General features: G+C 34.1%; 4 protein-coding genes, 1 long non-coding RNA gene and 1 pseudogene across 6 annotated transcripts; 3 read left to right on the forward strand and 3 right to left on the reverse strand.

The window, feature by feature from the left end:
• The first annotated feature begins 2,138 nt into the window (after positions 1-2,138).
• Positions 2,139-8,660, forward strand: LOC111209610. The gene is made up of 2 exons (XR_002661035.2): positions 2,139-7,518; positions 8,393-8,660. It is a non-coding gene; the product is annotated as an uncharacterized LOC111209610 (long non-coding RNA).
• Positions 8,661-20,735: 12,075 nt separating this feature from the next.
• LOC106357124 lies at positions 20,736-22,490 on the forward strand. Of its 2 annotated transcripts, none has more exons than XM_022709645.2 (2): positions 20,736-22,266; positions 22,421-22,490. In XM_022709645.2, the coding sequence occupies exon 1, from the start codon at positions 20,995-20,997 to the stop codon at positions 22,246-22,248; it is 1,254 nt and encodes a 417-aa protein (XP_022565366.1). In that variant the 5' UTR covers positions 20,736-20,994; the 3' UTR covers positions 22,249-22,266; positions 22,421-22,490. The 2 variants fall into 2 exon arrangements, with proteins under 2 accessions (XP_022565366.1, XP_022565367.1); XM_022709646.2 differs by having other exon boundaries at positions 20,933-21,105; positions 21,174-22,490.
• A 2,277-nt stretch (positions 22,491-24,767) lies between these two features.
• On the forward strand, positions 24,768-25,850 carry LOC111209408 (putative F-box protein At3g19560). Its single transcript, XM_022709293.1, has one exon. It carries the CDS (start codon positions 24,768-24,770, stop codon positions 25,848-25,850), a length of 1,083 nt encoding a protein of 360 aa, XP_022565014.1.
• Positions 25,851-33,955: 8,105 nt separating this feature from the next.
• Positions 33,956-35,785, reverse strand: LOC106418515 (transcription termination factor MTERF2, chloroplastic-like). Its single transcript, XM_013859270.3, has one exon. It carries the CDS (start codon positions 35,464-35,466, stop codon positions 34,144-34,146), a length of 1,323 nt encoding a protein of 440 aa, XP_013714724.2. The 5' UTR covers positions 35,467-35,785; the 3' UTR covers positions 33,956-34,143.
• A 286-nt stretch (positions 35,786-36,071) lies between these two features.
• Positions 36,072-37,713, reverse strand: LOC125593442 (annotated as a pseudogene).
• Positions 37,714-41,127: 3,414 nt separating this feature from the next.
• LOC106418958 lies at positions 41,128-42,854 on the reverse strand. The gene has a single exon (XM_013859727.3). The coding sequence runs from the start codon at positions 42,767-42,769 to the stop codon at positions 41,405-41,407; it is 1,365 nt and encodes a 454-aa protein (XP_013715181.2). The 5' UTR covers positions 42,770-42,854; the 3' UTR covers positions 41,128-41,404.
• Positions 42,855-72,089: the final 29,235 nt, after the last annotated feature.

Here is a 72,089-nt window from a genome sequence, read left to right on the forward strand (position 1 = left end):
GAGTGATTTTACTCTCTCAAATAAGAGGTTCAATTGTAGTACTTAGGGTCGAATCCACAAGGAGCTAGGGAATCTAATAAATCTAATTGGATTTGTTAAGTAAGGTGGTTTAATGATTTAAATGTAAAGTTGCAGTTGTTTGAGCAAGTAATTGCTCGATTGATTAGTTGAGGTTTTTGTGTTTAAAAGGAAATAGCTAGATTTAGAGTTTTTATTCAGGAAATTTGGAATTATAATCATATAGATGCCTAACAAGTTGCATGCATGATATTGTAGAGCTCAACACTTATAAATGAACCACTAGGCTCTCGCTTTATAAGTTTGTCTATTGACTAGTGTCGATCGATGATTCTATATGAATATCGATCGATGCACTATTCGAAACGTCGACCGATTATTCTATTTGAATATCGATCGACGCTATTGGTCAAGCGTTAATGTGCGGGTTGAATGTGCTCACTAAGCTCACTAGATCAGCTCTCGCCTTACTCTAGCAAGAATCTTAGCTCAATTAGAATGGTTTCAGGATGAAATTAAAACTATCGCTTATATCTAACAATCCTAGGGCAAGTTCTAGGTAGCTAATCTAGAATCAGACATTAATGACAATCCTAATGATTAATATCACCACTTAACAATCTATAGTTGGGGCTAATCCTTCATAACCTATTTAAACCCTAAAATCTAACAAGAGAACTACCGAGACATGACCAATCAATTCATAACAACAATAAGGTATGAAAACTGCATTAGAATAGTAAATAGATATCAATGGAGTTCCAATCACAAATATAACTTTGGATCTTCTCTCCAATCTATCAAAATCTTAGAAAACCTTTGCTGTGAAAATAGTAAAACAAGAAAGCACTATTTTCCTCTAACATGTTGGCAAAACTTATATAATTAGGTTAAAACTCGTTAGGGGTAATCTTGTAAATTGGTGAAAACTTGGGCTTCAAGTCGGCTGTGACCAAACAGGCTTTCTGCGTGCATCGCTGTCGATCGATGTCAAGACGTTAACATCGATCGATTATTCCTCTTCAATATCGACCGATGGTCGAGCTCGATGGTCATCTCGGGTGCTTACTCCAAATATCTCCAAAATGCTCCAAAATCATCACTTATCTCCAAATCACTCATGACCATATAAATATACTAAATAAACTCTATAATACAATAGTTAATAGTTAAAACACTTATAAACCATGGGTAAAAGTGGGTAAAATCCATGGTCTATCAAAGACTTCTTAAGAAGTCTTTTATTTAGGTCATTTTTGCAATTGAGAATTTACGAAGGAAAACTTCTTAAGAAGTCTACTCTACAGAAGACTTCTTAAGAAGTTTACTCTACATAAGACTTCTTAAGAAGTCTTTCTTTGTAAATATGAGCTTACTTTTGAATTTGAAAAATTCTCGAAAATGCTATAGAGGACTTCTCGAGAAGTCTTCTCGGATAAACATGTTAGTTTTGAAATTGACCGAAGTTTGTCAGAAATTTGACTTTTTGTAGAAGACTTCTATATAAGTCTTCCCAAAGTATTCTCAATGTCGCAAGAAGTACATGGGATACTTTTGCAATTAACTATATTTGAATTTTCCAGAGAAGTCTTCTCTCGTAACCAAAGATTTGACCAAAAATCCGGAATAAAATTTGAGAAGACTTATATATTAATATTAGATATTTTACTATTATTTTTCAATTGCAAAAGTAATCCACACAGACATCTTGCGACAGTGAGAAGACTTCAGGAAAACTTTCAGAAGACTTCTACATAAGTTTTCCCCGAGAAGACTTCCCGAGAAGACTTCCTGAGAAGTTTTCTATAAAAAATCAAATTTCTAACAGTCTTCGGTCAATTGCAAAACTAACTTGTTTATCTGATAAGATTTTTTCAGAAGTCTTCTCTGGTTTTTTTTATTTTTTTTTCCTTAATAGAGAAAAGTTAGAAGACTTCTAGGGAAGTCTTGTTGATGGAGAACACATTTTGCGAAGTCTTTTGAAAGTCTTCGGGAACAGATCTGAGAAAAAAATGATTTCATACCTTAGATTTGTGAGATGACTTGCTTAGTTTCTCCAACCACCCAAAACTTCACTACAAAAGCTACCTAGTCGTTAATGACCACATATCATGAGCTTCAAAGTCTCTTTAAACCTTACAAAGCTTGGAATCAAAATCTTAGTTTTTTGGATGAATTTAAAGAGAAAGTGAAAGAAATGTGATTTGTGTGCATAAGTAATGAGACATGAAGAGTAAAATTTGAAACGTTGGTGTATTAAAAGCTTCAAATTGGTTGTTCATGATGGTAGTGTATTGATGACAATTGCAATATTATAAATACTTGATGAAGATGAAGATGAAGATGATAAGGTAAAAGATTCATTTTCGAAATCGAAAAAGTAATAACATTTTTGTGAATAACTCGAACTTCTAGAGTGAATATGGAAAAATAAAGTTTCAAAAAGGCATGAATATCTTTGTGTTTAATTTGAAATTTTAGATCATACTTCCAAAAAAAACCTTTTACCCCCAAAACAAACTAGCAAAAGTCGAGCTCAAGAATTAGAAACTTTGGGAACTACCGTAATTTGAAAATTTCTTAATCATTTTTGTAACTATCTGTAGTATTTATTTAGTTACTTCTCCAACATGAGAGTACTTTTTAACTTTCTTTTCAAGCTCTTTAAACAGATTCTAATAACAGGACTTTTTGTTTTTAAATATATATCTTGTTTAAAGCTGGGGCAATTCAAAATATATCATAAGCCCATAAGATAACAATATAAAAAAATAGCTAGTTATATACAGTTTTTATATTCATAAATTATGAATTATTATATATTTCTTATATAAAATTTATAACCATACTTATTAGATTCGATTGTTTATTTTTCAAAATAAAATTTATCTCTAGTTTGTCCTTTTCTGTTTCAACATTTTATTGCTATTTAACTTATAAAATCTATCTTATGACAACATAAACATTATATAGAAATTAGACTTTGGTTGAAATATGATTTACAATTTATACCATTAATCTTTATATTTTTATATTTTTCTTAAAGTAAATCATATCGAGTTTAATTAATTAATTCATAAAACTAGTTAAATTCTAATAAATGCTTAGTTATAATATATATATAAGTATATATGTATATTGTCGTTAAATATGATTTTTTTGGATGATGTAATTATGTGGTCAGCCTTTATTTGTGAAGAGCGTTATTTGGTGTTTTATTGTGTTATGTAGTAATACGTTAATATATTATGTGTTTATTTTTTCAATAATGTGTTGTTGTGTGTATAATAGTACTTGTTAGTGATGAATTGAGCTTCTGATGTAAAACATATTGAATTTCAATAACTTTGCGTTTAGACATTTGTTGATTCTAAGATTGATGGTTTCAGCGTAAAAATTGTATTTTAATATCTCACATTTTTGAACATTACTCTTTTAAGATGTTTTTTTTCCTCTCCCAATATTTTGACATTGAGTCATCACTATCTATTTATTTCGTTTACCTTTCCGATATGCGGTGCTTCTCACCTACACTGCGAAAAGACTCACCTCCGTGCTCTTGTTTTTCTTCACCTTCTTCTCTTGTGAGATTGTCTTGTATTTGTTATAGATCAAGTTTATGAGTTCTATGTTGTGTGGTTGTTTCTCACGGCGTTGTAGGCTGTTTCGGTCAATATTGGCCCTCTTCTTCCTTATATTTTGGCTGATGTTAGGAACTACATCTCGTTGGGTTGAGTCAGAGTTTAGTTGTCTTTCATCTTGTTTTCCTCGTCGTTGGTTTGTCGTCGATAGTCTCTGCTCGTCTTGGTTTTCAAGTTCTGGATTTTGGTGATTTGACTTCTATGCTCTTTTTCATAGCTCAAGGATGGTTCTATGGCTTGCTGATTTCGTTTCGTCTTCTTTTCTCTCTTTGTTCTCTCATCTCGTTGCACCTTACATCGTTGCTTACGTCTCTGGTGGCTCTCCCTTTCGCCATATTTTCTACTCCAGATTTGGATAGTGTTTTCCTCTGTGTATGCTTTCTGGGGTTTGGAATGTTGTTTTTGGTCTCAAGTTTAAGCTCTGGTTTTTCTGTGGCTGACTTCCATTCTCCTTCCCTCAGGTTTTCTCTCTTCTTCTCTTGTGTCATTTGGTGTAGGTGTGCAGAGTTAGTCGTTTGGAGCTTTGGTCCCTTATATTCAGAGCTTTGTGGTTCTTCCCTGGCATGGGTGCCTTGTATGTGCCTGTTTAGTTAGTGTGGTGCTTCTTACCTCTTAGTTAGTGGTTGTGCTTTTGGTTCTTTAGGCATGTGTCTTCTTGTTTCGTGGTGACGTTGTTCTTCCGATGATTATTCTATCTCTGATCCGTTTTTTGGCTTTTTGCGTTGGTACTTGATCGCGCTCCTTTGTGTTCGGGGGATTGTTTTGTCTCAGATTTATCTTTGTACATTTTCTGACATATGCTTGTTCTACCCAAGATATTCTATGGTAAGATGAGGTAAATTAGTCTTCTTAGTTGATCTCATTTCAGCTCAAAACCTTTATTGAGTTAGTATTATTATGGTATTTTGCTTTTTCTCCGTGATTGTGATTTTTAATAGTAAAATAAATATATAATTTGTAAATTAAATAATAAAAAATGGTAAATTTTTTTAAAAAAATAACACAATTTATTTTATTTTAGTTGTAAATAAATTAAATATTTAAAATATAATTATTTATTCTTCTTGAATTTTAATTAGTGACCAATAAAATAGTTTATCAAACTTCACACAATAATGGTTAGTGCGAAAATGATTAGAAAGTGTGGTCAAATTACAATAATCTAAAAGAAGAAGAATCTAAAATATAAAAAGAAAAAATATATGAGAGACACGTATCATCAAACCCCCTTGTCAGTTGTTATAAGATGAAAAAAAAAACAACTTTTATATATGTATAGATATATACCAAAAGTTAAATTGTAAACACATTTTAAATTATTATCCATATCCCAACATATCTAATTGTAGGATATGTATATATTAAATAACATTAAGTTGGAATATATGTATAACAACTAATTAATGAATAGGAGAAAATTTGAAAAATGTTAATTTTTTCCATTTAGAAAAATACTACAAAGAAAGAAATAATGTCAACTAGAAACCAAAAAAATTTGAATGTGCAAATCCGACAATCAGAAGTAGATTCATGAAGAATTAATTCTCATGGATATGCATAATAATTCCAATAGCAATAAGAAACATATTTCAAGTAATTGAATCAAAATCTCATATTGAGATTCTGCATTAACATCAGCTCTTTTTTTTACTCAAAGCAATTTTTTTACTCAAAACAATGTTTAATTTAATTTTAAAAAAAAGCATTATGTAGCTTTAAAATTTGAGTGACATCATTGTGACAGTATTATGATAACTACTACGTAGATCATATGTTAAGAAAATGATTACTAACTGTAAGAATAATACAACATCATATGATCACACAACTGAAAAAACAAATAATGTATTAAAAACAACATGAAATATATAAATCACATGAAAATATCCATGAACTATTTTGTGTTATGATCATAACACCATCAACATTATTTTGATAGCTACAAAAGTGCTAACTTGTAATTCGACAATTTTTTATTTTGGTTAACATTTTTTTAACATATTTTAATAGTTATCCCATGTTCTTTGATGTAGCCTTGCATTTTGAATACTTGATCTATTTGTGTTCATTTGTATGATCCAGTTATAAAATAATTTTTTATTCAGTGATACCAAATTTCAAATCTGATATATTTTCCGATATTAAAATTATACTTATGGTGTTAATAACATAACACATATTAGTTTATGGATGTTGTCATGTTATTCATATAATTCATTTAGTTTTTAATACATTAGTTTTGTCCAAATGTATGATCATGTGGTGATGTATTTTTTGTGTTGCTGACAATAGTTTTCGTATAGAAACTGTATATAAGTCATATAATCATCCCTGTATTATGCTAATCGAGTAATATATTATACATTATTTGGTTCTCGCTATAATTAGGTAAATGATGTTGGTGAAAAATGGTAAATTTATTTGTGTGGGTTGACCAAAATAGTTTTCGTACTTTTTCCAATGTGTGCTATTTTATTAAATAATATGACATTTGTATAACAAAAAATATGTGATACCGAATAAATCATCAGTTGTTAAGAAATAACTAAATGTATTCGTAAATGTATCTTCAAATACAATAGAAAAATGACATTGACAAAATAACTTAGAATTATTTAAATAAAACTTGCATAAACTGAAACTAATTAATGAAAGATATGTAAAATAGCATGTTGTCAAAACTCTTGTATAATTTACATGATATCTTAAAGAATATGATCATATGAATATAATCTAACAATTATCGCTTGAGGCTATTTAATTAACTAAGAATAATAAATATTATTTACTTAACAAAAAAGGTTTTCAATAAAGAAAATCCTCTAATAATTATAGTTTGGCTTGACCAAAGTAGTTTTCGTACTTTTGCCAACGCGTGCTATTTTAGTAAATAATCTGACATCTGTTTAACAAAAAATATGTGATACCGATTAAATCATCAGTTGTTAAGAAATGACTAAATATATCGGTAAACGTATTTTCAAATATAAAAAAAACATGATATTGACAAAATAACTTAGCATTATTTAAATAAAATTCGCTTAAACTGTAACTAATTATCATGAAAAATATACATGTAAAATAGCATGTTGTCAAAACTCTTTGTAATTTAAATGATAACTTAAAGGATATGATCATATGAATATAATCTAACAATTATTACTTGAGACTATTTAATTAACTAAAAATAATAAATATCATTTACTTAACTAAAGAGGTTTTCTATAAAGAAAATCCTCTAATAGTTATAGTTTGTAGTTGGATATTTGCAAAAAAAAAAAAAAAATCTCAAAATAAATAGTAAAGGTAATAATTGGATATGCCATATATTTTATTATATAACAAATTGAAAATAATATATATTATTTAATTAACTAAAGAGATTTTCAATAAAGAAAAGCGTCTAATCATTATAGTTTGTAGTTGGATATTTGCAAAAAAAAATCTCAAAATAAATTGTAAAGGTAATAATTGGATATACCATATATTTGATTATATAATAAATTGAAAATAATAAATATTATTTACTTAACTAAAGAGATTTTCTATAAAAAATCCTCTAACAGTTATAATTTGTAGTTGGATATTTGCATAATAAATCTCAAAATAAATAGTAAAGTTCATAAGTGGATATACCATATATTCAATTATATAATAGATTGAAAAATATAATATAAATAAAAGTTAATCTAACTTTCTTCAGAACTTATATATAGGATAGGAACATAGAAGGGTTGTGAGTACTACTCAGCTTGGGGGGAAAGGAAGAGGGCAAAACAAAACAAAAACAAGAAGATGGTTTCATTTGGCAAATTTTTCTTCCTTATGCTTTTATGCCTTAATCTTCTTATGTCCCCAAGTAAGCCAAAAATCATTTAATATTTTATCTTATATGTTTCGTTATAGTATAATCTCATATATTATACTATTACCTTGTTTCAAGATATTTGGGATATATGTTGTACAATTACCAACAAGGATATACAGATCCACATCTTGACCCTAGGAACACGTACTCATAGTATAGATAAAATGTTGTGTCCATGCTTTCACACCTAATAATACAATTGACTTTGTATATCCCTTTCAAAAGAGATTTTTATCCAATTTTCCAAGTAAAAATTTTCAATTATATTTTATAGTAAACTTAATAAAAAAGTTAAACTGGATATTTTGTCTAATTTCATTAAGTATAAATTGAGTTTAATGAAACTAGCATTAGATTGGCAGTTTTCTATGATATCATCATTCTTATTTTTTTTTATTCCGCAATAAAAATAATGATCATAAATTTTCAATAGATCTTTGCTCGAAAAGTATTTATTTTTAGATATTTTTGATTTATACATATAGAATTTTCTCACAATAGTATATATATAGCGATTAATGAAATGGTGTGTAATACTGGACCTCATAAAATAATGAACAAAATAAAACATAATGCAAAAATAATTATGTTTTCAAAGTTAATAATATATTTTTAAATATTTCAAATCAAGAAATGAATTTTTTATCTTAAATTTCAAAATATAATGGCTTCATCAAGCAAAATATTTTTTGCTATGCTATGTTACTCCTTATGCTCTTAACCTAAGCATGAGATAAGAAAATGGTAAATACCTATTTAATATAATATTATGACTCCATTTAAACGTTTAGTTATAGTTGAACATATAATACTTTGTTTGTTACAAGACAGTCATAATTCACTGACCACTAAAATAAAAATTCAGAACCTGGGGAAGCAAAGATTGGTATAGAACCTATAGGTCTTTGCTCGAAGATTCCCAACTGCAATCAGAAGTGTAAGGAATTAAAAAAGACAACTATTGGTGGACTATGTTATAGGAGATCTCCAAGGGACACCGAGGACACATGTGGTTGCTTTATAATAATCTCATATATCGCTTCTTAAAGATATTGATAGTGATGTAATAAAAGACAACGAGTATCAAAATATTTTAACTGAAAGTGACAAAATTAAGTATTATATGATGCAAATGATTTATCCAAAACTTTTTTTCTTTTTGTTAAAAGTAAGCAACCCGCCTTTGCCATCAGAACCTTTCACTTAAGAAAAACTAGGACCTAATACGCTTAATACGATTTTATTTTATTTTGATTTAAAACTTCAAACTTGTACGAAAATATGTTGTGAGTGCTTAAATTTTTATCAAATAAGAATTTTAGCTTTAGATAAATTTATGGTAGGTATTTCATTTAATTATTTATTCATATTGGTTTATGTTCTAAAGATTAAAATTGTCTATGCTAGTTATAATTTAAAGTAATTATGATAAAGACACTTTTTATGTGTTTTTGTTTATATTTTTCCATATTTTACATTGTGTAATAAAAAAATTAAAAAAATTGTAAGATAATATATAAGTTATTTGATATTATACATTACATTTTGTAACTATATATAGAGATAGACTATAGTTGATATCATTTTTTTTATCAATTATCTTAATATTTCTCTGAGAGTTCAATATTTTTATATTTATATGAAGTAATACATAAGTAGTTAGAATCATATTCGTTGCTTATACGATAACACTTACAGTTGTTTATACGATAACACTTACAGAGAAAAAAATTAAATTTATCTTGTAAGTAAAGAATAATGATTTGAAACATTTAAATATATATATACCAATACTTTATACTATACAAGACACTTTATACTATACAAGACTTATATAATTAATTATGGTTCTCAAAATTAATTATGTTCAAATTTAGTAATGTTGTGAATCTTCAATACTATATACCAATACTTTATACTATACAAGACTTATATAATTTCATAATTTCTAAAATTTATTAATATGAAATATATACTAATGTTTTTGCAAAATATAAAAATATTTAATTATTTTTAAAAGTCTCAAGATTTCAGTATATAATATACTGCTACATATCTAATATTTAAGGTTTTGAAAAACTTATTAGATATTTCAAATTATTTTTAGCATATACCTGTGTGGTGTAGAAAATCGAAATAGTTTTCACAGAAATACTTTTACGGTAAAAATTATATTACATGATGCAAATGATTTTTCTGAGACTTTTTGTTTTTTGATAAAACTATAGCAAACCCCCGTTTGCAATCACAAACTTTCAGTTAAGAGGAATTAGCACCAACAACTACAAAAATATATAATTCATTAAATAACCATTAAAAATTTATGGTTGTGTTATTATTTATATAAAGTTTTAAATGGAAAAATATGTTGTTTTCTATTTTTATTTTTTTCTATATTTCTCTCTTTCTTCTTGAAAAAACTATTGCATGACCAGCACTTATGTTTATTTCATTTTATGGGATCCAATTTAAAATCGTCTATCTTTTTAAACATTTTATATAGGGTTGGTTTTGACAAAATATATTTGTGTTGTTAATATAATGCAGAATTGTTATGTGTAACTGATAGACAATGTTGTCAGATTTAACTTTTATTTTGAGTCATTTATCGAATCATAGTATATGTTTTCGAATTTTTAGTCTTTTATCAGTTTTTTCAGATATTAAGTTGATTTGCACCCGAAGGTGTAAAACTGGTGTAAATACTTTCGACCAATGAATGAATCTCACATTTTGACCCAAAATAGAGAATTGAATTAGCTTTCCAATGTCACTGGTTTGAAGCTACTCCATCGGTTATAATACAAATTTATGCGCGTTTACTGAATACTACTCTATCCACCGATATGAGAAAAAAAAAGAAAAAGACTACTTAGTAGGACCTGAGAAAACGAAAATATTTTCTTTCTTAACTTCTCAGATTTTGCATCATCGAAGAAGTTGTTCAAACAACATGTTTGATGTCATTCGAGGTAGTAAGAGATCATGGGGCCAATTGTTTCCACCATCTACCAGTCAGCTGTATCCCCATATATAGAGTACTTAAAGAGTTTTCAGAAAATGTAGTCTTGAGAGACTTGAATGCATTTGATACTTGATGCTAGATCATCAAACCTCTCAAGATGATCCATAGAATGCTCATGAGGAAGACAATGAAAACAGTGCTGACCCAGAAGAGTGTAGTATGCGAGTTTCAGCTCAAAGTTATTCCTCTGAAAGGAAGGAGCGTGAATTGCAGAACTGTTCGCACAAAACTGATCACACTTGTTGTAATTACCAAGTGTTCTCCAACAGATAGCTCCACCATTCTCAGCTTCTTCAACAACAACCACTTCATTGGAAATCTTCCAGCATCATCAAATCTTTGGCATGCCCTTTTTCTTGCATGACCCTCTTGATCTCGTAGGACACCTAAATCATTAGCCACTAGAATAACTGGATTTACCATCTCAACTGGTCGTAGGTGTCGATTATCTCTAGATTGCCATTCAACGATGTGTCATGATTGGTAATGTTTGATGCTTCAGAGGTATTAATCGACACTGGCCGTTTGGCTTTCTGGTTCGTGCGTTCTAACTTTTCTAGCTTTTGATTCGAAAGATCCAAAAACTGTTTATCCTTATTTTTTCTAGTACTGCAAGGTATGCATCTGAACAGTCAAGAGAAGAGAGATGACATCTAGTCTGAACTCTTAACTGAGCTTGGCGATAAGAAAGAGCTTCCGGCAACTGCGCCAAAATTTGATATACTCAAACTATCCCTTAAAGCTACTATGTCAACCCAAAGGTGCAGTGCAATATTTATGGTTCGAATCCATAGAGACTATAAGATCACACAATAGACTTTTAGTTTTTGAATTAAGCTAGATAATAGAATGCAAGTAGTAAAAAACTGAACTAGAAACGGTTGTAAGTTCAATAGGAAAGGGTGTTAGACTCAAGGAGATTCACAGGTAAATCAGAATTGAAGATCAATCAAACAATCATGGCTTTAATGAAGAATAGCTCATAAACTTAAATCACAATGATAAAGTCAATCAGTTGTCGTAGCAAAATCTATCTATATCTAAATCCTAGAATTCCAAATTCATTTGCAAATTCTATCAATTCAAACAAGCATTAAGAACTAATTTAATCAGTTCACAAAACCCCTAAATTAAATTCTTTTGTGAATAGTTATTTTGTTCATTCAAGATTATGTGAGGAAATCAATAACATTGCCGCGTCTATCAATTATCATAGTATCAAAATTCCATGTGATTAATCTAAAATCAGTATTAAGAACACTTTGATGAAGAACAATAAGATTACTCTAACAGTTTGATCAATCTAGCAATTCTTCAATAACTTTTGAATTACCCTAAATCTAACAAGAAAATTAGTGAGAGATAATCAATGAAATACAAACCATGGTCTGAATAAATTGCATAAATAGATTAATGATAGATACACTGGACTTCCAAATCGATCTTTGAAAGAGTTCTGATTCTTCTCTCCAAAGCTCTAAATCCCAAATCTAACTTAAGTAAACCGTAGCCTACACAATTGGTTTAAGGAAACATAATATACACTAAAACACGTTTAGGACTTTTCTGCAAATAAGAAAAATTTCGGGCAAATTATCTTGAAACTTGGTAAATTACGTCGGTTTGTATGGATCACGATGGGTGTTGATCGACACCAGCCTCTTTGTTTGATTCTAACCTGCGCTGTTCAGCTCCAAATTTGCATAAGCTACAAAATACTCCAAAAGCTCCATATATCACTAAAGTGTACCTAAATGTACAATGACCCATACAAGATTTTAAAAGGACCTAAAAGACTCTAAAACCGGATTTATATCATGGTCAAAACTGGTAAAAACCATGATATATCAAACTTAACAATCATCAAAAAAATTTACTTTGTAGTATATTCATGAACAATGAAGCATTAGGTGAGCTGTCCTTACTTATATGCATGTCCATCAGGGTATGAACAGATCAGAGAGAGAGAGAGAATAACTTAATCTTTTTTTTTTGTAATACAGATTATATTATAAAAGAGGCCCAAAGGCTAAGAGGTTACAGCCGGAGTCATGCTCAATGGTAAGACGACTACAACCAGAATACTCGACAGTACGAAGAACAAAAAAGAAACGATAAATCCTAAGATAGAGGTATTAACAGGAGAGTAAAGAAATCCAAAGATTTCCTTCACTTGTATCCCTGCAACGGAAGCTCCAAAGAGCTTTTCATAGTCGAAAACGACGTTTATATATCCAAACGATAAGGTTTGGAAGTGGGAAAATTGCCTAAAGAGGATCTGGATTTGGCTAAACAGCCCATTACACATGTAAGATCAGCTCTAACACCGATGAGGCTTCCCGGAGAGACTAGGTGAATCTCTAAAGCAACGAGGAGAAAACTGTTCGGTGAGGACGGTGAGGCAGTTGAGGCTAGTACAACAGCATATGATGAAAGCTCCATTAAATCTCCTTGGTCAGAGAGAGTTGAGTCAAGAACTCCGATTCTATAGAACTCGTCGGGCATGACATAAAATGCCATTTCCCCCAAAGAGAAAGATACTCGTCTTGACTGTTCAAAGCTCAGTAAACATGAAATGCAGCAACGGAGAAGGAGATATCACAAGGAACACCCCCATTAGGGGGACGGCTAGGTGAACCGGAGGTACGCAAACGGAAAAGTACTAGATGAATTTTGAGATATAGTACCTTTCTTGTCCTTGAGAATCATAAGCTGGACAGACACACCAATAACAGAAATCGATGCCATCCTGCATGTTTTGGGCTCTGAAATAATGCAGCTAATGGGCTCTGTTGGTGCTGTATAGAGACGGTGGCGTTGAGATATTGACCACGGAAGGAGGATGTCGACGGTGAGAAAGCTGTAGTGGTCGTTTGGAAGGGATGCGCCAATTACGAAGAGAGGTCTGTTGCCAAGGTAGAGCAGCCAGTGAGTAGAGGAGAAGGAAACAGCTTCCTGGAAGTCCTCGATAACCAGATCTGGTTGAGCATACATGGGTAAGAGTTGAACATCGACAACACAAGTCACTCCGGATACTTTGAAAATCAGAAGCTAGTCCTCAAGAGAGTAACTTAATCAAACTCAGCAAAAACAGTAAGATTGTATATTTGTTTCTTTCTTTGATTGCTTCATTTCTAAGTGGTTAATAAAGCAACACCATATGTCATTTAAGAGGAGAAGGAGGAGGTATTGGAGATTCTATATAAGTGAAGTTTGTATTTTTGGTATGCGAAAATGTGACTTAAGCTGATGTTCATTGTAACCATAATGGTATGCTCAATATACAAAGCTAGAGGCATACCAAGAATCTTCAAGCTCGAATATACGCAGCTAAATCTGATATAATAGTATTTTGTGCTAATGAAAAGAGTAACATGTTCATTTTGTTGGTCACTAGTATTTAGAGGAGTGCATTACCATATGAGACACTTTCTTGATTTTTTTATAACTTAAGGCACATGTTGCTGGAAAGACACTTTTTATCTTATGTGTCCTGCTTTCAAACGGAAATTCCTCTCGTTGATTGTTTCTTTTGTTTTAGTTTATGGGGACCAATTCAAGTTACTTTTTTGTGTTGCCTTGTTGAAGTTATTATGATAAGCTTATAAAAGGAGTGGGTCTGTTCATGCCGTTGGATGAATAAAGTAAATGAGATCATATGGGTAGAATCATTTGTACTTTATTTACCCCATCACATTTATTTCATCCCTTATTTCAATTTTTGATCCGTAAATAAAGATATAATAACCGTATAAAAACCTGTTTCTTTTTCGTATTATTTTGATTTCCATATACATATATTTATACTCTATTGTCTAATTAAATTTCGAAATTATAATTTATTGGATATGTGTTTCGTGGATGTGGACATCATTTTTTTTCTTCCAAATACTATGCTTTGTTTTCTATTTTTTATTACAAGATATATATGACAAAAAAAAATTACTGTAATAAAGTATGATATATATAATTTTTATTTAATGATATGTACTTTATTGTTTTCTTTTATATAATTTTCTATATGTATTTTATATATAACCCATACAAAAGATGTATGGATATGGATGATAAAAGTTCATGGTGATGTTGAGCTCGAAATCCATGGTGTGGCTCACCATCGGTTGAAGAGGAGGCGGAGCTGACTTGTTTCGTCTCTAGCGACTCTCTCCTCTTCTCCGACAGTTTTCTCGCTGTCGAGCTCGACTCATTCATCGACTGCCAACTGAGTCGCATATAACTTCCAATATCATTTTGCGGTGGGATTGGTGGCTTAATAAACTTCCCTTTCTTCTTTGACTTCGGTTTCGTCATGGTTCGATACAGAGATGAGTGGAGAAAGATGAGGAAAGACGAACAGGTGGAGAGGGAATTACGGAATCAGACAAGAGGCGAGGTCTCTGGATTCATGGTGTTCTTCCACAATTGATGATGAAGAAGAAAAGGGTTTACGAAATTAGGGTAAGAGAGAACTGGGGAAAGTAGATCTGAAATTTGAAAGTGATTTTGGAGAGGGAGTATATGGGATTTTTCGAAAAATAAGAAAGTGATTTTTGTTATGAAATAACTTATAATTTATAGTATCGAGAAATTTAAATAAGAGTAAAATTTAATACCCGTAGGAAGCAAATAACACTAATATGAGGGAGATAGTTTATTATAAGGAATAAGAAGAAGATGTAATGGTTCTTTGATTATAAACTCTTGTTCTTGTTTATGGTGTACAAAAGAGTGAGATGAGTGATGGTATTTATAGTGAACAACAATACATAAAATAACAAAGATGGTGCTTAATTTGGTAAATGAGTGGGTGATCATAGTGCTTGATGAGTAGATGATCATAGTGCTTAAGTTTGGTAAAGAAGTGGATGATCATTTCAATGCTTAATTTATAACACTCCCCCTTGATCATCCATCTTGTATTACGTGGTGCCTCGTTAAAAACCTAGTCATGGAAAACCCAATGGGAAAAACCGTAGTAAAAGTAAAAAGAGTACAACTACGTAAGCTCCCCCTCAAATGAGTAGTCATAGAACCTTTAGAATGATAGATTTTCATCTCTCAAATTGTAACATTCTCTTTGGTTGTCTATCTTTTGTATGTTCTTTGTTGCCTCGTTAAAACCTTGTCATGGAAAAACCCAATGGGATAAAAAAAAAAACCATGATAAGGAAAAAGAGTACAACCACACTTACTATCATATTTCTTTCCCTGGAAACAATATCTTCAGGATATGCATTCCAATCAACTCTCTTCAGAGAATTAAGCTTAAGAGAATAAACTCTATTCATTTCTATTATGATATCTAGGGCCTTTAGACTTCTTGTCCATAATTCTCTTTTGACTTAGACAATAGTTTATTGGTCTATTTGGATTTCAAACCAAATTTCTTACATATAATCGTATAGAAATTCGTCTCGTACATACGAATTATTCATTTGTAACTATAGAAGTTACTATTATGATTTTCTTTCTTTTCATATGAAATTACATCTTTCAGTAATGAAAAAGATTAATAATTTTCTTAAATAACACTCTTACGTATGGTATTTCAGGACCAAACATATACGAGCGTCTTAAATAAAATACTTTAAGGATCTTTATGATAACATCTCAGTTTTAGATCTCCAGTTTAGAATACATAAAAACAATATAGTATTGTCAAGAGTTTTCTTTCAAAATATAATTTTTCTATAACTCTTCAGGAGTTTTGATTATATTCAAATCATGATTCTATTGATTTATAATCTCTTGATAAATACAAATGGATACATTTGTTAATATTTCATATATCCCATAAAATAGTTTGTTTCAATTCGATCGAATATGCAGAGTTCCCGGGAACATGATTTTGATATCATCAATCCTTCATGGATTATACTTTCAGGGATTAACATTTTTCAAGTGGATTGTTTTATTCAAGTTCTTCCTTTATTACCAGACTATAAGGAACTTGAAACTAGTTGCATCTACCATATGAAATTATGTCTCTTCACAATCAATTTCATATTGATCCTTCTTTGTGTGCAACGGTTCATTTACATCTCACTTGTTTTACACCTTTTAGTGTATGGACTACTGGTCCAAATACTTCTCTATTTCACAAGAAGTTTATATCTTTGTCTATTGCATCTTTCTGATTTGGCCAATCATTTCTTTGTGTACACTTTTCAATAGACTTTCTTTCATGATCCTCTTTCTCATTTATTATATCAACTGCTACTTTGCATGTATAATATCATCGACGTCAATTTTCTTATCGGTTCCATTTTGTTTCATACATGACATAACTTATTGAGATCTCTTCATTTGTCTCAGGTACCTGAATTTTCGTCAGTCATGTTTAATTTCTCTTCTGGAGATCATACAAAACTATATTGCCTCGTTTTGACCATTATCAATATATGCTCCTTTTCATTTACGAGGATTTATCTTGGGAACCAATCTGTCTACCACGCTGCAGGCGTGACTAGCAGTTTGATATTGTTCTTGTAGAACATTTATTTTTATTGGAGCATTTACAGCTGGTATATGTGACTTGATCACTATATTTATATGGGTCGTGTCTGGCAACTGCTTTAGTAAGTTTTGAAATGAATTATCTTTTGGACTTCTATTTCACATTGTGTTTAGCCCGAGGATCAATGATAATTCATTTCAACTTATTTTCTTTTCCAGCTGTTTATTTTCTCCCCCTTATGTTGGAAGTACTAACTCACTTTTAGAATTCATGTATAGCCTTACTTATAGTTTTCGGGGATGGCTCTGGATTCTTAAGTGTCAATAGAGATTTATATCCAACATATATTTCCAACCTCATTTGAAAACACATCTTCATTTGAAGCTCTGTGGCGGAGCAACATCCAACATTCTTAGATGAAAATGATTGGTTTCTGATTCTATACCAATGATGGGGAGAACTAGTGAATATTTATTGGCTTGATGCGATCCAATGTTGCTCAAAATGTTTAGCACTTATCTCAGTGAATGTGCTATAGTCGTTAAAGACTTTAAGAAGTGAATTCACCAATATTATAAAAATGCATAGTGGGTGATCAGTCCACTAACATCTTCGTTATTTATGCCAATATCTTATTTTGGCTGGTGAAAACCATATTACCCTTTTATCTTATGGGTAAGCAACATATGTCAAATCATTCGGAAGAATCTTCTGGTTCTTATATGACTATGCATATGACCTTTAAGTATATATTCGCATTATTAATGAACCAAAATGGTCTAACTGATTCATGCCAAATGTAAACTTCTAGTTTACTATACATTTATCTTCATTATACTAATCTTTGTGTAGTACAATATATAAGAGGCTGTAGATATTTTCTCTAAAATACTTATACTGCTTTGAGAATTATTTCTGATTGAAATGTATATATCATTTCGTTTGCTTATTGTCTCAACATAAGTGTCTCAAAATCTTACGGATTTACTTTGAGAAAAATTCATTAATCTTAGTTTTAGTGTAAACATAATCTTCTGGATGTTTGACTTATCATAAAAAGTGAGATTCTTTAACTCTTCCCCTCGAGATGATAATACTACAGGTTTATCAATCTCGAATGTATCTCATTTTCTTAATCAACAACATATCCTACATGGGTTATGTATTTTTCGTAGATCCTTTTAACTTTTGATACTTATAAAAATACAATACCTTAAGAACTTTAAATTGCATTCTTAAGAACTTTAAATTAAATTTTTATGTGCAGTAATACTATGTATACTTCTGGAGCATCATATATATCCTCTTTTTAAGCATTCTATAAGTTTTTACTACCTTGTATTGTACACACAATAAATTTTCTTTCATCTTCAGATGAATTCATAATTTCTTTTCTTTATTACCATGTTTATTTTCTCAACTTTAAGTGAGAGTATGAGTTCTATAAAGAAACTCTTTGGACCTTGACCTCATTTATGCTCACGTCTAAAACCACTATTTATGAGTTTTTTTAAATGTCATATTCTCTTCAGGAGAATGAATCATAATCAACTAGACGTGATTTATCAATAGATATTTTTCAATATATATGCATCATAAAAAAATTTCTTGAAGAAATTTTACTTTTAAACTTAACATCCAACATAGTTGGCTTTATTTACAGACTTCAGGTCTTGTAATCTTTAAATGCAAAATACAAAATGAGCTTTAGGTAATCACTTCAGGTGATAATACCTTTTTTATATATATTATCTTCCAAAACTTATGGATCTTTTAGAGTCAAGCTTTAAACTTAAAATCCTCAATATAAATGGTAATAAAATCAAAATATTTCAAATATATATAAATATGTATTAACAAAGGTGTCTTATTATATCAGAAAATAAATAAAACTTTCATAGTAATTATTATATAGACTATATTATTACTCTCATGCTTTTTAACAAAGTTTAACCTATCAATCAATTTAATGAACAAATTTATATCACTGCCAACTTCATGCAAATTGATTTATCTAATCAAGTTTGTTAAACTTGTATATAAAGCATAAAAATACTTATCTTATAAACAGAAGTATATCGGCGATGAAAGTTTCAGCTGTTCACGTTTCTGAATTGGCTGATAACTTGTACATATCTTTCCGAGAGAATACACAATCCTGAAAACTTTAAATTTTGCTCATATAAACATGGCCATTACATTAGTAAATATCAACATATAATCCAAATTCTTTTATGATATTAGACCAAAGACTAATCGACCACAAAACTAACCGATTACAAATAATTTCTTTTATGATGTAGACCATGAATCATAAAGTATGTTTCCTTAATACCATTAAACCATGAAGCATATTAAAGTATAATAAGCAAAATTTAATTCATCAAATAACTATTATTCTTACATATAGACAAGCGTTGATATATATATATATCATCGTCTAAAATGACTATATATATATATATATTAGAATTTCGCAATTTTAAAATGAACCATTTATTATGAACTTCATAATTTAAAAACCGTTTACATTAATCATACAAGCAATTACAAGGAGAAGCGATGTAAAGAAAATTAAACCGATAATCATCTTAAATTCACTCGGAGTAAATTCTCCATCGAATAAACCATAAATAGAAACACAAATAAAAATGGCACATAAAAACAAAAGTGCGCGAATCATCTTTCTTGAAAAATCGGAGGAGAGCGATTTTGAAATTTTTGAGAGAAGATGAAATGTTTTGGATGATGAAATGAAGTGAAAATGAGTTGTATTTATAGATGAAAATTACTGTTCATGACCGTTGGAGAAAGGGGAAATTTTTGAAAAAAATTCTTTGTGACCGTTGGGGTTAAATCGAGTGCACCAAAAATTAGTCCGAAAATATCGTATTAAACGGTCAATCAAATCTATAAAATTTCATAAAAGTGAAAAATTATGACAATGAAATATTTATGTTATATGACAATAAATCATGCGACGGCTCAGCCGATCAATGCAGAATAATAAATAAATTATACGGCGGCTCGGCCGACCAATTAATAATAAACAGAATATAAGGCGGCTCAGCCGACCAATAAATAATAAACAGGATATAAGGCGGCTCGGCCGACCAATAAATAATAAACAGGATATAAGGCGGCTCGGCCGACCAATAAATAAATTAAATTACTAGTAAATAATATAGGCGGTATTCCGGCCATTATAACATGATATAAATAATAGTAGAGGCGGTATACCGACCATTATAACAGGGTATAAATGATACAAATAAATTTTACCGAATCGCAGAGTGATCGTGCTGATAACGTGTTATGAAATAACTTATAATTTATAGTATCGAGAAATTTAAATAAGAGTAGAATTTAATACCCGTAGGAAGCAAATAACACTAATATGAGGGAGAAAGTTTATTATAAGGAAGAAGAAGAAGATGTAATGGTTCTTTGATTATAAACTCTTGTTCTTGTTTATGGTGTACAAAAGAGTGAGATGAGTGATGGTATTTATAGTGAACAACAATACATAAAATAACAAAGATGGTGCTTAATTTGGTAAATGAGTGGGTGATCATAGTGTTTGATGAGTAGATGATCATAGTGCTTGAGTTGGTAAAGGAGTGGATGATCATAGTGCTTGAGTTTGGTAAAGAAGTGGATGATCATTTCAATGCTTAATTTATAACAATTTTTAATTTCTTTTTTATATTGTTTAATCACGTAGTTAGAGTTTTGAAAGTGAGTGGTTAATTTGAGGACATGTCGGACATTGCACTTGAAAAAAGTGCGTCTCCAGCGCACTTGTAAGTGACAATGTCTCCGTAAAAATTTTGTTTAGATTTGCCTCTGACCGGCCAGTTGAACCAATAATAAACAAAACTCTGTCGTCTTAAGGACACTCTGAAACCTCCGGTTCTCTCACCGTCTTCTGCTCAATTGCTTACAAGACCTAGTAGTTCCGTAGAAAGTCGAACAGTCATCACTCATGTATACTCTGCTCCTCCATGGAAGAAGGTTGGTGGAGCTACAGAAATGGCGTAACTTGAGAGTTTCAGCGACCCTTCTTCAAAATGCATCATTCTCTTCTCCTTCTGATGTAAGTCCTCGAAATGGTCAGAACTTTACTGTCTCTTCTTACCTGGTTGACTCACTGGGCTTAACTAGGAAACTCGCGGACTCCATCTCAAAGAAGGTCACTTTCGAGGAGAAGGGTCATCCTGATTCAGTCCTCACTCTTCTTAGAACTCATGGCTTCACTGATTCTCAGATCTCCACCATCATTACAGACTACCCACTACTGCTTGTAGCAGATGCTGATGAATCTCTCGCTCCCAAGCTTAAGTTACTACAGAACAGAGGAGCTTCAACCTCTGAGCTCACTGAGGTTCTTTCTAAAGTCCCCAAGATCTTGAGAATCAAAAAGGACAAAGCTTTAGGAAGATACTATGATTTCGTCAAAGAGATTATAGAAGCGGACAAGAGTTCTAAGTTCGAAAGGTTGTGTCTTTCTTTGCCACAGGGTAGTAAACAGGAGAATAAGATAAGGAATGTTTTGGTTTTGAGAGATCTTGGTGTGCCTCAGAGGTTGTTGTTCCCTTTACTCATCTCCAGGTCTGCACATGTTTGTGGTAAAGAAAGGTTTGAAGAGTCTCTCAAGAAGGTTCTTGAGATGGGTTTTGATCCCACGACTCCGAAGTTCGTCAAAGCTTTGCATACTGTTTATGAATTGAGTGATAAAACTATAGGAGAGAAGGTGAATGTGTACAAAAGACTAGGCTTTGGTGTGGGAGACGTGTGGAAGATCTTCAAGAAGCATCCTTCCTTTCTGAAGTTTTCTGAGAAGAATATATCGAACTCTATTGATACGTTTCTAGGCCTAGGATTCAGCAGAGTTGAGCTTGCGGGGATGGTCAAGCGCTTTCCTCAGTGTATTGGGTTATCTGCAGAGACTGTGAAGAAGAAGAATGAGTTTCTGGTGGAGAAGATGAATTGGCCATTGAAGTCTTTGGCTTTGTTCCCTCATGTATTTGGATGTAGCATGGAGAAGAGGATTGTTCCAAGGTGTGAAGTAATCAAAGCTCTAATGTCCAAAGGATTGCTTGGGAGTGAACTTCCTTCAGTATCTTCTGTCTTGGCATGTACTGATCATATGTTTATGAAAAAGTATGTGAGTAAGCATGATGACAAGGTGTTTGTGGACGAGTTAATGGCTATCTTCACCAAAGATGGTGACTTATAGATCAGAAAGCTTGTCAAGGTGTGTGTGTGTTTTTTCTTTTGCATTAACTTTAGATTTGTCTATGGATTTTTTTGTTGCCATTCAAACTGTTGTAATCTTATCAATTGGTGTCAACTAGTTCTTTAAGTTTGGAGCATTGAAACGTGATGCTTTGGTTGATATGATAAAGCAGGAGAACATTTTGTAAGACATTGCTTGGTTTATAGAGAATTTCAATCAAGAACACAAGTGGTTTGGAGCTCTGACATGGATCTTAAATCTTGAGTAAAAAATCTTCATGTTTGAATCCAGATCGATTAGTTTGGACCGTTTGGTAACTTCTTCATATGTACAGAAAGATGGGCATAGGCAAAAAGGGTGTTGAGATGGGATTTGAATCAACCACCTCAAAGTTTGTGGAAGCTCTACGCATTGTTTAGGGATTGAGTGACAATCACAAGAAAATTGAAGAAAAAAGTTGAAAGTCAATAAACGTTTAGACTTCAATGTGGAAAATGTACCCATGAAATTCTATAAATTAAGATTTGATAAATTAGTATACATAAACATGATAGATAAGCATAATATTCTTACTTTTTCATTTTACTATTATTTCAAAATATTCTGGTGTTATTTATAAAGTAGAATTAAAAAAGTAGAATTGAAAAAGCATTTACATTTTCGAATTATATCTTTAATGCACCACTAATATCAAATAATTTAATAAAAATGAAAAACTAAACTTATAAAGTTTAACCAATATATTAAATTGTAAACACATATATTCTTCTTATAATAAAATACTAGTTGATAGTCTGCAGCTTGTGCGGAATAATATGTATATATATTTATCTAATAATTTTAATTATAATGTCTATTTTATTAAATAAATTATTAAATTAAATACATATTTTAATTTAATATTAAATAATAAAATTTCAATAGATCAATATATTAAAATATGCTCTTTTGTTTAATAGGTTTATTTATATGATGTAGATTTTGAATCAAAATCTTTTCTACAGTAAAAATCAAATTAAAAAAAACTTGGATTTAAAATAAAACACTTATTTTATTTGTGGACTGAAAATAAACCTAGTGGTATTGAAGGGATTATAAACAATCACAACTTATAAAATATCAACAAAATAATAGTAGCCAAAAAAACATTATATATTATCTACAATTTAGATTTTAAAAACAGTGAGACAAAAAACATAAAATAATAAATTAAAAAACATTATCTTTGTATTCTTTTAGATTATATTTATATTTTGTTTATTATTTTTAAAATTTTAATGTTATTTAATGTTTTAATCCTAGTTTTTCATGCTTCCATATATATATATATATATATATATATATATATATATATATATGTATATATTTAGTTAGTTTTCGTTTTGTATTTTATGTAATATTTATCACTTAGGTTTTAAATGTATTATTCTGTTAACATTTGTGATTTTAAGGATAAATTCATTATTAACGTAAATTCATTTGTGATTTGATGTTCGTCATGTACAATTACAAATTAATTTATTTTAGATTAGGAATATGATTGTTTAATATTATATATATATAATATTTAACATGAGCATATAATTTATATTTTACAACATAATGATGCTTTACCTTTGATGTTAACTTTAAAATTGTTATAATTTGTATTTGGATCAATATTTCCAATAAAACCAGAGAAATTGGCTATAATATTAGTCATTAAAATTATAAACTAAATATAAAATAAAAGTAATTATGATATAATCTGTAGATATTGTTAATATCTATTGTTAATATCTATTTATTACTTAAATGTTCTAAATACCATGATATGTATATATATTAAAATATATTTTTAAATAATAGTATATATATATATATGGGCAATTCTCTCAAATAATTATTTTAAGTTTTTGTCACAAAATAGCCTTCGAGAAAAAATTACCAAAATAACCCCTTTTTAATCTGAAATTTTAATATTTATTTTTTATTTTTTAAAATTTGAAACTCTATCCCCAAAATCTCACCCCTTAACTCTAAACCCTAAGTTTAGATTAGTTAACCCTAGTGTAAAAATACATTTTTACCCTTTAATGAAGATTATTTTGGTCATTTTCTTCATTGAAGACTATTTTTGTGATAAAAACTTAAAAGGTACTATCTTAAGGAATTTCTCTATATATTACAGAATATGTTAATGTTTATTAATTATTTTAAGTATCATATAAATATATATATATATATTAATCTAAATTTTTAAATAATAATATTAATTATACTAATAACTGATTCTAAAATTATGGAAAAGATGACAAGTAAACAAATTCACTTTTCAAATAATATTATAGATAATTAAAAATATATAAAAAATCTCTATAAATTAATAAAATAGGCGACTCTCAACATTGTTAATTAATATAATTTTTTTGAATATATTTTGACGCAAAGAGATGGCAAAACCTGTTTGACCCAAAAAAAAAAAAAGAGGGCAAAACGTGAAAGTTATAATTCCCTAATTCCCAAAAACGTGAAACATAATGACGATGATATCCGATCTTCCGCAGGATTTGGAAGAGGAGATACTCTCCAGGGTTCCAATAACATCTCTAAGAGCAGTGAGATCCACTTGCAAACATTGGAACGGTTTATTCAAAGATGGGAGCTTTATAAAGAATCATCGTGGCAAGGAGTTCCTAGCGATCAAGAGTAACGGTTCTCAGGTTTGTTTAATGAGTATCAATCTCCATCGAAACCAACCTATAAAGCGAATAGGTAAAACTAAACTAGAGTATACGTCTAGATTCATTCACTGCAACGGCTTATTGTTATTCGTCACCGAGGAAGGCAACATTACTAGGTTGGTGGTATGGAACCCTTACTTAGGTCAAACCAGGCGGGTGGAACCAAGAAGGGTTTACGGCCAAAAGGATGTGTATGGTCTCGGATACGACAACAACAACAACCACAAAATCTTGAGGCTTGTCTATCGTTTTGAGTACAATGTAACGCAAGAACTCTATGATTTAAAGTCTAACTCATGGAAAGTTCACCCATCCCCTTCAGCTATAGTGTATCAGCCGTATACTGGCATTTCAGTGAAAGGAAGTTCTTACTTTTTGACCAAGGAAAAAGGAGAGGAAGTAGTAGGTAATGCATTTTTCTTACTTGGTTTCGATTTTACAAGAGAGGCATTTGGACCGCGTCTGGAACTGCCGTATCTCTCTGATGGCCGTGAAGAATATCCTAAAGTTCTATCAGCTCTTAGAGAAGAGAAGCTTGTGGTATTGCTCCGGCGGCGCGTCTATACACTTGAGATGGAGATATGGATTACAGATAGGGTTGAGCCCAATGCGGTGTCGTGGAACAAGTTTTTAGCCGTGAATATGGCAACAATCACTGGTTTTAAGTATTTGGTTTACGCTCGGAGGGGTTTATTCGTGGACGAGGAGAAGAAAGTGGTAGTGTTTTCTGAAATGACCGCATATGGACCGCACAACAAGACCTTGAGCTGCATCATTCGGGAGGATGGATACTTGAAAAAAGTGGATCTTGGAGAAGAATGTAGCAGTCGTGGCCCTTTTGTCTGCTCTTATTATGCTCCAAGCTTGGTGCAAATTTAACCAATCCAGCAAAAAGGGAAAAAAAGAAACTAGGCTTATAGATTAGTCCAAATGTTTTGTGTACCATAATCTCCTTTTCATTTGTTTTCTTTTTTTTAATCTTCCTTGAACCAGAGAAGACTAGTTCTATACTGAAATTAGGTGATGAACTTATGATTGCTCATGAGACCGTATTTTGAATATAGTATTCAAGTGACATTGTTAACAGATTGAGTGACAAAACAATAGAAGCAAATATCAATGTCTATGAAAGCTTATTAGGCTTTACTGTTGAAGATGTATATGTGACATGTTCGCGAAGTGACCAGTCTCTCTTTCATACTCGGAAAAGAAGATATTGAACTCCACTCAAACATTTATAGACCAAGCAATCCTTCATCTATGCATTGGATTATCTGAAGAGAAGACTGATGAGTTTCTGATGAACAGGATGAATTGGCCACCATAAAGGCTAAGATTGAGAAAATTCTGTAACGGCCACTTTCTGGATACATATCGTTCAAATGACCGTGATAGATGATCATTAAACACTTATTTACCAAGAACGATTTTGTCACTACCTTCACCTCTGAATAAGTGAATCATTCTCATTTTTTATTTGATGGGTATAGAGCTGCAAGCAAAGAATTCAACAGATTCTATGAGCACTCATAGTTTTTTGTTTTTTTTTAACATTATGAGCACTCATAGTTTTGTTTTTCATCTGAAATTTGATTCATGAAACTGACGAACATACAACGTTGAAATTCTAAAGTCAGCAGAAACAACTTCAAATCCCCAAAAACATAGCCCACGGAAGGGAACCACAAACCCAAACAATGGGTCACTTACAAAAACTACCACAATCGCTAGATTAATCATTACACTTGCATCCAAACCTGTAAACAGCCCTTGAGGATGAGAATAGATTTGACTTCTGAGCATTGATCAGCCGGATATCTTGCCGAAAACCGCACAAGAAAGAGAGAAAGTGATGCCATGGCCTTCACAACCTACACAAGACTACACAAGAGAGAAAGTGATGCCATGGCACTCATAGTTTCTTATGGGACTTTTATATTTTGCTCTTATGATTTACGCATTCAATAGATTTATATTTGTTATTATAATTTTCTATGCGGTTTAAAGGTAATCACCACAGTTTATGAGGCTGCAGTGACACAATTTCATAGATTTTATGTCCAAAAATGTTTTTGTTTGAATAAAATTTTAACAGAACATAAATATGTCACATGGAATGAGACATTAAGTTGCCTTAATCTCGACCTACACCTTATAGCTAAATATTCCAAACAACGTTTGCTTTGAAAGTCGGAAACGAACAAACTTTGAGTTGGTTAAGTGTATCCAAAGACGATCCAAAACATATATTTCTACAAATTATTAAATCTAAAGATTTCAACCCCGAACAAAAGGGACAACCTATCTAAATACTTTACAGTTTTTTATAAAACAAAAGAACAACACATCTACTATTAATCTAGTAGTCTCCATTCTCCCCACATTATCACTCATTTTTCTTAACCAAAATTGTCTTTCCTCTCCAAAGAAGACCTCTCAACACATTAAAGGTATGTATCTCTAGATTATTACTTTTCTTTGATTAATTGAAGATTTTTGATATGATGTTTAATTTGAACTAAGATGGTTGACCATTTAGGTTGTGAAAAGATATGACAAGTGAAGCACCAAGTTGGGCGGATCAATGGGGAACCGGAGGGATCGGAGAGATGCCGGAGGAAGATAACACCAAAAGTGCCGGCGGTAAGAAATCCGGCACGACCAAAGCCAAGATTATTGACTTCATAAGTTTCAAGTGGATGAAGAATCTTGTGCACAAGAAGAAGACAAAAGACTCTAATTCTTAAAAATGAAAAGAAAGACAACATTTTCTATGTACCCTTTTCCTTCTGAAGATATCAAAATCTGTCATTGTATTTGTTTATTTTCATGTCGAGTTTCATGTGAATTATGTATGGTGCATCCCACGATTGAATGTTTTTTTGTTTTGTTATATATGACATGGCTCAAAATATTCTTCAAATTAAAATGTTATATTTTCAAAACAGGCAGGCTGCATTTATAACTTTTTTTGTTTTATTCTCTCACAAATTGTATTTTAAAAGGCTCATTATATTTTAACCCAGCTTTTTTAACATATGTAAATGTGAAAAACTCTGAACTACAAAAGGGCCAAATTCAAAACAACATTTACATAAAACTAGCTGAGATTCTGCACCTTATGCGGACTAATACCCAATGAGTTATAAATTTAATGTTATTATTGTATTTGTATAAATTATTAAATTTGATAAAATTATTAAATTAATTTTTTATTCGCTAAGATTTTTATTGGGATTTAACCAAATCTTAATTGATCGTTGTGTGAACTTTATTTTTCTTATTTTTTATGAATGATTCTTCATATTGAAAATCTCAATTTCCATTTCATTGAATACACATATTGACTTTCGGGAAGTTTCTTTCAAAATTGTAGAATGGTGATATTTGTCTATTTTTGTTTGTTTTGACAATAGTTAAGAAGTTTTAGAGTTTTTATGTTAAATTCATAGTTTTAAAATTGAAGTTATATAACCATGATGATACAAGGATTATGAAGACATAAAGGCAGAAACTACTGATAGGTATAAAAGACGAAGTTAATATCGCTATAAGTTATTTGATCAAAAAAAAAATTGATCCAAAAAAAAATATCGCTATAAGTTGTAAGAGAATGAGTCGGGATATTATTTATTATCTTGGTGAAACATAAGTCGGTTCTACGGATTTTTTACTCCACATAAAGATATCAAAATAGATATTTTAAATGGAGATGTTTTTAGTTTTCATGTATATTGTATCAATCAAGATTTTACAATCTCCTTCACCATAATTGATCTGATATTGGATAATTCCAATTAACTTAAGGAGCAAGTTAACTCATTAAAGTGAAATTTGATGGGTTAAGGAAAAATGAAAAGTTATCGAGCTTAGGAATGTTTCCATATTATTTATTAGGAAAAGATGTAGCTTCGCCTTTAGGAAAAGATGTAGCTTCTTCCTATATAAAGAGTTTTCATGGAGAGATCCATCAAGAGAAACACATTGAAAGGTTTAGTTTTGAGAGAGTTTCTAAATCTAATAAGAAGAGAAGTTCTTATAATCTTTGTGTTTGTGCAACTTTAATTGGTATCAGAGCTCCAGGTTTCGAAGGTCGTTTACAAGAGGAGTTGTAACTTCGATCAAAACATGGGAGACGATTCTCAAGCACGTGATAAAGGTCTTGAGATGAAGAAGGACATACGATGTCCGATGCTAACATCGACCAACTACACCGTATGGTCGATGCGAATGAAAGTGATGCTTCGTTTATACGAAGTTTGGGATACGATTGATCCAGGGAGTAACGATGCAAAGAAGAACAATATGGCGATTGCTCTAATCTTTCAATCAGTCCTGGGGGCGCTAATACTTCAGATTGGAGAACATGATACATCGAAGAAGATTTGGGAAGCTATCAAATCCCGTAACCTAGGTGCTGATCGCGTGAGAGAAGCAAGGTTACAAACTCTGATGTCTGAGTTCGACAAACTGAAGATGACAGACACAGACACGGTGGATGACTACGCAGGAAAACTTTCAGGCTTAGCATCGAGAGCAGCCGCGTTAGGAGAGATAATGGAAGCATCGAAGCTGGTAAAGAAGTTTCTGAAGGGACTTTCAAGAACGAAGTTCATTCACATCGTAGCTTCGTTAGAACAAGTGCTGGATCTAAATTCAACGGGATTCGAAGACATTGTTGGGAGATTGAAGGCTTTCGAAGAACGCATCAAAGAAGAAACCCAAGATGAAGGTCAATCGAAGCTCATGTTTGGAAAGAATGATATGCAAGGTAGTGGAAGCAATAACAACTCGCGAGGAAGAGGCATAGGTAGAGGTTATGGTGGAAGAGGAAGAGGACAAGGAAGGTCTAATGTTTCTGATGGTCATAACAAAGGAGGAGAAGCTTCAGACAAGACCAAGAAGGACTACTCTAAGGTTAGATGTTGGCGATGCGACAAGATGGGGCACTTCGTGTCACATTGTCCTACACGACCAAGAGAAGAAGCTAACCTAACGGAAACACAAGAAGCGGATGCATTATATATGCATGAAGTAGTATTCCTCAACGAAGAGAGAGTGTTTCCTAAGAGGTTTGATGAATGCGATGGAAATACGAGTATATGGTACCTTGACAATGGTGCAAGTAACCATATGACAGGTAAGAGAGAGTTCTTCTCAAACCTAGATGATAGCATCAAAGGCAAAGTCAAATTCGGTGATGGATCAAACATCGAGATTGTTGGGAAAGGTTCGATCACGTTCATCGGAAAAACAGGGGAGAGAAGAGCACTCAAAGATATCTACTACATCCCAAGTCTTAAACACAATATCATAAGTCTTGGACAAGCAACCGAGATGTGTTGTGAGGTTAATATGAAAGAAGACTTACTGATGCTGAAAGATCCCCGTGGAAGGCTATTAGTACAAGTCGCAAGGCAACCAAACCGATTGTACAAGACGCCAATGGAGGTTGAATATCCGAAGTGTCTTCAAATACAAGAAACTGATGTTACATGGACGTGGCATGCACGGCTAGGACATGTGAACTTTGGAGTCATGAAGAATATGGTAGACAAAGAGATGGTAGTAGGGATGCCTCAGGTGATACACGAGAAAGATGTGTGCAACGCCTGCTTAGTTGGGAAGCAAACTCGGAAGCCTTTCCTGCCTAAAGCAAAGTATCGAGCATCACACGCATTGGAGTTGGTACATGGTGACTTGTGCGGTCCGATATCACCATCAACGCCAGCAAACAATAGATATGTATTCGTCTTAATTGATGATTACTCAAGATATATGTGGACGATGCTGCTAAGAGAGAAGAGTGAAGCGTTCGATCGGTTCAAAAAGTTCAAGGAGTACGTGGAGAATCAAACGAAGCTACAACTCAAGAATTTTCGCACCGATAGAGGAGGAGAGTTCACATCTTCTGATTTCATTCGTTTTGTGAAGAAAACGGTGTAACTAGACATCTCACCGCATCGTATACACTATCAAGAAACGTGGACGAAGAACCAGGATCATTCAAGCTTCCTCATATTGATGTTACAGAAGAAGGAGATGGTGATGAGCATCAAGATCACCAACACCACGAAGAGCAAAAAAATAATGAAGAGGAAGAAGCTGTAGACGCAGGTGAACAAGAGCAAGTAGCAGAGAACAACGATGCAAACCAAGACCAGCATGTAACATCAAGATATGGTCGTAACATCAGAAAACCAAAGCGGTTCGATGATTACATCCTACTTACTGAATTTGAAGGTGGCAGACTCTTGCTCACCATCGATGGTGAACCAGAAAGTTACATCGAAACTGCAGTGATACAAGCGTGGATCGATGCAATGAAGGCAGAGATCGAATCTATCATCAAAAATAAGATCTGGAAGCTCGTCAAGAAGCCGGCAGGTGTGAAACTGATAGGTTTGAAGTGTATCTATAAGATCAAGAGGAATGCAGATGGAATGGTGATCAAATACAAAGCAAGGCTAGTCGCAAAAGGCTACGTGCAACAACAAGGCATAGACTTCGACGAAGTATTTGCACCAGTTGCTCTAAGAGCTTGGAACATCAAACTCGACCGTGTTCTCAAGGAGATGGAGTTCACGAAGTGCACCAAGGAATCTGCGGTATATCAAAAGAAACAGAAGGCGGAGCTTCTGATCATAGCTATATACATCGATGACTTGTTTGTACAGGGACTTCGCTCAATGTTATCAAGCAATTCAAAGATGATATGTCAAGAATATTTGAGATGTCAGACCTCGAGATGCTTACATACTATCTTGGTATAGAAGTAACGCAAGGAGCTGATGGCATTCACATCAAACAAGAAGGATACGCGCAAGGTATACTTGTCAAGACGAAGATGGAGTCATGTAACTATACTCACGTTCTGATGCACACGAGTTTGAAAGTATCAAAGGCAGAGGAGGAGCCTGAGATTGATGCAACATCGTATCGAAGCACCATAGGATGCTTAAGAGAGAGTCATAGAGAAGCAGTGAAGCATCTATACTCACGTTCTGATGCAACATCGTATCGAAGAAATGCGATGCACCTAGTAACGGTCTATGGAAGTTCATCGAAGTTCTGAAGATCAATATACCTAAGATTCAAGTTGGAATTAAGGGGGAGAATGTTGGATAATTCCAATTAACTTAAGGAGCAAGTTAACTCATTAAAGTGAAGTTTGATGGGTTAAGGAAAAAGGAAAACATATCGAGCTTAGGAATGTTTCCATATTATTATTAGGAAAAGATGTAGCTTCGCCTTTAGGAAAAGATGTAGCTTCTTCCTATATAAAGAGTTCTCATGGAGAGATGTTCCATCAAGAGAAACACATTGAAAGGTTTAGTTTTGAGAGAGTTTCTAAATCTAATAAAAAGAGAAGTTCTTATAATCTATCTTTGTGTTTGTGCAACTTTAATCTGAATCCCATATTCCATGTGTGTTAGTGTCATCAATAAACTTTTAGACTCAACTTCCAGTTATGTGCGTGAGAAACTTGTATTTTTTAACCCCAATAAGGAGGTTGTCTTTCGTAGTTGTGTATTGTCCATCCACCTCTTACAGTCTTGTATCTTTGTTGACATCGAAATTGCATTTAGGAAAGTCCTCAAGAGGGTGTAATGAACGGTTCTCGAGATTTTGATTTGAGGTGTATGTCTATTGTTGATCCTTATAGAGGCTCATTGGTCCAAGTATTGGAATGCTTCTAATCATTTCGTACATCAGCAATTGTGTGTTGTGCATTCAAAAAGAAGAGTTCATTTTAAATAATAATAAATAATATAATATCAAATATTTATGTGGAGTATACATTATAATTATTATAAATTTCAAAAATGTTTATTATTAAAATATATATAAAGAATATAAAGAATATTTATTAAAATTATTAAAAACTATTGATTATCCCTAAATCAAGGAAAAACTAACAAATAAATTAAACTAATTCGTAAATAATATTATAGAAAAAAATGTATTTATATTTTAGTGACATTGAAGAAATAATAGCTCACTTTTAAATAATAATAAATAGGATAATATCAAATATTTATGTGAACTATACATTGTAATTATTACAATTTTTTCAAAACTGTTTATTATTAAAATATATAAGTATTATGAAAAATACTTATTAAAATTATTAAAACTTGATTATTTCTAAATTATGGAGAAACTGAAAAATAAACAAAACTAATTATTAAATAATATTACAGAAAATATATTTATATTTAAATGGCATGCAAGAAAGATAATTCATTTTTAAATAATAATAAATAATATAATATAAAATATTTATGTGGATTATACGTGCCATTATCATAAAAGTATTAGAAGTTTCAATATTGAGTTATACAAATATTAGAAAACTTTTATTAAAATTATTAGGACTGTTAATTATTCCTAAAATCACAAAAAACCTTACAAATAAACAAACTTTAATAATAAATTATATAAATATTATAAAACTATTTATTAAAATTGTTAGGACTATTAATTACTTCTAAAATTATGAAGAATATGATATGACAAGTAAGCAAAATCAGTTCTCAAACGATAATATAGATACTGGAAAGCAATATAAAGAACTTCCCCATAGTCATAAATAGCTTATATACATGAAACACCAAGACTAGATCACCCATAAATAGCTTATATACATGAAACACCAAGACTAGATCACCCAGGACCTCGTAGTCCAGTGGTACTACTTCTTTGGGGAGGCGAGGTCGGCTGTTCGACTCACGTGGAGAGGGAGGCGTGTCCAGGGCCCGTAAAAAGGTACAGACAAAGGCTGGCGCCGGGCTTAGGAAACAAAAACAAAAACAAAAACAAAAAAAGACAAAAAAAAAAACACCAAGACTAAACAAAATATAAACAAAAGCAAAAGTGTTTTCACCACTTTAAGTCATGTAGAGAAGAGAAACCCATCTTCATCTTTGTTCTCAGACTCATCATAGATTGCAGACATCATTGAAGCTACCAAAACATCAAAATGACTTAAAAGATGAAGAACATTCCTGTTAAAAGATTTCAGTTTCAGGTTTTCACAAATTAGAACTTGTTCCTTCCCTCTGTCAGATTGCCTCTATAGTAAGGATACAAGATCAAAAAACGAAGATTACAAAAGATTCACCATGAATCTATCTGAAACCTAACGGAAAAATAAAACCCTTAACGTTGCTCATTGTTCTAGGCATGCCTTATGAACTCTGGTGAAGATAGCCATCAACTCAGCCACAAGCCCCTTGTCATCACGCTTTCTCACATACCTTCTTAAAAACATCTTATCTGTACATGCCAAGACAGAACACACTGAAGGAAGTTCACTCCCAAGCAATCCTTTAGACATGAGAGCTTTGATAACGCTACACCTTGGCACCATCCTCTTCTCCATGCTATATGAAAACACCTGAGGGTGCGAAACCACGGCTTCTAATGACCAATCCATCTCCTCCACCAAAAACTCAGTCTTCTTCTTAACCGTCTCTGCAGAAAACCCAATGCACACAGGATACCTCTTGATCATCATAGCAAACTCACCCTTGCTGAATCCCAGCCCTAGAAACGTCTCAATGGAGCTGGCAATGTTCTGCTCTGAAACGCGTAAGAACTGTGGATTCTTCTTCAACAATGCCACAACCTCTTCATCAGTCAGACCACACTTCTTCAATGTCTCAAAGGTCTGAGTTACCTTCTTCACCGAGAACTTCAGAGAGTTAGGCCATTTCTTGAACATGTCCCACACATCCTCAACAGAAAAGCCTAGCCTTTTATAGACATCTACTTTCTCTTCTACTGTTCTGTCGCTAAGCTGGTAAACAACATGCAGAGCTTGGACAAACTTTGAGGTTGTAGGATCAAACCCTTTCTCAACAACCTTCTTGAGCGATTCTTGAAACCTCTCTTTCCCGCAAACAGGTTGGTAACGAGAGACAAGCAAGTGAAACAACGACCTCTGAGGCACGCCTAACTCTCTCAAAGCCGTTACGTTTCTTATCTTATTCTCAAGATTCCCCTGTAGCAAAGAAGAATGAGACAACACTTGGCACTTGTGTATAACATCTCTGACGAAGTCATAGTAGACACTGAGAGTCTTGTCGCCTCTTTTACCCAAGAGCTTAGGAACCGTGGAGACGATCTCTGTGAACTCGGAGGTTGAAGCTCCTTTCATTGAATGCAAGAACTTAAGCTTGGGAGCGAGGGAGTTCTCAGCGTCTAGTAGAAGCAGTTTGGGGTAGTCTGTGATGATGGTGGAGATCTGAGACTCTGTGAATCCGTAGCTTCTGAAAAGAGTAAGAACTGAATCTGGGTTGATGCCCTGGTCCTCGAAGCTGACTTTCTTTGAGATGGACTCTGCGAGTTTTGTGGTGAAACCCAGAGATTCAATGAGGTAAGTAGAGACTGTAAAGTTTTGACCTTTTCGACTCAGAGTTGTAGCAGAGGAGAATACGAGCTTCTGTAACTCAGTATTAGACCTCTTTACATGGAGTATCAGAGAATACATGATTCTTAAATCTCAAAGAAGAGAAGAAGAAGAAGACTCACACTCAACGTTCAGCACCATCTTCTCCGTTTTAGGACTTGACTCGCCAAAGGTCCCAACTTTGGTCGGAGAAGAGAACCAGAAAGAAACGACTTTTAGGGTTTAAATCTTGGCCGTTCACTATTGGTTCATTAGTTTGTATAGTAACGGAGATGCTCTCAAAAGCTATGAAGAAAATTGCATTCTTCTTTTTGGTAATGCCTCTAGCAGCTTTTGGGTAATGAGCACATCATGTCTGTGTTACAATGATCATCGGCTAAAGTCACTCTTTTTTTTCTAATCTCTAATACCTCTTCCTCCTGCTCTTTTAAATGACATTAGGTGTTATCTTATATTAATCACTTTAGAAATGAACAATCAAAGAAACAAACAAAGATTCTATTAAACAAGATTCAGCCTTTTTCTACTGTTTTATACCTCTCTAACTGATGATTGTTAGGCTACAAAAACAAAGAGAAGGAACACAGGTTGGATCCGAATCTAATTGAGATTACCAAACGGGTTTCAGACATTCATAAACAGTTAGGCATCTAAAGATTCATCGGTTAACATTGCACACTGTTGTATCTGATCAGTGAGTGAAAACACCCTCCTCTCATCACATATACTTGTCAAATATTTTTTTTTTTTATATAAAAGATGCACTTCTATGTTTCCTATAGTAAGCATCAAAAGATCCACAGATGAATCTAAAAAAACAAGCAAGCATTAAAGTTGCTCATTTAGTTGAAACAGGACCTCTGGTGAAAATACCCATCAACTCAGCCACAAGCTGCTCATCAACATCATGCTTCATCACATACCTTTCTAAAAACATGTCAATTGGTACAATACAAGACAGAAGATACTGAAGGGAGTTCACTTCCAAGCAATCCTTTAGTCATGAGAGATTTGATTACATTACACCTTGGTAACATCCTCTTCTCCAGGCTGTTTCCAAGTACTGAAGGGTTTAAAACCAGAGCCTTTATCGGCAAAACCCATCTCCTTCACCAAAAACTCAGTCTTCTTCTTCACCGTCTCAACAGATAACCCAAGGCACTGAGGATGACGCTTGACCGTCATCACAAACTCATCTCTGCTGAAGCCTAGCTCTAGAAATGTCTCAATAGAGTCAGCTATATTCTTCTCCGCGTATCCCAGGAAGATTGGCCACTCCTTGAAGATTGCCCACACGTCCTCCACTGAAAAGCCTAGCCTTTTGTAGACTTCAACTCTTGCTTTTATTGTGTTGTGGCTCAATGCGTAAAGCATGCGCAGAGCTCCAACAAAACTAAGGGTGGTGGTGGTGGGATCGAAACCCATCTCAAGGACCTTCTTGAGTGACTCTTCAAACTTGTCTTTCCCACATACAAACTGTACATGGGATGTTAACAATGAGAACAACAACTTCTGAGGCATCCCTAATTCTCTCAGAACTGATATGTTCCTAATCTTGTTCTCCTGTTTACTACCATGTGACAGCAAAGAAGAAGAAGGAGACAACTTTTGGAACTTGGAACTCTTGTCGGCTTGTACAATCTCTTTGACGAAATCATAGTATCTGCTTAAAGTTTTGTCCTTTTTGGATCCCAATATCTTAGGAACTTTGGAGAGAACCTCAGTGAGCTCAGAGGTTGAAGCTCCTCTTGACTTTAAAAACTGAAGCCTGGGAGAAAGGGATCTCTCAGCATCTGCTATAAGCACTTGTGGATAATCTGTAATGATGGTGGAGATCTGAGAATCTGTGAACCTATGGATTCTAAGAAGGCTCAGAACAGAATCAGGGTTAACCTTGTCGTTAAAGCTGACTTTTCTGGAGATGGACTCCGCGAGTTTTGTGGTGAAACCCAGAGACTCAACGAGGTAATTAGAGACTGTAAAGTTGTGACCTTTTGGACCATCTTGAAGATGAAGACTCACATCTGCAGCAGTAGAGAAGGATTCATTCACTGCGAATCTCAAATGACGCCATTTCTCCAACTCGAAGAACCTTCTTCCGTGGAGTATCAGAGATGACATGACAACGGAGCGCAATGCGATTACCGAAGTGAGCACAAGAGATACAACCAAAAACTTCGAGAAGAACCGAATCCCTTGTTTTAATAATATAGATATATCACTAGTTTTCTAACAGGTTAGGTTCGAACATCTTAGTCTTAGGCATGGGCGTCCTCGGAACAGGATTCGGTTCGGTTGATTCTGTTATGTTCATAAATCTCATTCGAGTTTACTAAGTTTTAGTCGGGTTCGGTTTGATTTCTGGATTCCGTTCAGATCAAATTATAAATAATACTATATTGAGGATATGAATTTTAAGTTTTTAATTATTTATTTTATTAAATGATGTATTTGTAATATTCGTTTATATTATATTCATTAAGTAAATATTTTTTTTTGCATCTTAAACTATTTATTTTTTTACGAATGTGTGATATCATATAAAAATATAAAAAAATGAGTATAGAGTTAATTAGATAATTTTAAAAACATAATTTTTTTTCGTGTGCGATATCATATAAATAATGATCCGCCCAGTTAACAAAAATCATGATTATTTTATGTGTAATTTTTTTTATTTTGACAATTTTCTTAAAACTATATTAAATTTTACATATTTTAATTAGAATATCTTTATCTTTTATTTGAAATGCAACTCAATATTTTTTTAACAATTATAACAAAATATTTTAAAATAATTTTAGAATTTGTTTGAAAAATATGAAAATTACATTTTAAATTAAAATTATCCTAAAATATGATAAGTTTTGATGTAAACGAAAACTCAAATTATGTCAAAAATAATGATATTCAATGATAATAACAATTTTAATTGATTATTTTTAAAAAAATACATTTACAAAAATATTGTTTGAAAGAAAATTCATTTATCTTTCAAATATAAAATGAAAATATTATAATTAAATAATAAAAAATATAAATAAAAACCATAAATTTAGCAAATGACAACTGAGTTATATTATGCTAAAATTTTCCTTCTAACAATTTATCAAATGACAAATGAGTTATGAGCAAATAATACCATATAATTTTTCAAAACATAGCCATTCTTAAATATTTTTTGAATAAATAATTATTTTTAAATTTAATCAACTGAAAATAATATTCGTACAATTGTGTGAGTCAAATTTCTAGTTTTATTGATGCATGTTATATATTAGTGTTGCATGTTTTAGGTAACATTTTAATGATGCACGTTTTTGAAAATCTCCATTATTAAAATTATGCACATAAGGATAACTCATGAGTTTTTTTTGATTAAATGACATTATGTCCAAATTTATTTAAGGATATTTCATTAATGTAACTGAAAAAGACAAACAATAAAATAAGAAGTTTAAATTCATTTAAGCATATTTCATTAATGTAACTGAACAGACAAGTAATAAATAAGGCAATTTTATTCGTTTTAGGATATTTCATAAATGCAACTGAAAAAGACAAGAAAAAAAAAGAGTTTAATTAATGAAGTAAGAACATTTTCAAATGGGTACTTCTCTTTTAATAATATAGATTTTTTAAAAATGCATTTATAAAAATATTGTTTGAAAGAAAATTCATTTATCTTTCAAATATAAAATGAAAATATTATAATTAAATAATAAAAAATATAAATAAAAACCATAAATTTAGCAAATGACAACTGAGTTATATTATGCTAAAATTTTATTTCTAACAATTTATCAAATGACAAATGAGTTATGAGCAAATAATACCATATAATTTTTAGAAACATAGCCATTCTTAAATATTTTTTGAATAAATAATTATTTTTAAATTTAATCAACTGAAAATAATATTTGTACAATTGTGTGAGTCAAATTCTAGTTTTATTGATGCATGTTATATATTAGTGCTGCATATTTTAGGTAACATTTTAATGATGCACGTTTTAAAAATATCCATTATTAAAATTATGCACGTAAGGATAATTCATGAGTTTTTTTTGTTGATTAAATGACATTATGTCCAAATTTATTTAAGGATATTTCATTAAGGTAACTGAAAAATACAAACAATAAAATAGGAAGTTTAAATTCATTTAAGCATATTTCATTAATGTAACTGAAAAGACAAGTAATAAATTAGACAGTTTTATTCGTTTTAGGATATTTCATAAATGCAACTGAAAAAGACAAGCAAAAAAAATATGGAGTTTAATTAATGAAGTAATAACATTTTCAAATGAGTACTTCTCTTTTAATATATAGATGATATCTGAAAAGAATCTCCCAAAAATAATTTTTTTTTAAAACTTTAAAAATTAGCAAAAAAATATCCAAAATATATAAATTATTTATAAATTAAACTAAAACTAACTAAACTATCTAAACTAACTAAAAAATATTCAAAATAATAAATAAAACAAAGAAAAATTCCTTAGGATAGTCCATTGTAGTTTTTTTTTTGTAACATTATTCATTGTAGTTTATTTTCACAAAAATAGCATTCAAAAATAAAAATGACCAAAATAAATTTTATTAAAAGATAAAAAATACAGTTATACTAGTTAACTAGTCTAGATTTAAGATTTAGAGTTAATAGATGAGGTTTTGAGGATAGGATTTCAAATTTTTTTTAACGCTGATTTATTATGATATTACAATTATGAAAAAGATTACATAGACGATCTGACAACCGACAATATTACTTGCCTTATAAGGATCTACGTCTAACTGCATCACATGAGCCGTCCTACGAAAATCACGTCTGACCGAGTTTATTTGCACCATGTTGAAGATCCCTTGTAAGCATTTTTTCCGTAGCATGCATAATTGTTTAATAAATCGCTTTCTCCGTGAATTGAAACATGGACCTGCTGGTATAGAAGCATTAATGAACCCTTAGTCAAACCATTGTTTAATAAACATGGATTTCAAATTTTAAAAAATAAAAAACAAATATTAAAATTTTCAAAATAAAAAGGATTTATTTTGGTCATTTTTCTCTTTGAATGTTATTTTTGTGACAAAAACTTAAAAAAATAGCTATATGAGAGATTAGCCCATAAACAAATTACACCAAAAATATCTAAATTACCTTAATATATACAAAAATATTAATATATTCAACCAATTTTGGATATTTCATATCCTAATTCGAATTTTGGTACGATTGGATTGTACCCGAATCTGAAAATACCAAGCTCTCCCGTTCAAATATTTTTGCATAAAAGATTTGGATGGGAGTGTCGGTTCTTTCGGTTCCGATTAAGGTCGGGACTTTGGTTTGGGGTAAAATGTCTAGGCCTATGTAAACTCTAGTGGTGGTTCATAGTAAAAAGCATATTTACATTGTGATTCAAAACAGAGAAACTAAACCCTTCAGAACTAGCTTCTCCGGTTCCAACAGTAGTAGAATGATGTGGACTATCGATGAAAATGATAATGATTTATAAGTCCTAACGATGTGACATAGGTTTCAAAGTACCATAAGCTCAGAAGATTGTGCTCTCTCAGTAAGTAATATATTGGAAAAAGAGTTTCAAGTTCAACTACAGATTTAAGCATATAGAGAAAACAGATCAGATCCGGATCATATTGAGATTTTAAGAAGCCTAACATTCTTCTCATCTTGTTGTGAGTATGTAATGCATCTTGGTACAGTCTAAATGCCTGAGGATAAAAAAACACAGCCTTTGAAGGCCAATTCATCTTATTCACCAGAAACTCAGTCTTCTTCTTTACCAAACTCTGCAGAATATGGCATTATTGCCTTAGGACTAACAAAAATCAGCTAAAAAAAAATCTAAAGAGCTAATAAGCCTTGAGCTGATATTCATCCTTTCTCACATTTTGCATCACAACATGATCATCAACACAAAGACTTTTAGTACTACCCCAAAATAAACCAGGATCTGACCAAAACCAAGGATCAAGAACCAATTAAACGTTAAGGTCTATGACGCACGAGATCCTCTTAAAATACCCATCAGCTCAGCCACAAGCTCCTCATCATCATCGTGCTTCCCCACATACCTTCTCAAAAACAATTCATCCGTACACGCCAACGCAGACCCCACAGGAGGTGGTTCATCACTTCCCAGCAAACCTTTCTTCATGAGAGCTTTGATCACATTACACCTCGGGACAACCCTCTTCTCCATGCTCAATCCAAGCACAGCGGGGAAAGAAACAACGGCCTGTAACGGCCAATTCATCTTCTTCACCACAAACTCAGTCTTCCTTTTCACCAACTCCGCAGAATAGCTAACACAAAGTGGTAACCGCTTGAAAATCACCGCCACCTCATCTTTACTGAACCCCAGCCCTAGAAACGTATCGACGCAGTTATGCTCCGAAGCACCGATGCACTGCGGAAACTTCTTGAACGCCGAGAGGATCTCTTCCTCCACAAGTCCACACTTGCTGAAAGTCTCAAATGTCTGAGTAATCTTCTTCTCGGAGTTGGTCATAAAAGTAGGCCATTTCTTGAACATCTCCCACACGTCTTCACCACTCAACCCTAACCTTTTGTACACGTTGACCTTCTCTTGTATCGTCTTCTCGCTCATCTGGTAAAGCATGCGGAGAGCTTGCACGAACTTGGAGGTTGTGGGATCAAAACCCATCTCGAGAACCTTCTTGAGAGACTCTTCGAACCTGACTTTCCCATGGACGGTTCCGCTCTGAGAGACGAGCAAAGGGAACAAGAGATCCTGAGGCATGCCTAACTGTCTCAAAGCGAAAACGTTTCTGATTTTGTTGGGACCGTGTGGTAATGGTAAGGAGACTTGGAAGTTGGAGCTCTTGTCGGATTGTATGATCTCTTTGACGAAATCGTAGTATCTGCTTAAAGTTTTGTCCTTTTTGATTCTCAAGATCTTGGGGACTTTGGAAAGGATCTCAGTGAGCTCGGAGGTTGACGCTCCTCTCGACTTTAAGAACTTGAGCTTGGGCTCTAGGGAGCTCTCAGCGTCTAGTGTAAGTAGTCCTGGATAGTTTGTGATGATGCTGGAGATGTGAGAATCTCTGAACCCATAACTTCTAAGAAGACTCAGAACTGATTGAGGATTGCCATTATCCTCGAAGCTGACTTTCTTTGAGATTGATTCTGCGAGTTTTGTGGTGAAACCCAGTGATGTTACGAGGTAAGAAGAGACGGTAAAGTTCTGACCTTTTCGCCCATCTTGAAGGGACGCATCTGCAGCCGCACTTGCAGAGGAAAAAGCAGATGAATATTGAAGAGGGTTCACTGCAAATCGCAAGTTACACCATCTCTTCAGCTCCAGAGACTTTCTTCCGTGGAGAAACAGAGAAAGCATGAGAACGAAATGCCGATAACCTAAACAGAGCAGAAGAGAACGAATCGGCTGCTACGTTTAGAGGAAACCTGCAAAAAACGTTTAATTGGTTCTTGATCCGGTTTAACTCCGGTTTCTATTTAGGAATAGATCGGTTTGGAACCTGCATTACTTTTTGATAAATTTGGCGACATGCCAGTAACAAACAAAAAAATCAACAATATAACCATAATCTTTGTTTAGAAATAACTTATAATTTATAGTATCGAGAAAAGGAAGAAGAAGAAGTAATGGTTCTTTGATTATAAACTCTTGTTCTTGTTTATTGGTGTACAAAAAAGTGAGATGAGTGATGGTATTTATAGTGAACAACAATACATAAAATAACAAAGATGGTGCTTAATTTGGTAAATGAGTGGGTGATCATAGTGTTTGATGAGTATATGATCATAGTGTTTGAGTTGGTAAAGGAGTGGATGATCATAGTGCTTGAGTTTGGTAAAGAAGTGGATGATCATTTCAATGCTTATCTTATAACACTCCCCCTTGATCATCCATCTTGTATTACGTGATGCCTAGCTAAAAACCTAGTCATGGAAAACTCAATGGGAAAAACCGTAGTAAAAGTAAACAGAGTACAACTACGTAAGCTCCCCCTCGAATGAGTAGTCATAGAACCTTTAGAACAATGATAGATTTTCATCTCTCAAATTGTAACATTCTCTTTGGGTGTCTATCTTTTGTGTGTTCTTTGTTGCCTCGTTAAAACCTTGTCATGGAAAAACCCAATGGGATAAAAAAAAAACATGATAAGGAAAAAGAGTACAACCACACTTACTATCATATTTCTTTCCCTGGAAACAATATCTTCAGGATATGCATTCCAATCAACTCTCTTCAGAGAATTGAACTTAAGAGAATAAACTCTATTCATTTCTATTATGATATCTAGAGCCTTTAGACTTCTTGTCCATAATTCTCTTTTGATTTAGACAATAGTTTATTGGTCTATTTGGATTTCAAACCAAATTTCTTACATATAATCGTATAGAGATTCGTCTCGTACATACGAATTATTCATTTGTAACTATAGAAGTTACTATTATGATTTTCTTTCTTTTCATATGAAATTACATCTTTCAGTAATGAAAAAGATTAATAATTTTCTCAAATAACACTCTTACGTATGGTATTTCAGGACCAAACATATACGAGCGTCTTAAATAAAATACTTTAAGGATCTTTATGATAACATCTCAGTTTTAGATCTCCAGTTTAGAATACATAAAAACAATATGGTATTGTCAAGAGTTTTCTTCCAAAACATAATTTTTCTATAACTCTTCAGGAGTTTTGATTATATTCAAATCATGATTCTATTGATTTATAATCTCTTGATAAATACAAATGGATACATTTGTTAACCTTATAATATTTCATATATCCCATAAAATAGTTTGTTTCAATTCGATCGAATATGCAGAGTTCCCGGGAACATGATTTTGATATCATCAATCCTTCATGGATTATACTTTCAGGGATTAACATTTTTCAAGTGGATTGTTTCATTCAAGTTCTTCCTTTATTACCAGACTATAAGGAACTTGAAACTAGTTGCATCTACCACATGAAATTATGTCTCTTCACAATTAATTTCATATTGATCCTTCTTTGTGTGCAACGGTTCATTTACATCTCACTTGTTTTACACCTTTTAGTGTATGGACTACTGGTCCAAATACTTCTCTATTTCACAAGAAGTTTATATCTTTGTCTATTGCATCTTTCTGATTTGGCCAATCATTTCTTTGTGTACACTTTTCAATAGACTTTCTTTCATGATCCTCTTTCTCATTTATTATATCAACTGCTACTTTGCATGTATAATATCATCGACGTCAATTTTCTTATCGGTTCCATTTTGTTTCATACATGACATAACTTATTGAGATCTCTTCATTTGTCTCAGGTACCTGAATTTTCGTCAGTCATGTTTAATTTCTCTTCTGGAGATCATACAAAACTATATTGCCTCGTTTTGACCATTATCAATATATGCTCCTTTTCATTTACGAGGATTTATCTTGGGAACCAATCTGTCTACCACGCTGCAGGCGTGACTAGCAGTTTGATATTGTTCTTGTAGAACATTTATTCTTATTGGAGCATTTACAGCTGGTATATGTGACTTGATCACTATATTTATATGGGTCGTGTCTGGCAACTGCTTTAGTAAGTTTTGAAATGAATTATCTTTTGGACTTCTATTTCACATTGTGTTTAGCCCGAGGATCAATGATAATTCATTTCAACTTATTTTCTTTTCCAGCTGTTTATTTTCTCCCCCTTATGTTGGAAGTACTAACTCACTTTTAGAATTCATGTATAGCCTTACTTATATTTTTCGGGATGGATCTGGATTCTTAAGTGTCAATAGAGATTTATATCCAACATATATTTCCAACCTCATTTGAAAACACATCTTCATTTGAAGCTCTGTGGCGGAGCAACATCCAACATTCTTAGATGAAAATGATTGGTTTCTGATCCTATACCAATGATGGGGAGAACTAGTGAATATTTATTGGCTGTTGCGAATCAGTGTTGCTCAAAATGTTTAGCACTTATCTCAGTGAATGTGCTATAGTCGTTAAAGACTTTAAGAAGTGAATTCACCAATATTATAAAAATGCATAATGAGTGATGAGTCCACTAACATCTTCGTTATTTATGCCAATATCTTATTTTGGCTGGTGAAAACCATATTACCCTTTTATCTTATGGGTAAGCAACATATGTCAAATCATTCGGAAGAATCTTCTGGTTCTTATATGACTATGCATATGACCTTTAAGTATATATTCGCATTATTAATGAACCAAAATGGTCTAACTGATTCATGCCAAATGTAAACTTCTAGTTTACTATACATTTATCTTCATTATACTAATCTTTGTGTAGTACAATATATAAGAGGCTGTAGATATTTTCTCTAAAATACTTATACTGCTTTGAGAATTATTTCTGATTGAAATGTATATATCATTTCGTTTGCTTATTGTCTCAACATAAGTGTCTCAAAATCTTACGGATTTACTTTGAGAAAAATTCATTAATCTTAGTTTTAGTGTAAACATAATCTTCTGGATGTTTGACTTATCATAAAAAGTGAGATTCTTTAACTCTTCCCCTCGAGATTATAATACTACAGGTTTATCAATCTCGAATGTATCTCATTTTCTTAATCAACAACATATCCTACATGGGTTATGTATTTTTCGTAGATCCTTTTAACTTTTGATACTTATAAAAATACAATACCTTAAGAACTTTAAATTGCATTCTTAATAACTTTAAATTAAATTTTTATGTGCAGTAATACTATGTATACTTCTGGAGCATCATATATATCCTCTTTTTAAGCATTCTATAAGTTTTTACTACCTTGTATTGTACACACAATAAATTTTCTTTCATCTTCAGATGAATTCATAATTTCTTTTATTTATTACCATGTTTATTTTCTCAACTTTAAGTGAGAGTATGAGTTCTATAAAGAAACTCTTTGGACCTTGACCTCATTTAGGCTCACGTCTAAAACCACTATTTATGAGTTTTTTCAAATGTCATATTCTCTTCAGGAGAATGAATCATAATCAACTAGACGTGATTTATCAATAGATATTTTTCAATATATATGCATCATAAAAAAAATTCTTGAAGAAATTTTACTTTTAAACTTAACATCCAACATAGTTGGCTTTATTTACAGACTTCAGGTCTTGTAATCTTTAAATGCAAAATACAAAATGAGCTTTAGGTAATCACTTCAGGTGATAATACATTTTTTATATATATTATTCTCCAAAACTTATGGATCTTTTAGAGTCAAGCTTTAAACTTAAAATCCTCAATATAAATGGTAATAAAATCAAAATATTTCAATATATATAAATATGTATTAACAAAGGTGTCTTATTATATCAGAAAATAAATAAAACTTTCATAGTAATTATTATATAGACTATATTATTACTCTCATGCTTTTTAACAAAGTTTAACCTATCAATCAATTTAATGAACAAATTTATATCACTGCCAACTTCATGCAAATTGATTTATCTAATCAAGTTTGTTAAACTTGTATATAAAGCATAAAAATACTTATCTTATAAACAGAAGTATATCGGCGATGAAAGTTTCAGCTGTTCACGTTTCTGAATTGGCTGATAACTTGTACATATCTTTCCGAGAGAATACACAATCCTGAAAACTTTAAATTTTGCTCATATAAACATGGCCATTACATTAGTAAATATCAACATATAATCCAAATTCTTTTATGATATTAGACCAAAGACTAATCGACTACAAAACTAACCGATTACAAATAATTTCTTTTATGATGTTAGACCATGAATCATAAAGTATGTTTCCTTAATACCATTAAACCATGAAGCATATTAAAGTATAATAAGCAAAATTTAATTCATCAAATAACTATTATTCTTACATATAGACAAGCGTTGATATATATATATATATATATATATATCATCGTCTAAAATGACTATATATATATATATATTATTTTTTTTTTTAGAATTTCGCAATTTTAAAATGAACCATTTATTATGAACTTCATAATTTAAAAACCGTTTACATTAATCATACAAGCAATAACAAGTAAATATAATGTAAACAAACATAAGGCGATGTTAATGCCAAAATATTCATTAGTGGTTCCTCCAACAAAAATAAAATACATAGCCGAAAAAATATAAATCGCACATAAAATTAAAGCTAAGCGACTCATCTTCATTGCGATTGAAAAACCGAAACATGGCGATTTGAAAATTTTGAGAGGAGACGAAATGTTTTTTGATGAGTGAATGAAGTGAAGAATGAGTTGTATTTATAGATGAAAATACTGTTCATAGCCATTTGAAAAAGAGAAAAAATTTGAAAATTTTTCTTTGTGACCGTTGGGGTTAAATCGAGTGCACTAAAAATCAGTCTGAAAATATCGTATTAAACGATCAATCAAATCTATTAAATTTCATAAAATTTTGATAAAAATAAAAATTATGGTGAATAAATATTTTTTTGTTATGATAATAAATTATGCGACGGCTCAGCCGGTCAATGCAGAATAATAAATAAATTATATGGCGGCTCGGCCGACCAATTAGCAATAAACAAAATATAAGGTGGCTCAGCCGACCAGTTAACAACAAACAGAAAATAAAGGCGGCTCGGCCGTCCAGTTAACAACACACAGAAAATAAAGGCGGCTCGGCCGTCCAGTTAACAATAAATAGAATATAAGGCGGCTCGGCCGACCAATAAATTAATTAAAATATTAATAAATAATATAGGCGGTATTCCGGCCATTATAACATAATATAAATAATAGTACAGGCGGTATACCGACCATTATAGCAGAGTATATATGATACAATAAATTTTACCGAATTGCAGAACGATCGTGCTGATAACGTGTTAAGAAATAACTTATAATTTATAGTATCGAGAAATTTAAATAAGAGTAGAATTTGATACCCGTAGGAAGCAAATAACACTAGTATAAGGGAGATAGTTTATTATAAGGAAGAAGAAAAAGAAGTAATGGTTCTTTGATTATAAACTCTTGTTCTTGTTTATTGGTGTACAAAAGAGTGAGATGAGTGATGGTATTTATAGTGAACAACAATACATAAAATAACAAAGATGGTGCTTAATTTGGTAAATGAGTGGGTGATCATAGTGTTTGATGAGTAGATGATCATAGTGCTTGAGTTGGTAAAGGAGTGGATGATCATAGTGCTTGAGTTTGGTAAAGAAGTGGATGATCATTTCAATGCTTATCTTATAACAGCCTTCATTTTTTTTTTTGTCATCTGTAGATTATATTAAACACATAAACAACAGTTCTTACAAACCAGAGCCGGCAAGGAATACATTCCTTCCAGAGCCATAAGCCGGCGGGACTAAACAAAGCCCCACAGAACCAAGAAAGAAACTGAAATTTATTACATAAACTTTAAAGAAAGAATGAGTAAGAGTCTTAAAAACTTCTAGTGCTCACACATAATCGTCAAGAATAGAAGCTAGCTGGAGCCGGATGCTAGAATAAATGAAAAAGCATTGGATGTCAAATTTATTTGGGATGAGAGCAAGGCTTGAGGACCAACACCTGAGGACTCTCCAGCAACCGTCACTTAAAAGCAAGCTTCAACCTAAAGAAGCCACAAGAAAACGGATCTCCACCCGAGCAATCAACGAAGAAACTAGGATGACAATCATCAGCTCAATGACCCCACGCGAAAGAGTATAAGCTCCAAAGTCCCTTGCCATAAAATCCGGATAAACCCGTCGGTTAAATATCAAAGAACATCACATCCACACAGCACCGAAGCTTCGCAATGACCACACTAAACAATCAAACTCAAGGGTCAAAAGAGGCCACCGTATCGAGGACAAGCCCTGATATCTTGCATATTTCCATTGTTTTATCCATTCACCCATGTGCATTTTGATCATATAGACTAGGATTTAGCCAGGTTTAGGTTGCATTTTGCATACATGAGTCTTTATCAGGTATTGGAGTACCACATGGAGTTCTTGGAGACATTTAGGTGCATTTGGAGCTCAAAATAGGTGATAAAGGTGATCATTGGACGAGCAGTGCATGGGAGCGACCTCACCGGAGCGACACCGTGAAGTCGCTGTGACACCCCTTCAGAGCGACTTGGCCAGAGCGACACCCTAGGTCGCTCACGCTTTTATCTCTTGGAGATACAAAAATGGACCCGGAGCGACGTCCCTAGAGCGACTACCCCAAGTCGCTCCTGAAGCCCGGAGTGATGTGTGGGAGCGACTAACCGAGGTCGCTGCGCATCATTTCTTTGGTCGAACTTATGTTTTATCAAGGGCCTTTTGGTCATTTTATTATGCACGTTTTACACTTTCTAAACCTATGGTTAAGTATCTTTTGTAAGCCATCAGGGGCATAATATCTTTTATCAAAAGAAAACCACCAAAAACCTCTTGGAAAGTTCATCTCTTTGAATCAATTGATCATTTTGTTATTGAAATTCTGTTGTTTTCATATCTAGTATCTGTATTTCTCTACATGATTAATCTGAAATCCAATATGGGTTTAAGAGGAATCATGAAGAGTAGTGAGTAATTCATTCTTGAATTCATGGGTTAGGGAGATTAAGGGTGATTAGGCTAGATCTAGGATGTTATAGTGTAGATCCTTCTTATTCCTTGCTAGTAGAGTATTCAGAATACATCTTCTGAATTGACCTCTCAAAAGTTGATCTTTAGGCATTTTCCACCCACAAGGTGTTTGATGAAATGCCTGAGACAACTCTCCTAAGCTTTTAACATACTTTACCAAAGACATTTGTTGTTAAAGGTGTTAAGATAGCCAATAGACTTGTTAGTAATGATTGCTTTCATATTATTCAACCAAAGACATTTGATGTTTGAAATATGTTAGTAAATGAACATTCATCTAGACATAGAGTTTGTTTAAGATTGTGTCTAAGCTTAAGGTTGATAGTTTGATTGATCATTTGCCATCCTTAGTTTGAAACTTGATCACCCAAGGTCTAATTCCTATACCCATGAGTTCTCTTTTATCATAACCAAAGAAAGTCACTTCTTTTATTGTTTTATTGTTATGTTATTGCATTCTATTATTAGTAGTAGTTTAAAACCATCCAAATTATCGGTTGCATTTAGATTAAGTACGTACTTGCATTCTCGGTGCTTTGAAATCCCTTAGAATTGGTTTGACAATCCTATTCCAACAACCAACAGAGTGGTTATCAGCCTCGGAACAACCAGCAAGGCAGCCATCAGCCTCAACAAAACCCTCCTCCTGGTTTCAACAACAAAGGACACCATTCTTCCCAACAACAAGCTAATCCTTCTACCTCTACTCCTCAAGTCAGCAGAATTGATGCCCTACTGAAACAAATCTTGGAGTCTCAGACAAGAAGTGAGAAGCATGTTGGTTATGAGTTGAAGAACCTTCACTCAAAGATTGATGGAAGCTACAATGAGCTCAACAACAAGTTCAAAACCTTGGAGAACCAATTTTCTGCCATGAACACTCAACAAAATCGCCAACAAGGTTCTTTAACTGGAAAATCTGAGCAAAACCCCAAGGAGACCATGAAAGCTATCACCCTCAGGAGTGGTAAGGAGTTACCTCAGAGAGCTCTCACCAAGGATGCTGACAAAACAAGGTGAGGGGGTTGCCATCAACATAGATGATGAAGTGGTGATTGTTGATGAGAAAATCAATGATGAAATCTTGGAGAAGATTGTGGAAGCCAAAAGTAAATGAAAGGTTGGGGAAGAGAAGAAAACAGTGAAAGATGGTGAAGTTGTTGCTCCAACAAGTGAGAATTCTTTTGTTCCTCCTCCCTATGAACCCAAACTTCCATTTCCTGGTAGATTCAAGAGGCAGCTGCTAGAGAAGTACAAAGCTCTATTTGAGAAGCAAATGAGTGAATTTCAAGTCACAATGCTCATCATTGATGCTTTCATGCTGATTCTTCAATATAGCAAGTTCCTGAAAGATGTTGTAGCTACAAAGAAGAAAGAGATGGAGGGCATGATGATTCTCACTCATGAGTGTAGTGCCATCATCCAGAGGCTTGTTGTTCCAAAGAAGCTAGAAGATCCATGATGCTTCACATTACCTTGTGCTCTTGGACCTGTGGTATTTGACATATGTCTCTGCGATTTGGGAGCTAGTGTCAGCTTGATGCATTTATCTGTTGCTAAGAAGCTTGGTTTCACTCAGTACAAGAAGTGTAGACTGTCTCTGGTATTGGTTGATCGTTCAGTGAAGTACCCTGTGGGTATATTGGAGGACCTCCCCGTTATGGTTGGAAACTATGAGATCCCTACAGACTGTGGTGCTTGAGATGGGTGAGGAAGCTGCAGATCCTTTAATCCTTGGAAGGTCTTTCTTAGCTACAGCAGGAGCAATTGTTAATATGAAAGAGGGCAAGATTGATCTCCACTTGAGTAAAGGGAATGTTCTTCACTTTGACATCAAGGAGGTAATGAAGAAACCAACAGTTCAAGGGCAAGTTTTCTACATTGAAGAGATGGACACCCTTGCTGATGAGCTCCTTGAAGAGTTGTCACTGGAAGACCCTCTACAGCATGCTTTGACGATAGAGAGAGAAGCTGAAGTGATTGAGAACCTGTAGAGTGCTACCTATGGGATGATGCTGGATTCACACAGAGGGTTTGTTAGTAAGGATCAGTACGAGGAGCTTCCACAAGTGGTTCATCAAGAAGCCTCAGTCACTCAACAAGAGGACACCCAGCAAGATGACTGGAGCGAGCATAAGGCGCCTAAAGTGGAGCTTAAACCTCTCCCCCATAGTGTAAGGTATGCATTCCTTGGTCCTAATGAAAATCATCATGTCATTGTGAGTAGTGAACTTACTGAAACTGAGCTATCTGAACTTTTGAAAACACTTAAATGATTTAGAAAAGCAATAGGTTACTCACTTGATGACATCAAAGGAATATCACCCTCTTTGTGCATGCATAGGATACATCTTGAGGATGAATCAATGACTTCTATCGAGCATCAAAGAAGGTTAAATCCCAACCTGAAGGATGTTGTAAAGAAAGAGATTCTTAAACTCTTAGATGCTGGTGTTATTTACCCTATTTCAGATTCTAAATGGGTATCTCATGTGCATGTTGTACCAAAGAAAGGTGGTATCACTGTGATTAAAAATGACAAGGATAAATTGATACCAACAAGAACCATCACAGGTCATAGAATGTACATTGACTACCGAAAACTAAACTCTGCATCTAGAAATTATCATTTCCCATTACCATTTATTGATCAGATGTTTGAGAGACTTGCAAATTACCCATTCTATTGCTTTCTTGATGTTATTCAGGGTTTTTCCAAATCTCCATACATCCCAATGATCAAAAGAAAATGACATTCACATGTCCTTATGGTACCTTCGCATATCGAAGAATGTCATTTGGTCTATGTAATGCTCCAGCCACCTTTCAAAGGTGCATGAGGTCAACTTTCTCTGATCTAATTGAGGATGTTGTGGAGGTGTTTATGGATGATTTCTCTGTCTACGGATCTTCGTTTTCTGCTTGATTGTCAAATTTGTGCAGGGTCCTACAGAGATGTGAAGACACCAACCTTGTGCTGAATTCGGAGAAGTGTCACTTCATGGTTAAGGAATGGATTGTGCTGGGACACAAGATTTCAGAGAAGGGGATTGAGGTGGATAAGGCCAAAATCGATGTTATGGTTGGTTTGCCCCCACCAAAGACAGTGAAAGACATCCGAAGTTTTCTTGGTCATGTTGGGTTCTACAAAAGATTCATCAAGGACTTCTCCATGATCACTAGATCGTTGACCTGGCTGCTGTGCAAGGAAGCCACTTTCAGCTTTGATGTGGAATGTCTACAAGACTTCAAGAAGCTGAAAGGTGAACTCATCAGTGCTCTGATTGTCCAGCCACCTGATTAAGATCTCCCCTTTGAGATCATTTGTGATGCTAGTGACTATGCTGTGGGAACTGTTTTGGGGCAGAAGAAAGATGGCAAGACCCATGTGATCTACTACGCGAGCCAAACCCTCAATGATGCTCAGATGAGGTATGCCACAACAGAGAAGGAGATGCTGGCCATTGTCTTTGCCTTTGAGAAGTTCAGAAGCTACTTGGTTGGATCTAAAGTCATTGTCTACACAGATCATGCTGCCTTGAGGCACCTTTTGGCCAAGAAGGATGCAAAACCCAGGCTCTTGAGATGGATCCTTTTGCTTCAAGAGTTTGATTTAGAGATCAAAGACAAGCCAGGAGTTGAGAATGGTGTGGCTGATCACTTGTCCAGGTTGAGGGTGGAGTCTGGCATTCCTATTGACAAAGGACTTCCTGAGGAGCAGATCATGGCTATTGAAGCAGTGATAGCAGTTTGTGAGACTGGTAGAAAGCTTGAAGAAGTCAAGGCAACAGAAAAGAAGGAACCTTGGTATGCTGATTTGGTGAACTACCTAGCCACAGGAAAAGAACCTTTGAATCTTGTGGGCTATGCCAAGAAGAAGTTCTACAAGGATGTGAAGAGATATTATTGGGATGAGCCCTACCTCTACATTCTCTGCAAGGATCAACTTTATAGAAGAGTGGTTGCTAACGAGGAGATTGATGGGATCCTTACACAATGTCATGGATCATCCTATGGAGGCCACTTTGCTACCTTCAAGACTGTTGCAAAGGTGTTACAAGCCGGATTCTGGTGTCCACATATGTTCAAGGATACACAAGACTTTGTCTCAAAGTATGATTCATTCCAAAGAAGAGGAAACATCACCAAAAGGAATGAGATGCCTCAAAATCCAATCCTTGAAGTTGAGGTGTTTGATGTGTGGGGTATTGACTTCATGGGACCATTTCAATCATCCTTTGGCAACAAATACATCATTGTAGCTGTTGATTATGTCTCCAAATGGGTGGAAGCTATTGCAAGCCCCACCAATGATGCTAGAGTTGTAACCAAGATGTTCAGAAGCATCATCTTTCCAGGTTTGGAGTTCTAAGAGTTGTGATCAGTGATGGAGGCTCTCATTTCATCAACAAACTGCTTAAGGGACTTCTCAAGAAGAACAGCGTAAAGCACAAGGTAGCAACTCCTTATCATCCTCAAACAAGTGGTCAAGCTGAGATTTCTAACAGAGAGATCAAGTCCATTTTGGAGAAGATTGTGGGGATTACAAAGAAGGATTGATCCATTAAGCTTGATGATGCACTTTGGGCTTATAGGACAGCTTACAAGACACCTCTGGGGACCACACCTTTCAACCTAGTGTACGGGAAAGCTTGTCATCTGCTAGTGGAGCTTGAATACAAGGCACTATGGGCAGTAAAGTTGCTGAACTTTGACATCAAGAGTGCCAAGGAGAAAATATTTCTTCAGCTACATGAGCTTGATGAGATAAGAATTGATGCTTTTGAAAACTCAAGGATCTACAAGGAAAAGACTAAAGCTTTCCATGACAAGAATATCCTGAAGAGAGAGTTTAAAGAAGGAGATCAAGTTCTTCTCTACAACTCTTGGCTGAAGTTGTTTCCAGGAAAGCTTAAGTCAAGGTGGTCCGGTCCTTTCATGGTCAAAGAGGTTAGGCCATATGGGGCAATAGTTTTGTGGAGTACTGATGGAAGAGACTTTACAGTCAATGGGCAAAGGGTTAAGCTCTACATGGCTACTGCACCAGAGAAAGATGGGGTTTCAACTCCACTTTCTGATCCTACCCCGACCTAATCTAAAAGGAGGCAAAGTCAAGCTAGAGACTTAAAACAAGCTCACTTGAGAGGAAGTCTCATGTATATCCTTGTACATATTGCATTAATATTTTTTCATTATATTTTCTTTAAAAAAAAAAAAAGGGAGAATTGAAGTTGTGCGCAGGTGCTCGATTGATTCGGATTGATCAAAGAATCATGTGTGGGAGCGAGGGCCTGGAGCGAGGATGAAAGGTCGCTCCATCTGGGAGCGACGTCACCACAGCGACAGCCCGAATTCGCTCGTGTTTTGACGTTTGGATGCTCGAAAACGCTCTCGGAGCGACCTCACGAAGTCGCTCCGGTCCAGAGCGACATTATCACAGCGACACCTCGAGATCGCTCGTGTTTGTGACGTTTTGGAACGCGAAAAATGGGCCGGGAGCAACGTCCCCAGAGCGACACCCTCAGGTCGCTCCACGGCCAGTTCGGGTAAGTATTATTCGCCCTAAACCCGGTTTAATTCAAGTTAACCGATCTCCAAACGACCCAAACCGAACCGGACGACCCTAATCCTACCCCACAACCCTCGACTTCATCTCCCTCACCTTCCCCTCCTCTCACAAACACTCATACTCTCTCAAACTCACCCACACCAAAAATCCCATAACTCTCTCAACTCTCAACCAAATCACCTAGTTCTTGTTCCTAAATCCAAGCTTTCGCCCCTGTAGTCTATTCACTACCACCCATTCACCATTTCCTTTCATCCAAAGCAAGGTATTGAGTTTTAAAATTCAATTTCGTAGGTCCATGAACCCTAGATTTTCAAAATCGAAATTTGGTCCTTTTCTTGCTTGATTACTGTGAAATAGACTAGGGAAAGCTTATATATCAAGTTGGGTTGATGAATCAATGGTGAAATTGAGTTTAATTTGAACTTTGACAAAATTAGGGTTCATGGATTTGGGGGTTTTCAAAATTGACCCCAATTGAGTGTGCTAGTGGGTAAGTTAGTATGTTAAGGTGTTGAAAGGTTTGATTAAAGAATTCTCTCATTCTAGAACCACTTTGACTATTGAATTTTACTTGTCTTGTAATTTTCACATTTTTAAAAGATTGAGAAGTGTGATTCTTTACTCTTAGCTTGACTGCTTAGTGACTAATGTGTGAAATAGTTGTATTGAGTTAACTTGAGTTTAAATTGCTATTCATTTGTTGAGTTTACTCTTGCAATTTTCATTTGCAAAGTTCATCCACTTATCCCTTTCCAAGTTTTGAATTTTTCAGGTACCAATGGTTAAGAAAACTAAGGGAAAGTCGGATTCTGAGAAGCAAGAAGCTGAGAGACAAGAATCTGCATTGAGAAGGAAAGCTTTATCCTCGGAGCAGACTGGCTCTGGGACACAGAGGACTTCTTGACAGCAAACCTCGGCTGCAAAAAAGGCAAAAGAGCAGGAGAAGAGGGCAGGAAAAAGTGTAGCAGTTGCCACAGACGAGGAGAGTGGCGATGAAAGTGCGGATGAGCAGACTCCTACAAAGAGGGCCAAGATGTCAAAAGGGAAGGAGGTTGTTGTTGATAGAGACAAGTCGAAAACTCCATCTGTGGAAGAGCTGTATCATCATTTGCTGAATGGGGTGACTTGAACTCCAACCAGATTCGCCGACCTTGATTTGCTGAAGGAGTTGGGTCTTGATTCTGATATTGAGGCAATGCTGGAACACCTGAAGATGCCCAAACTCCTCACCATGGCCTACCCTGTCTACAGGGATGTCTCCTGTCAGTTTTTGTCTTCCCTTGAGGTCACTTACCATGACGCTTCGCACTTGAGGCAAGGATGGGGCAAAATCAGGTTCAAGGTCAATGGGAGATACTACAACATGAACTTCAAAGACATTGGGAGAGTCATGAGTTTCCAAGACTTGGTAGACTACTCCCTTCCCAAGTGTGAAAACCTCCCCACCGAGCTTTGGAAGTTGATCACTGGAAACAAGCACTCTACCGGGGCTGACAAGAACTCACATATCCGGCACCCGTCTGTACGCTACCTCCATAGGATGCTCGTCCATGCATTCTACCCACGGAAGCAAGCTGGTAATGTCACCGAGGAAGACATGCGACTGCTCTGCCCGACTATCCACCCCTACGCCCCCCCTGGAGTGTTTCCCCTTCCAAGCACCGACATTTATGCTACCTTCGGGATGGTCAGCTTCTTCGTGAATCGTCTCGAGCACTACAGAGACTGGGCATTGGTACACCTCTGATTCGCGCCCAAAGGTTGGGATAGGCGGGATGATCACACCACTGCTCCAATTTCTGAATGTTCCCTTGGGAAAGGACGCAGCAGGGCCTAAGTTCATTGATGGCACTTACTTGAGGATTGCCACCTATTTCAGTGGGATGTATGGGAAGGACTACGTCTACCACTACTACTTGAAGGGCAAGCCGGTCGAAATGGTTCTTCCAAACCAGAACCTGACGAGCTTAGAGAGACCTGGAGCTATCAGCTTCAACATATCCTAGGAAGACTTTCTTGGAGAACACGGGTCTCTCGGTCTCATTGCTCCACCAAGGAAAAGGAGTGTTCCGACGAGACATGACAAACCTCCTCGGGAAGCATCTGTACCCGTCTATGGACCTCCACGGTACTACTTCAAGCCACATGATGGGGTTCTTCGTCCTGGTACGTTTCGTGATGCTCATGAGCATATTGGTCCACTTCAGAGATGGAACAAGGCACAAGACAGGACAATAGAAAAGCTGAAGGAGAAGTGCAAGGTGCTGAGCAAGAAGGTGAAGAAGCAAGCAAAGACTTCAGCCACGTTCATGAAGAAAGTGGCCGATGTCTTGACCAGAGGAGAAATAGCTGGATGTAGCTCAGCGGACTTTGCCTTCGCGAACACGTCAGTACCCCAGCCCCCACCTCAGCCTACTGATCTTGGTTTCCCCCTCACTGATAGACAGCTCCAGCAAAAATGGAGGAACCCACCAATTCAACCCTCCACCTCAGGAAACAAGTATCCATCCCTAGCCTCTTCAGATAGTGAGGTTGAGATTGACGAGGTTCAGAGCCAACAACGGTATGGAGACTACAGATCAGCACCTGGGGGTTACTACACCACGTTCCCACCAGACGACAACGATGCTGGGGCCTCTGCCCCTACTCACTATCCTTGAAGGTACTTCACTATTTTTCCTTGTATATACCATCTCATTTTTGCATATTAGCTTTCTCTTGTGAGAATCTCTCTCTACTTGACTACACAGAGACTGTGTCATTTAAGTTTGGGGGAGGTACCAAGTATTTGACCATGTTTGCTTTGATGATTTTGCATTTGAGTCTTGCATACATACATTTTTGCATATATAAAAAAAAGAAAAGAAAAAAAAACCATATAGATTACATCACTTGCACTTTTAGGAGAGTCTAGAGCATATAGGTTGCATTCACTTGCATTGGGAGCAATGATTTAAAATGCCTCGTAAAGAACATTACCTCGCGCTTGAATAGCTATTGCATCTCTCAAAAAAGCCTTGTATGTTTCGAGCCTTAAAAACTCTTCGTGAATCTCATTAATTGTTGAAACTCAATCTTTGAAGCCAACTACAACCTTATTTGAACTGAACGAACTTAATGCTTCTTGCTCATGGTCCCTTGTGTACTGAATCATGGCTAAACACACTTGAGTTGTCACATCCTTTAAACCAATCTTTTTGACAAACTCTAGTGGTAGACCACTCCCAAAACTCTTCCTTCTTTTTAAGCTTTCATTGTTTGATGAGTGAAGCCTTTCTCGGAAAGTCTTACATGTGCATAATGTTGAGAGTATCGGGAACGACAATGCTTGATCTTCATTCTTGCTAGATTAGACACTCTATTCTCTAGCTATAGGTGGGGGGTGAGTGTTGTGGTTATGATTTGGGAGCAATGAAAAAAAAATTGAAAGAAAAGAATAGACTCTTTGTGTTTAAGTGAATTGTCTTATTGGGATAAGTAGAGAAGTCTTTAGCTTGAGTTATAAAAAGTCTTGGCCCCCACCTAAAAAAAAGAGAAGGATATAAAAATAAGAAAAAAAGAAAATAAAAAAGAAAAAAAAGAAAAAAAGCGGCTAGCAAAGTTGTTAGGAGCTAAGAAATATTTTGAGGTTGTGGAAAATCCCTTGTAGATTTCAAAGAGAAAGAGTTAAAGTTTTTAGGATCTTTTGGTGAGAGACGTGACTTGGGTTTGATATTGGGAAATGTTTGTGTAATTTGTATGTTTGGGAAAAGGGTAGAACAATGGAGATTGAGCATTGTATGCATGAGTTGATCTCTTTTTTAGATATATTATGTGCAATGTCAAGGCTACTTGTTTCGAGAGTAAACCACCTTAAAGATCATATATCTTGAATCTCTTGACTCACTTGAATAAAAAGCCTTCTCTTACCTAACCAAAGGATTTGGACCAATTAACTATTTGCAAGAATTCACCTAATGTTTTATGCTTCATGAATGTGAGAGTTGGTTGATTTGAATATGTGGATGCTTGATGATGAGTGTAAGGGCAAAAGGAGTTGAGATAGGCCTAGAGAAGCTAGAGTGTAATAAGAGAGTGTGCTCATGTTGGATTAGATGTTGAATTGAGTGCTAGTTGTGTTTCTTTTGGCTATGAGCTTCCACCTTCAAACCTCTCTCCCTATGAGTTCTAGAAAGTTCACTTGTGGACAAGTAAAAGAACAAGTTTGGGGGAGTTGATATCTTGCATATTTCCATTGTTTTATCCATTCACCCATGTGCATTTTGATCATAGAGACTAGGATTTAGCCAGGTTTAGGTTGCATTTTGCATACATGAATCTTTATCAGGTATTGGAGTACCATATGGAGTTCTTGGAGACATTTGGGTGCATTTGGAGCTCAAAAGAGGTGATAAAAGTGATCATTGGACGAGCAGTGCATGGGAGCGACCTCACCGGAGCGACACCGTGAAGTCGCTGTGACACCCCTCCAGAGCGACACCCTAGGTCGCTCGCGTTTTTATCTCTTGGAGATGCAAAAATGGACCCGGAGCGACGTCCTAGAGCGACTACCCCAAGTCGCTCCCGAAGCCCGGAGCGATGTGTGGGAGCGACTACCCGAGGTCGCTGCGCGTTGTTTCTTTGGTCGAACTTATGTTTTATCAAGGGCCTTTTGTTCATTTTATTATGCACGTTTTATACTTTCTAAACCTATGTTTAAGTATCTTTTGTAAGCCATCAGGGGCAGAATATTTTTTATCAAAAGAAAATCACCAAAAACCTCTTGGAAAGTTCATCTCTTTGAATCAATTGATCATTTTGTTATTGAAATTCTGTTGTTTTCATATCTATTATCTTTGAATCAATATGGGTTTAAGAGGAATCATGAACAGTAGTGAGTAATCCATTCTTGAATTCATGGGTTAGGGAGATTAAGGGTGATTATGCTAGATCTAGGATGTTATAGTGTAGATCCTTCTTATTCCTTGCTAGTAGAGTATTCATAATGCATCTTCTGAATTGGCATCTCAAAAGTTGATCTTTAGGCATTTTCCACCCACAAGGTGTTTGATGAAATGTCTGAGACAACTCTCCTAAGCTTTTAACATACTTTACCAAAGACATTTGTTGTTAAAGGTGTTAAGATAGACAATAGACTTGTTAGTAATGATTGCTTTCATATTATTCAACCAAAGACATTTGATATTTGAAATATGTTAGTAAATGAACATTCATCTAGACATAGAGTTTGTTTAAGATTGTGTCTAAGCTTAAGGTTGATAGTTTGTTTGATCATTTGCCATCCTTAGTTCGAAACTTGATCACCCAAGGTCTAATTCCTATACCCATGAGTTCTCCTATATCATAATCAAAGAAAGTCACTTCTTTTAATGTTTTATTGTTCTGTTATTGCATTCTATTATTAGTAGTAGTTTAAAACCATCCAAATTATCAGTTGCACTTAGATTAAGTACGTACTTGCATTCTCAATGCTTTGAAATCCCTTAGAATTGGTTCGACAATCTTTTATACTACATCATTTGTTTTAGGAGCCTTGGAAACTCTTAACATCAAGCCCCAGTATGAACACACTCCATAGCTAAAAGCCCTCATCAAGGACTCTTCAAACACAGCCATAAACCACTCTTTCACCAGAAATTCAAAGAACTCTGAACTCTATCCAAGACCAGACCTTCAATACCAACTGCCAAAGGAAATAGAAAATAAGATCGAGCATCCATAACCACCATTGACCTGCCTAAGACACGTCTCTCTAAATCCGACGGAAGAAGTAACAACCCACATCAGAGCCGACTTAGTCCTGCACCGCGCACCAGAAAACAGATTCGGAGCTAGAGAGACAACCCAAACAAGTTGATACAATGATGAACAGAACCAAACCTATCCTTCATAAACCCAAGCAGACTCATATTGGGATCCAAAAAAACACCACATACCTATAGCTAAAGACTAATACTTAAACTGAAGTAAAACAATCCCAGTAGTGGCCACAAACAGGAGATTCACGGGAACAGACTTGACAGCTAACCTTCACCGGCCCTGGAACCAGAGAGAAACTCACAAACGACGCACATAAACTGTCAATCCCACCAACCAGTAACTCTCCAATCTGAACAAAGAAGACCGAGACCCGAAACCAGACCACCAGACCATCGATGCCTTTCCTTAGCGCATATCCGCAGCCACAAACACAAGGAATTCACTTCGACGAAATTAAGACTGAAGAGATGAAGACAGAGACGACACATGACCGCTCCCGGTGGCGGTGAGAAGCATCGGCCACCGGAGCAGCAGATGGACGGGTGCGTGAGATGTTCTCTTTAGGGTTTGGCGGCGATATGAGATGAACCATAACCTTCATTATGCTATGATATTTATGTATTAATTTCTATTTTGCCCTTTCTCACTTTCATCTCTTTTTTTTAATTGACTTTATAAGTTTAAAAAGTATTTATTTGAATTTTTTAAATACTTATAAAAAACATAGAATTTTTTTTTATATAAAAAGTTTTGAATTTTGTAAAACGAACATATATTGATAAATTGAATATGTACAGTTATAACAAGAAATAAGATTTTGTTCTATTCTATTTACAAATCTAGAATAGAATTCTTATTATACAATCTCTCTTTCTTCTATCTCTCACTCTATCTCTCCTCCCAATCTCCATCTCTAAATCCCTCCATCCTTTCTTTTGAATCAATATTTCTCGTTTTTCTCTATATTTCTCTCTTTGTATCTATATATATTTCTCTGATATATAATATTTAAAAAATATGTTATTGTATTCTATTCTATTTACAAACATATAATAAAATTTTAACTATACATTCTCTCACTCCTTCCCTCCTTCCCTCCCTTTCCCTCTCTCTCTCCCTCCTCCTACACATTTTCCAAAGTATAGCTATATTCTTCATTTTTGTTCTGATATGGTTATACATCAAATTGTCCCTTACTTTTTTGAACAAATTATCTTCCCTTTTGACTTTGTACCGGTTCATTGTATCCAAGAAAACATTAACCAAAGTAGCCAATACTGGTTTAATTCAAGGAAAAATGAGAGAATGGCATGTGTCTTACACTAGGCATGGGCATCCGGGTCCTTGGATCGGGTTCGGATTGGATCTTGTCGGGTCTCATTTTTTCGGGTCCTGGAAATTTGGACTCATATATGTAACTATAATATTTCGGGTCGGTTTCGGACCGGGTCTTATCGAATTCAGATTGGTCCGGATCTATAATTCTAATACCCGTAAAATACTAGTAAATTTCAGGTATATTTTGGATTCAGATCGGTTCAGATATTTAGGACCCGAAAAGAACCCGAAATACCCGAATTGGACCCGAAAACTCAAAAAATACCCGAAACCTTTAAAAATACCCGAAGAACTGCAAAAATACCGAAAGTTTACCCAAAATTAGACCCAAAAACCCAAAAGATACCCGAATTATATTTTCTGAAAATCTAAAATTTTACCCAAAACCTGAAATTATACCCGAAAACCCAAACCCAAAACTTAAAAAAATACTAGAAATACCAAAAATATACTCAGTCACCCAAGTATACATAATATATGTAATAATTTTTTGGATATTTCGGGTACCCGATCGGGTCTCGGGTAGGATCTGAACCCAAACCGAGACCCGCGGATCCAAAAAAAAAAAGACCCAACAGATACTTCTGCATGGACCCGGACCCTGTATTTTCGGGGTCGATTCCGGTTCGGGTCTGGGTAAAATGTCTAGGCCTATCTTACACCTTCCAACTAAAGTAACCAATACTTCCAAAGTAACCAATACTGCCATTGGTTCGTTTTTAAAGATATTCTAGCAATTAGTATTTCATATTTTTGAATTCAGAACTATAGTATGATATGTATCTTTTGAATATATTTTTTTCCTCCAGGGAGCAGATTAAGCAGATACATAAATAGATATGATCTGGTTGTTCAAGCCATTAAAATTTGGAAAGTAAATGCCCCCTCGGCTCTACTCTACAAGCCTGATCCCAACAAGTCCAAATATTTTTCCGAAACCGAGTATTTATGCCAATATGGATTATTTTTTCCTGAATAAAAGCAGCACAATTGAGCCAGAATCTGACAGAGACCCTTATCCCTGGATAATCTGGTATATTTGGAAGGCCATAAATAATAAGCTTTTCAGGAGAATAGATAGAGATCCATTATAGCTAATTTGATATGCTGGAGAGTGAGGGTCGAGGCTTGTTCGATGCTAATGAGATGGTGACAATAACTCCACAAGAGAACAACCTCAAGGAACGAGCCATAAGCTTGAGTAATATTTGTATGAATAGATGGGTCATGGACATCTACAGCACAGTTCAACAGATGTGGATGGGTTTGGATGGATAGCTTAGGAAATGTACAGATTATGGGAACACGGAGTTCATACGGAGAGAATCTGCCTTGCACTCAGAGCTAGAAGCGCTGCGATAGGTGATGGAGAGAATGCTTCAGCATTCGACATGTCAGAGCTTTAGAACGGACTACAAGGATTTGATCTCCATGATTAAGGAGCCTCATGCTTGGCCAATTTTTTCAACATAATTGGAAAGGATAGAGATTCTCTAGATATGCTTCCCAGATTTCAAGATCATCCATATTCCACGAGCACATAATCAATTTTGCAGACTCTTTAGCTAGGACTGTAAGATCTTTTCATAGGGAACTTTGTTTCATTGGTTGTTCTATTTCGGTCTGGTTACCCAGACCACTTCAATTTTGAATAATAGAATAACCGTTCGTTGTAAAAAAAAAAAAAATTGGAAAGTAAACTAATTTGTAGTTCGAGAATCAGTACCTGTAAAGCATCAAGTCAATGAGTTTTGTAAATTTGTAGTGATGAAGAACCATATCCAGCACTAAAATATCTGAATAAAACTACCCACAATAACATTTGTTAACCAGCATCTAATGTAATAGTGGCCAATTCTAATAAACCTAATTGTGATCCATTATTTCTGTAAGAGTTGCCTCTAAAGCATTTTTCGAACTTTCAGTAATCTCAGATCAGTTTTTCTTCTATTCATTATATGTTGAATAGAAACATGTCGGCAGAACTAAATTTAAAATTTTCATTTAGTAAAGCTATTGGAAGAAACAGTGAATAGATCTTGGGATAAGCGTATTGAAAGGTATAAAGAGACCACAAGACACATATGAAAACAACTTTCAAATTCATTTTCAAAGAGACTCTTCTTCTTTCTTTTTTTGATCGGAAGAGACTCTCTTCTTGAAAAAAAAGAGTAAAGGCACAAAGGGACCAAAGAGACCAAAATCGTTTTTGATAAATTTGCCTCCAGTATATGCTTTGAGGCAACACTAACCGAATTTATGTCACGCTCTCTTTTTTTTGAATCACGACTATACTCATTACTCCATCTTTTTCATGTATATACTTTTCCTTTTTAATGGTAAAATGAGACTAACATTGAGGAATTTTATGTCGAAGTCTATATGTGGCTATGTTGAGATTTTGTGACGACGACTCTCCCAAACAAGAATCGAGTTAGGGATCAAGATCCTCTTTTACAGAGATACATCAAAACGCTAGTATTCCAAAATCTTTTGGTCTCTTTCACTCGTATGTGTTGATATACGATAAGTGTGGTTCATTTCGATTGAGAGAATAATGTTTAGTAAAGAACTGAGTTTTTAGTATCGAGTTCGAATAAATTTGAAAAGAACTATTATTATGTATGTGTGTGGTCTCCAACCTGTAAAGATTACGAATGGATTACTGTTTAAAGAAAGATCATAGTCAATTCTTTTTCTTCTTTTCAAAATCAGTTATAAATATAAAACGATCAACACCCGGAACTTATGATAACAATTTAACGAATCTGCTTTGTAGAAGTGACCCTATGATGTGGTTTGAGGGCATCAACCTACAGTTATACACACTATAAAAATGTATAAGGCATAAATATCCACTTTATATACATTGCAAAAACATGTGATGTAAGTATGTAACTCAATAAGTCAAAAGTAATGGTGGATCAAAAAAAAAGAAAAAAAAAAGTCAAAAGTAATGTTGGGTGGGCTTGTGTAGTGTGGAGTTACAAATATTTGGACACAAAAAAAAAAATCCTATTACCTAACAAAAATTCAAGAATCCTTTTGTTTATTTTTTAATTGGAATATTTCAATATTCATTTTAATTTAGTGGCTATTGAGTTTATAGGTCCTTTTTGGTATAGTAGGGACTAGGGATACTTGGAATATTTCCAATATATTGATTGTCTCGTCCTACTCAAACCTTATATTTTTTTTTTTTTTTTTTTTTTTTTTTTTTTTTTTTTTTTTTTGTCACTGGGTTGCTCTCTGGAATCCCGGAGGAGTCGAACCCGGGTGCCTTGGGATCCAGTTCACTCTAGTGTTACCACTAGGCTATTCTGTCCCGGCACTCAAACCTTATATAGTTATTAACATTTACATATATGTGTGTGTGCGCGCTTCTTAATATAACATTTAAGATTAATTAAAAATTAAGATTAAGAAGAAAAAAATTTAAGTGATTTTCAAATTTAATTATGTGTCAGCACAAATTCATTTCAACCAGAAAAAAAATATTATAGTTTAAAAATGTAACATGACATTAACCTAATTACAACATGTAAAAAAGATTTTTCACGAAATTCATATTTTTGCAAGATTTATCGAAATATTTGTGATAATTCATATATCATCATTTAGTAAATTATAACATAACTGCTACATGTACGATTTTTTTTTAAAATTATATTTATTGCAAGATTATTGAAATATTTAGTCAAAAAAAAAGATTATTGAAATATGGAAACGACAATAATTCATATATCACTACTAAAGTAAATTATATATCACATTAATAAATAACTAAACTGATAATATAATTACAAAAAACATCATCAACATCATGTTATAACATATTTTTAACAAATACCTAGATATTTTTTTAGAAGCGAATTTTTCAAATTTGGTTATGTTTCATCACTAAATTGTGATATGTACAGCTTTCCTTATTAACATATATAGTTTTGAAAAGGTAAATAGGAATAGAATACAAATAGTCAAATAGATGCAATGAAAATCTAAAAGAAGTTGGTTGATATAAGAAATAAGATAGGATGAAGAAAAGGCTATGTTGTGTTTCTAAAAAAAAGGGAAAATTGCTAAAACGGAACAAAAATTCAGCATTGTTGTCTTTGTGATATAAAACTATTTTTGTCTATTTTGTCTCCTTTTTACTATTTCCATTTCTGAAATTTAATGAAATAAATAGTTTTAAGACTCAAAAAATTATTAAAAATATAAATAATTAATAAAACACTCACATAAACAAACTAGTATCTTATTTTTGTTGAAAAACTTGATAAATAAAAATTTTAAATTATGCTCTACTAAAAGTATATTTCGTCTTCTACGAAAAACAGGTTAGTAGAAAATGAATTTTATATCAAACAAGTTCATCTACTATTTTTAGAACGGATAATATACTTTTAATTAAAATTCTAAATATGGGGAATGTGAATTCTACTAATTGTAAAGATAGCTATTTTTCTGTCGAATGCAGCTTTTACTTTTATGAAGTATTCTAAAATTCCCGAAATGCGAAATCTAGACACTACTTGAACGTCTACATGAGGTAGAAATTGCATTCGGGATTTTTGTCATGGTTCTACACAGTGTAGAATGTGCCTTCTACGGATAAGAAAACCTAGTTTTGCAAATATTAACGAAGTTTCAGTTAAGAAAATGTTCTAAAAATATTCTAACTTCCTAAAACGTGTTTTGATCGATTTGCCTTGTGAAAAAAAAAACGATTTTACCTTTTCTTCTTCATCAATCTATGATTTCTCCATAGTTTGTCTTGTGATTTTCGCAAACTTTTGTTATATGCGCATATCTATACAACATGTGGTGTTTGGGAATTATGTGCAACCACGGGATGAGTTTTTTCGGCTTATGACAAAGGGGGCTACTGTTATTGGAATCAAGTTCTACCTTAAAGGATTTAAAAAGAATGGTTTTGGAAGATTTTGATATGGAAGAAGATAGCTTAGCCGATTTGTAAAATTCTGACTTTCCTAAAACGTGTGTAGATCGATTTAACTTGTCAAAAACGTTTTTTTTTTCCTTTTTATTAAACTTTTTTAAATGTTTTTTTCCTTTTTATTAAACATTTTAATAAAAAATTAAATTTTTTAAAATTTTGAACGTTTTTAAAATGTTTGTAGAAAAATAAAAATAAAACTTTGTAAAACTTTTTTAATAAAGATAAAACTTTGAAAAACTTTTTTAATAAAAATAAAACTTTGTAAAACGTTTTTAATAAAACTTTAATAAAAATAAACATTGTAAACTTTCACTACAAGAAAACATAAGCTTAACGAGGGCGGTTTTCCTCGTGAGTTCGTCGTAAAAGAGGCTTTACGATGAATTAGCGAGGAAACACGTTTGCTCGTTACTCATCCGTCGTAACACATATTTCTTCGCCAATTCGTCGTAACTTAGCGAGGAAAATATTTTGTCGTAAAGACGAAATACATCATTTCGTCGTAAAGACCACGTAAATATTCCACGTAAGGAAGTCGCTATATTTCCTCGTAAATACCTCGAAACGAGTTCTTCGTAAACTACACGTAAATACCTCGAAAGTGTTTCCTCACAAAATACACGTAACTACCACGAAAGTATTTCCTCGTAAAATACTCGTTTATCTTTCCTCGTCATTTCCTCGTAAATATTTTCTCGTAAAATACTCGTTTATTGTTTCTCGTCATTTCCTCGTAAAGTTTCCACCTAAATAAGTCGTACATTGGCTACAAATTTATTTCATTTTTATTATTTTACAGAATTTAAAAATATAATTTAAAAAATAAACAAAATTATTTAATTTATTAATAAAATTATAATTTAAAATAAAAATAAATCAATACGAAAATATTTTATATATAAATAAGTTTTGGATTAATAATAGAACAACCGGAAAAAAAGAACTAAGGGTCGTTCATCGCCTGGTAGAATTCTTCACTCCTCCTCGCAACATCCGCCTCGTTATGTGTGTCGGATGACTTGCCTCGAATGGGATGTTGTTATCGCATGTTCCTCAACATGGACTCCCATTCCGGATTTGTGGTCGCTATAACGTCCAAGAAGCCCTCGACTCCACCCATACGAGATTTTGTCGCGGCCAACTCGTTACGCAGCTCAGTGACTTTATCATCCCGTCGCTGAACATAAGAGGATGTCGCTCTTGGAACATCATTGACGGAACCAATCCCAGACGTCCGTCACTTTTTTTTAGGGACAACCTTAAAAAGAAAAAATAAATATTGTTAGTAAAAATTTAAAGTTAAATTAAATGAATAATAAAAAATTTAAATTTTAGAAAATTTACCTCCTCGTAAATCTTATCCACTTCAAGTGTGGATAAGGTGACGGGTAATCCGTCGGTAGACTGCTGGGTCAGCTGGGTCTGGCGGTCTTCTGACGTAGTGAGGAGTCTTACTCCAGTTCGGATGTGCCATGGAGAAGTAACCTTTGATCGTGTCGGTTACGTTTGATGCAAGACATCCGTCAACCCCCCACCTGGAAAATACAAATTTAAAATATAAATTATTTTTTAATGTTATAAAACAATTTTAAATGAATAAAAAAAAATTAACGCAACATACCACAAAGTTTCGTCCGGTCGGTCGGGGTCGATGACTGGTAAACCTTCTCTGCCTGGCAGACGGAGAATGTCCTCTACAGTGTACTGCTTGTAAGGAGCACTCGGAGGCACCATCAAATCGGGATGAATATCAGCGGGCATCGGAGGTGCCATCAGAGGAGGCACAGGAGAAGGCATCGTCGAATGAGCCATCGGGGAAGGCACATGAGGAGCCGATGGTGCACTAGAAGAAGTAGACCCAGAGACTCTCTGAGTGTACTGAGTCTCGGGGACAGTCTCCTGACCCGAAGAACCGGGAGCTGAAGAAGAAGGGTCTAAACGACTACCCGGCTCACCGAACATCTCTCTGTAATGAGCAGTAAGTCTGCCTTTTCGAACCTGAGAAAAAAATTTAATTTTAAAAATTAACATCAACAGTATATTTCCCAACATTATCCACCTAATCAACACTAAATAACATAAAATCCGTAAACCTATCTAAATTCCCTATACTAACCACTTAATCTACCCTAAACTAACCAAATTAGAGAGGAATTAGAGAGGCTTACCATTGCCACGAAATGGAGAGGAAGTGGAGAGGAAGTAGAGAGGAAAGAAAGAGTGAGCGCTCGGGGGTATATATAAAATTACATATCGTTGCAATTTCCTCGTAAGGTTACGACGAAATAGCGAGCAATTACAAAGGCCCGCGTTTTATATTACGAGGAAATAGCGAAGAATTACAAAGGCCCGCGTTTTAATATACGAGGTATTAACGACGATTTTATTATTGTTGCAAAATCCTCGTAACGTTACGACGAAATAGCGAGCAATTCTTCAAGGAAATAGCGAGGAATTACAAAGGCCCGCGTTTTTATATACGAGGTATTAACGAGCCGTGCATTCCTATAAATATACCCACAACTCTCATTCTCAAACCACACACAAACTCCCAAATCACACTCCTCAGCAAAATCATATTCAAATTATAAATATTTGAAAAAAAAAAGAGAAGAAGATATTAGAATTCATGTGGGCGAGACTTACGTATCATAATTGCTGGAAGTCTTGCTACATGTGAATCTGGTATTTTTTTTTCTTTTTCTTTTTTTCTAGTTTTTACATTACGAGGTATTTACGACGATTTTGTCCTACGTGGAATTAACGAGGCCCGTGTTCTTTATTTATTTTACGAGGTGTTTACGACGATTTCGTCCTACGTTGAATTAACAAGGCCCGTGTTCTTTAATTATTTTACGAGGTGTTTACGACGATTTCGTCCTACGTGGATTTAACGAGGCCTGCGTCGTAAGTTCGACGTCGCTTTACGAGGAATTAACGAGTTTTATGTTTAAATCCCTAAAATCCGAAACTCCAAACCCCACATTCCTTATTTTCTACTTCATATTTTCCAAACCCCATCTTTATTTCCATTCCAAACCACAATTTCCACATTTTCTTATTCATAAAACAAACTCCCACATTACCTTATTCATAAAGCAAACTCCCACATCTTATTCATAAAACACCCTACACAAAATCAAATACATCAATCGGATACATCGACATTCTCGTCATCACTAGAAACATCATCATTTTCATTAAACTCGTCTTCAACAGCTTCGTTTGTGGCATCATCGGTAAGATCTTCGTACTCGTGATTATGCGGATCAATGAGAAGGATGTCATCAATTTCTTGTTCAGGTTCCTCGACTTCATTTATCTGTTCTTCTTGTAATGGTGGTTCTTCTCCACTGATGATTCGTCCTCGAGGTGTAACTTTGATCACTGCTAACCAATTTATACATGAATCTCTCATCCGAGGGTATGGAAGGAAGCTAACTTGGTCTGCTTGTGAAGCTACGATGAAAGGCTCGAATTTGTTGTACCTTCGTCCACCGTTGACATCAACTACACCGAATTTGTTAGACCGAACACCTCTATTGACGACGGGGTCGAACCATTCACATTTGAAGAGGACGCATTTCAGCTTCAGTATCCCTGGAAATTTGACTTCAATAATCTCCGTCAAGATCCCGTAGAAATTTGTTTCCCCCTTTCACACATATTCCATAGTTATTGGTCGCCCGCTGTCTACCATACTTATATGTGTGAAAAGTATAGCCTCGTGTGAAATACATCTGTGATGTGGTGACCTTTACAAGTGGATATTGAATTACTTCGTGTAACCACTTAGGATAATCTGCATCGTCGTCATAATCAACCTGCAAAAATAAAGAGAATGTTGAAATACAGATCATGTATGAAAAAAGAGTTTGAGTTAATACCTGATTCAGCAACCACTTAATGAAGTGTTGATCTTTCCTTTTGTCTACGTCACTTGTGGATATACCAGAAAATGTTTCTTCGACTTGAGAAGCAAATAGGCTGTAAAATCACATTTTATAGGAATGAATCTCTCGCAATTATATAATTAATTATACTTATATGTGTTTCGAAGTGTTCATATATGTTACCTTTCAAAATAACGCATCAATGGATCCTCGCAATTGAGTAGAATATAGGTGTGTGCACTATGAGCGTCTTGTTCACTCAACCACCAAACCTCTTTAAACTTCCCACCGAGTTGCCCAATTTGGCTAAAGATGTCTGGAACACCAGCAACTGCATATGTTGGCGCAACACCACCATCATCATATCTTCTTGGAGCTCTTCTCTGGGTACGTACTTTTGACGCAAAGTAGTACGATGTGAAGTGAGAAACTTCTTCAGTCAAACTTCCATCAATTATAGAACCTTCAACTTTGGCGAGGTTCTTTGCTTTTCCATTCAAATATTTCATGGCTCGCTCATACTGATACATCCATCCGTAATGTACAGGTCCATGAAGCAATGCCTCA

This window comes from Brassica napus, chromosome C9 (genome assembly GCF_020379485.1).
Source record: "Brassica napus cultivar Da-Ae chromosome C9, Da-Ae, whole genome shotgun sequence".
NCBI classification, from domain to species: Eukaryota; Viridiplantae; Streptophyta; class Magnoliopsida; order Brassicales; family Brassicaceae; genus Brassica; species Brassica napus.

Bases quoted from the DNA above. Each gene is read 5' to 3' on its own strand.
- LOC111209408 (XM_022709293.1), top strand. From the start codon at position 24,768: ATGACGATGATATCCGATCTTCCGCAGGATTTGGAAGAGGAGATACTC.
- LOC106357124 (XM_022709645.2), top strand. From the start codon at position 20,995: ATGTATACTCTGCTCCTCCATGGAAGAAGGTTGGTGGAGCTACAGAAA.
- LOC106418958 (XM_013859727.3), bottom strand. From the start codon at position 42,769: ATGCTTTCTCTGTTTCTCCACGGAAGAAAGTCTCTGGAGCTGAAGAGA.
- LOC106418515 (XM_013859270.3), bottom strand. From the start codon at position 35,466: ATGTATTCTCTGATACTCCATGTAAAGAGGTCTAATACTGAGTTACAG.